General features: G+C 38.0%; 2 protein-coding genes across 2 annotated transcripts; both read left to right on the plus strand.

Moving 5' to 3' along the window:
- The first annotated feature begins 36,795 nt into the window (after positions 1-36,795).
- On the plus strand, positions 36,796-42,755 carry LOC124164477 (leucine-rich repeat-containing G-protein coupled receptor 5-like). Its single transcript, XM_046541807.1, has 3 exons — positions 36,796-38,264; positions 41,681-42,329; positions 42,708-42,755. Exons 1-3 carry the CDS (start codon positions 36,796-36,798, stop codon positions 42,753-42,755), a joined length of 2,166 nt encoding a protein of 721 aa, XP_046397763.1.
- Positions 42,756-44,893: 2,138 nt separating this feature from the next.
- LOC124164105 lies at positions 44,894-51,748 on the plus strand. The gene is made up of 3 exons (XM_046541277.1): positions 44,894-45,565; positions 46,318-46,529; positions 51,170-51,748. Exons 1-3 carry the CDS (start codon positions 45,317-45,319, stop codon positions 51,336-51,338), a joined length of 630 nt encoding a protein of 209 aa, XP_046397233.1. The 5' UTR covers positions 44,894-45,316; the 3' UTR covers positions 51,339-51,748.
- Positions 51,749-72,089: the final 20,341 nt, after the last annotated feature.

Genomic DNA, 72,089 nt, shown 5'->3' on the forward strand with positions numbered 1-72,089 from the left:
TACATGACCCCAAAAGGGCATTGAAGCAGGCACAGCACCACGTACACTGACATCATCATCACTTCTGGATTCTGTCATAACACAAAAACATATGGTTTTAGACAGTATAAGCACCATGTCTGTCACAAAAATACACCTGCATGGCTAAGAAATAATGAAAGAAAAAAATTACTATTTTCCAGAGAAAAAAACATAATTTTCTTACCAGAATTGTAATTTTCTGCTATTTCTCGGAAATGTGGACCTCACTGCTATCATCTTCTCTAATGGCCGCCCAGTCATGGTTAAGTTCTTCCGAAATATCTTGATTATGCATTGTATGTATGCATTACTGGATGTGTATCACCTGCCATGCTGAACAAAATGAGATATACTCAATAGATTCTCACAAGATGACACACCAATACTCAGAGCGAGGAAGATGTAGTCCAGGATTGTACACAAAAAAGTATGCAATCCCAACCGGGGTGGCCAGGATTTATCTGTTTGGGAGCCTCGTCGCACTAATGTAGTGCTCATGAGAAACTCAAGTACGATTTCACGCACTGACGAGTTTATTTGTGCACAGAACAAATAAGCAAATTACATCATGACCACACACTCTAGGCTCCCAAAGAACACTGCCATAAAAATCCAAGTGACCTCTTGCCAAAAGACCAAAAAACCCAGATTAAAAAAAGGGTCACTGGACCCTCAATGAATGACTCTTTCTGCTGAAGAATTCTCACTCCTAAGGAAGGAATGGTTATTCTTGGTGGGCAAAGCAGACTGATACCCTGATACTCGGCACTTATCCCTTGGGGCCATAGCAAAATACAATACTTCCTGCCGAAGCTGATGGATGGGTGGGGGTGTAACCCAAGGTTGCCAGTAGCTACAGAGGACTTTCCGTTCTCAAGACATTAAGTGGACGCTATTTCCATCTAGCAGTTGATTTTTGAATTAACAGAACCACTAAGCATGAAACTGGAAAAATACCAAGGGTGAAATATTACAGCTTCACGCATACAAAGCCAATAAAATCGAAAGATGTAATATTAGGTCTATAACAATCTTCAGATAGATTAACAGGATGTATTATTAAGTCTATGGCACGCAAAGTGTAAAGGATGTTTTACACGGGGCACGGAATTGCGCAGGTTAGTGCTGCATTAATTTCTAAAATGCCGTGGAATTGCCCGAATGCATGAACGAAATTAGAGCAGGAGCTATTTTGCCGTCTCACATCCACGCATTCTTGCATGTGTTCTAGCAATTCACCGCTTTACACGACGCAATTTTGATTGCACCTTCACACGTACGTCAGATTGCGCAATTCCGTGTACCGTGTAAAACAGCCTTTAAAGTAATATTGTAAGAGAGTTCCTGCATGAATTCCAGTAGTCAGTTGTAGGATTGTTAAAATAATTATGGAGTCCTTCACTTGAATCCAAAATCATAATTCATTAGAAGAACTAGGCAGTTGGAAGGGTGAGATTAGTCACAGCAACAAAAATGTCCCTATACAGCCTGAATGTGTCATGGTTAAAATATGAAAACCGCGGAAATTGTTCCCCTCTTTTCATTTGTTGGTGAGGTCCTTAGAGATTTGGTTCATTTACTCATTCAATGAGAATTTATCATTGAGGGAAGGAATGACTCGTAAAAGTGTCAGCGACAACAAACTACGTACTTGAGGATGATGTACAAGGCAGAGAAGCAGAGGAGAAGCAGCAGCACATTTATATGACCTTGGGGTATTATTAGCTTAGCTGCATAAGGGTTAAAGCCATTATTTTCTCTCTGTGAATACCTAGCTCAGGAAGTAGGCAACAGATTTAGAGATGAAAAAATATGAGTGTTTACTTTTTAAACTATCATTATCTAAAATAAATTTAAAAACTGTAAAACTAGCCCACTCATGCCTGATTCCTAGGTTCAAGTGGTGCACAAAGAAGATACTATTTTCTGGTATGAAGTGCATTATTCCAATGACTACAAAATTTGAGACTGATATGGTGAGCAAAAATAGAATTAAGTTTTTCCTCATGTTTTCTATAGCTAGGGCAAATGTAATTGATTGAACCACGGTCAAACCTTATGTATGGATATTTTTGTTCCCTATTCATATTTATTTGGATATGATTTATAAGTTATTTGTATATGTTGTTTGAATCATGTATGTAGTGGATGCTAGTATTTATACCAAGAATTACGTATTGGTATTTCAGTAAAATATGAGGCTATTTGCACTGCATAACACTATATTAACGTTTCTAAGATCGATTTAACTTTTAGTCAATACATATTTTTGATTACCTGCCTAAAGTTACTTGAATAATCCACTACCTAACATTTTACATGGGCATATTTAAATCCTGTCCTTGAACTTATATCTTGGTGTAAAATGGTGATATGCTATCTGATTTTTTAGCAGTGAAGGCTGCATACTATATTATCATTCCAATCACCTGCACTCGATAAGAACTCAGAGATACTAACAGAACTAGACCAGTCTTTCATATTACCAAGTATTCATTAATATCCATTCAGGGCAATATGAGTTTTAAATATTTAAAAACTTTATATGGTTAATATGGAATTATTATTAGATGACTATGTTAAACCTTTTGCTACTTATGACGGAAATATTAGGGAAGACATTTCTTACCCTGGGAGACGGAAGCTGAAAATTTTCATTTGAGATTTACTTATACAGGTGAACAAATGCGGAAAATATCAGTTTCTTTGCTTTCCCCCTTTTATGGTGGTCGTGGGTACACAAAATCTTTGAGGACCCATCACAGCTGGACATAGGACGTGCCTTCGAAATCCAGGAGTAGGTACCCGGACCCCTCGTCTTATATTACCACTCTCTGTAGTAAGCAACCGCAGGTCATGTAATTGTTCATTCAGTCAGTTTGCGAAACCAATATTTATTCCTCTCTCAAAAAATATTTTGCATTGTATATATAAGTAATTCTATGTCTTTTGAGCAGCATTCACAATTTTTCAACGAAATTCTACAATAATGTTAACTTGCATCTTGATTTCAGTATAAACATCAACATGGAAATTATTGATGCATTAAATCTGTTAATATTGATGGTAGAGATTTGTTCACAATTTGACGATGTTAGAAAAAAATGAGGAATTCAATTCTGAGTCTGCAATTTATGTGCAAGCAACAATTATGCACGTGGCTAATTCATGCAATCAAATCATAAGTTGCCTACGAACCAATGCTGCTGGTAGGGTTATAAAACCGGAAAGGAGGGAGCCCAACTACCCTTGGATTCCCAGATAATACAGAGTATGTACCAGCTAGGAAGGGTCGAAAAAGGTTGGTGATTAGTGTGTGCGATTATCAGCGAGACCCTTCTTAACAAAGTCCCGGCAAAAATGCTCCGTACAGAGGGGACTGAAGAGTCTCTTTGGACTCAGTACAGCAGTCATGCTAAGATAAGAACTCCACCGTCTCGAAAGGGTTAAGGTCAAACTAAAATATGCTATCTTGAATAAAGATATAACTGAGAAGAAATAAATGCTACATGCTGGTATAAAACCATATGATAATGCAATAGGACACAAATAGCAATAGGTATTTTATTTTGAGACCACTTAGAGGTGGTTTAATGGATAGAAAATATTTCAACTCTATATCATTTCATAGCTTCTAGGAGGTAATTTCTGAAAGGTTAAATCATTACAAGCTAGTAAATATTCTTTTGCAAATTCTTTTCCTCACAATGAAATAAGTAATACTCTGATAAAGTCAGCCATTTTTGGCATTTCTTTGGTTGGCAGTCCATGATACAATTCTTATGGTACATAATGCCTCATTTTGAAGGACTCTGTAAAAGCATCACTGAGTTGTCATGACTCTTATTATTATTAATTAGACTAATATCTTGGATTAAGATGAGGCTCATACCGAATAAGAATTTTTCTGCAAACCTTTGAAGGGTATAACCGTCATATTGAAATTAACCCCCTTAGTGCTCTTCTTCCTGGGGTGCTGTCAAGAAATGCGGAGGGTATGCCAAATTTGCCAACAGCTGAACATGTATTACACATCTGGTCGTGATTGATATGCCATACTTCAACTCTTATATTAGTTTCAAGTGGTGCCACGAGATAACTCTGAACTAGAGCAAATGATAGCTTCTGAGTTTTCTTTCTGAAATCCATTGGGCAATTTACAGTATGGCTATTTTTTACAGATTTAAAAAGGTAGTTTAACCGGTACACTTATAACGAGTTTGGATTTTAGGGGGTATGCCGAACCAGCCCAACTACAGCACTAAGTGGAATAATACTGCTTTCTCTAATTTTTAACTCAATGGGCTATAAAAATAATAATTGTTAAACAAGCGTAAACATGACTGGTTAACGTTTGATGTACTTTCTGTTTTTTGTGCAATTGCATACTTTTTGCTCTATCATGCTTTGTTGAAATATGGTCTAAGATAAATCTGACTGCGGTGATTTGTATCTTTACAAAAGCACTTTATTGAGTTATTGTGCAATATTACTGAATAATATTGCTTTGACTTGAAGGCTTTGTATATCTAATTGTTAAAGTAGGTAAATATGTATGTATAACAGATATAACGAAATACTTTTGTGCAAAGAGGCAACCTCCAAAAATTTAAATTTTTTTATTGTGTGTTTTGACCCAATGAGGCAGGGTTGTATTCTCTTTAGAAAACCCATCTACCACTGATCACCTTCAGTTGTTCCTTACATTGAAGAGCTTTTTCTGACTCCTTGGTTCATTCAGTAATCAACACAGCCCAAACTGCTGAAGATGCAGCCATGAAATTGACAGGATATATTCCTAGTGTCATATGTACAATACATAGTTGCAAGTTTTTCAAGAAACAATTTTTGTTTTGATGAAAAATTTCTCAGGATTCCCACCGGGTGTGGTATTGGGTTAATTCTTCCAATGGCTGAGTCTGCCATCGTCTTCAGGGGTTTACTCTTATTGATACCTTTTTACGGTACTTATTTATTTATTTATTTATCCCTGGTTGCCTTTATTGTTGTGTGCGGATGTAGCGATTAATTATGGCATTCCAGGCACTGCTCAGTTGGAAGCCTTTTTTTGGAATTCTTGTTTTTTTTCCATGTACTTTTACTCCTTTAAGAATAGTATTGAAGTGCTCTGGCCTCTTTTTTTCTTTCACTTTTAAGTTACTTACTCTCAAGATATTTGTTATGAATCCATTCTATTGTGTGGGAAAAGGGTTATTGTGTTTGATTACATTTTTAGATTGAAATTCATCAATTTATTTTCCTTTTATTTCAGCCTTAGAAATTGATGATGGCCACCAGGCAATAGCATGCATTCAAAATATATTCATAATCAATTTTATTTAAGTATAATGATATTTGTGCATGCATTATTTTAATTTCAAGTTAAATGGCTGAATTCCAAGTTAATGAGAACTTAATTTATTTTTGTTACGAGGGTTGTACCAAAAGTAAGGTTCCCAATGAACTACAATGTTGAGGAAAGGTGTTAGGCTAAATCCCACAACATCGCCGTGCACAGTGGTTTCCCTACTCTCGAGTCCGCATTCACTGTGTCGCTCATTATTGGCTTAGCAACCGTCAACAATGGAAGTGATGATCCTCGTTCCCGCCAAGTGTGACGATCGAGCAGTAATCAGATTTTTCCTTGCAAGGAATTTACTGCCATTAGAGATTCATCAGCAACTGACTGAACTTTATGGTGAAGAGTGCATGTCCTTTCAGCTCGTCCGCCAATGTTGCAGGGCTTTTGCCGAGGGTCACACGGAAGTTCACGATGAAGAACAGAGTGGAAGACCACCGGTTTTGGATTCTCCAGAAGATCTACAGTGAGCTGCTCAAAGATCGGAGGGTCACTGTCCGTGAACTTGTTGAATGCATTCCTGAAGCTTCCCATAGCACAATTGAAAGAACTTTAACAGAAACGTTGGGTTATTGCAAGATGTGTGCTTGCTGGGTCCCCCGTATGCTGACTGATGGACACATGCAGTAACACCTTGACTGTGCTCACAAATTTCTTCAACAATTTTAGGGAAGGGGATGAAGCGGACCGGAGATGAAGCGTGGGTATTGCATTGTATCCCCGAAACAAAACTCTTAGGTGGCAAATGCTTCAAGAGCGACGATGAAGTCTGAGCAGAGGTCACACACTTCCTCAGTGGGTTAGCGGGAGACTTCTTCAACTTAGGGATACAAAAGCTGGAGCACTGTCTTTAAAAGTGTGTTGAAAAAAATGGAGACTACGTAGAAAAATACGCAAAAGTGTAAGCTTTTCAACGATGTGAAAATTAATATCAATAAACAAAGTTTTGTATTCGTAAAAAATATGGGAACCTTACTTTTGGTACAACCCTCGTACAATATCTTCTTTATCAGAGTTTTTCTCGAATCAGTTTTTTGCATACAAGTTTGTTGGTTGTTACTTCAGTCAATCATTTTCCCCAGTAGACATTTTATGTTCTGCTTTATACGAACATACATTCGTATGTTATTTGAATGACGTTCTCCCCTGAGATATTAGTTTTATTTGACTACTTGTTTATGTGTCAACAATTCTATTAAGTAAAATCCATTCTCAAGATGCAAGAAGCATAGATCGTTTTTAATGCGGATGGGTAAATGAGATATTGTTGCAGCCCAATGCCCTCACCTGGATGTTTTGACGTTAGGGAGAGCAGGAGTTGAGTGGTTGCCTCCAGACACGTGGGGTGGTGGAGAATCAGGGAAATGACAATTGCAGCTGGGTATTGAAACTATTTATTATCAGAAAGAAATGTGTAGCAAGTTTCCTCTAAAACCCTAAAGTAACAACCGGCTCATCAGGATGCCAGAGCACCACATACTGACTTCAAGGCCTCTTCTCTCTAGATAATGCCCTCGAAACTTCTCTCTCTGGTCCTTATGTGTGCTGCAGTCGAGGCCGGGGCACCCAAACTCCCTTAGACATTGCTCGGACAGTTGTAGAACGCATGCAGTTACCGCGATACCAGGGCAATGGTCACTGTTGCATAACAGCTGGACGCATGCTCTCTGGGCCATGTGGGCATGCAAAAATTGGCCGAAAGAGGTGGGTAGGAAAGAATGGTTAATGTGATGCAAAAACAATTTGTTGGTGTTGCCAAAATGTAATACATAAAAAAGACCTTGAATTGAAATCTTGGCCCTGATTGTGACATCTTTCTTCACAAGGATAATGGAAATGAAAGCTGGCTCAAAGCATTAAAGTGAAAGGGGTTAATGCTTAATATTTGCTGATGAAGCAAAGAACCAGAACTATGAGACAGGGAATTATTAATCATACGTATCTTTTGATTTTGAGTTAATCAAAAGCTTTGCTCAAAAACCTGCCAATTGTGAACCTTAATTTGTACTCCTAATGCTCATCCAATAAAGTCCCAGCTTTTATTCTTATACATTTTCATAATTTCTTAGCAGAAATGGCATTACTATATCACTATTACTTTCTGGAATGTCCACTACGCATATGAATAGACACTACTCGTATTTTCTGGAATGGCTGAAAGTTATTACTCAATTTTTTCATAAATTAGCTAATGCTTTCATTAATGAAATTGGAATAATACTGCTCATATCAGCTCATCATTCGTAAAAAGACGTATGTATACGTTAACATCAAAGCATAATAGATGCATTTCTTCTCCATTAATGAGTTTTTTATTCTTTGAAAGATGATGCATCTCTCAAGCCTTAGAGGTAAATATATATGGTCTTCACTCCTGATAAATAGTTGCTTATATGCCTGTTTTGGTACATTTTTGCAACCAAAAGTTATAACTTATAGGTATAAGTTATAACTGTAAGCTATAAACTAATTGCCCAAACACATCATTTCTTTCGCGCCACAGATTTGTTATTGAGAAACAAAGAATAATTAAGCAAAGTTATAGAGGGTACCTAAAAAATTAAATTAAAATATAAAAAAGCTCTAATTATTTGAAAATTATGTAACTGTTTGATGGAGATGACTGAAAATCACCATGGGTAAAGGATTTATCCATATTTAAAACTTTTTATTTTGCAACTTGGCGCTGTAGCGTAATCAAGAATTTCAGTTGGAAAGCATTCTTTTCCCAAAGATGGATGATAACAGCAAAATTTTAAGAATAAATGGAAGACACTCGAGGCTGTTTCAGTGTGTCTAGTTGTGTACAAAGAAAAGGAAAGGCAAAGATTTTTGAACTAAGGAAAAAATTGAGAGGAGAGATTATGAAAGCTCAGATCTTCTGAAGATTTCTAGAATGCATGTAACGAAGCTCTTTCATATAAGAAGGAAGTTGATTCCCGAAAAGTGGAGTTGAAAGAAGTGGGAAAGAATTTCATCGATTCCAAATTATACGAACAACATTAATCCTAAGAGTGCAGAAACGTTTATGTACGTTTTGCATGCTGACTGCAGCATTTACTCCCAATTTACATTGCTTCCTGGATATCTTGCACTAGGGCACTTTCCCTCATCATAGGAATTGCCAAGGGCCTAATTCTACTAGAGCAGCCCTCGTGGCAAGGGGTGCCTCCTGCAAAGGGGTCTCTTTTGCACTGGCTCGTGAACTCCTGCTCGTAAAATTGTGAACTCCTGCAGCCGAAGAGTAAGAACCAGTATACTTAAGTAATATGAACAGTGCTGTAGATGGGAAAAAATTTAGGCGGTACTCATCAAAATTTGCCAACAGCTGAACATGTATTATACATCCGGCCGTGATTGAAATGTCAATTGACAATGTAAGAATTGGCGTTTAAACGCCAATTCTTGCATTAGTTCCAAGTTGCGCCAGGAGATAACTCGACTGAACAAGTAAACAATCATTTCCAATTTTTCTTTCTGAAATCCTTTGGGACAATTTACAGTTGGGCTCTTCTTTTAGATAATTAACCCATTTATGCCGAGTGTTCCATTTGTGGAACACCTGACGCGACTTTCTAATTTAATAACTACGACTCATTACACACCATTATGCCATGGTTTTTATTTCTATACATCTTTATAAAGGTATATTGTACTATGGGGCGCAAAGAATTAGTTTTGCCAACCCATCGCAGCCAGTAGGTTGAGAAATATCAATCTCTTTTTTCAAGGCAGTTTTTCTGAGACCACTTCAAATGTTATATTAATATGTAACTATTTACCATTACGTCCGAATGTTATAAATTTTCCCTGCATGTTCAGTCATAGTTAACCTATTGTGCTTTAAGAAGATAATTTTGAAGCAATGTATTTTGTTTAAGTTATAAGTGTTTATTCAACAGTGTTCCATTTTTGGAACACTAGGCAAATCCACTATTATTATGCATGCATTCAGGCACTCTGAAATATTCACTTTAATTTTGAATCAAGTAAGCTATTAGATTTGGAACAATTAATAATCTTCCTGGTTCATTGCTGCACGCTCCTGCTCATCTCATTCATGGTTCTTATGACGAGAACTGACCATGCTGACCTTTTGCTGATACCGGATGGTGATACTACTGAAAATGACGGTGTATCAGCTTCTGATTTGCCTCAGCCTCTTCTTGCTCAAAGAAAAAAGGTAACCAAAGTTGTGCGCAACAGGCACGCAGCTAGGAATAAAGGTTGGGGAGGGGGGGGGATTTAGGTGCAACTAATTCTGGGGGTATGGAATATGGGAGGCTCGGGTGCCCTCCCCGAGAAAATTTTTATCATAAATGGTTCAAAATTGTGAGTTTTATGGCTTTTGAGGGATATTTTATTAATCCTTGCACTATCGTGCAAAAAATATTTATCCAATTAAGTAAAACGGATTGAATTTAAATTTCTCTGAGTTCTGGGGGGGTTTTATCCCCCAAAATCCCCCCTCACTACGCTAATGGTGCGCAAGTGGAAGAAAGCCGATCTGACTGCCCAGCCAGTAGGAGGTAGAGTTTCAGAAGAACAAATCACGAAAATGAAAACCCCTTCCGAATATTTAGAACTCTTTCTGGGTATTGAAGTGATTGATATGGTTGTCAAATATTCCATTATATTCTGCAAGTAAGGACGTAAACCTTGAACTGACTGTCGGTGAGTGTGGCTGTTTTTTGGGATTAATTTTCCTGAGTGGGTATAAATTCTGGTGTGGTGGAGTCTCTGTTCCGAGACGGCAATTATTTTGGGAGTAAAGACCAGATTCGCATAATTCTCTAGTTAGTGGTGCAATGAGACTTGATTGATTTCAAAAAATATTTTCAAATTTGCATTTTGCTGACAATTCTAGCTTGAACGGCATGGACAAGTTTTCCAAGGTGCGACCTCTCATTGAGCAACTGAATGACAGATGTATGCAATTTGTACCAAATGAAATATACTTCAGCTTTGATTAGGCCATTATTCCCTATTTTGGTCGTCACGGGTGCAAACTGTTCATTCGGGGTAAGCCTGTTCAGTTTGGATATACATATTCTGGTGTGGTCCAATGCGTCTACGTTAAATCTGTTGGTTTCAGCCTTACCATGGAAAAAACCCAAACACTCAATACCAATAGTATGGTGTAGGTGCTTCAGTTGTTTTGCAATGTACGTACAATGAGGCACTCACAATGCAGCATCCTGATAAATAGGTACCATTTTGTGTTCGACTACTTTTTCACAAGCAAGTAACAGGCACAGCGAGAAAAGATCGCAAAGATAAACCTCGTTTACTATCTGATGCTACCCTAGAGAAAAAAATAGTGTCACATTTGATTACCAAGTTGATGGAAAAGACAATATTGTTTGCAGATGGAATGATAAGAGTGTTGTGACTGTTGCATCTTGTGGTGCCAATGTCAATCCTTTGCAACAGTCATCAGTCGTTATTCTCAAAAGGAGAAAAAAAGATAAAAGTTAATCAGCCAAATTAAGTCAAGGTCTATAATCAGTATATGGGAGGAGTGGACCAAGATGATGAAAATATTGACAGGTATCAAGCATCGATCTGTGGGAAGAAATGGTACTAGAGCCCTATATTATTCTGCTTTGAGCTGGCTTTACGAAATGCTTGGCAATTGCGTAAAATAAACGATGTGAAGTCAATGTATTTTCTTGAATTTGGTTGGCGTGTGGCCTGTCACTATGTATATAGAGACATATATATGTCTCTATATACATAGTGATAATATGGTAATACTGCTGAGCCTGGTGGGAAAGGGAGACCATCTATGAATCGTAAACTTGACTCACATCATGACGGCATGAATCATACGATTGTAAAGCAAGGAAAGAAAACTAGCTGTGTCCAATGTCACAAAAATACCACTTATCAATATAAGAAATACAATGTATCCGATCATGTTAAGTGTTCACCTGGATATAACTATTAATAGTGGGTTAATAAATGTCTGAAACTAATGTTTTGCTAGTTACCATTGAGTTCCTTATGGTAGTGGATTTGCCTAGTGGTCCATTTTTGGAACACCTCGTAATTATTAATTGGCAAGAGATACATTGTTTATTCTTTCGGATATTGTTTTCGCATGTTTTTTTATCTACAATATGTAAAAATCAGGCTAAAATTTGCATTTTTCAATCCTTCGGCATACATGGGTTAAAAAGGTAGTTTAACCAGTACGCTTGGATTACCGATACGAGTTTGGATTTTAGGGGGTAATCCGTACTAGCCCAACTACAGCACTGAATATGAATAAGACATTTAGTTGCCTTCGTAAAAGTTAGTTATGAGTTCAACTGGTAGGTGTAATATATACTCCAATTCAAAATGTCCCACACATAACCTGGATTGACTGCATAATTTTAGGTATATTTTCCCATCATTAATATGTGTATAAAAATTGTCATACCAGAATTATGTTGCTAATTATCTAAAATTGCATCATAACCATCATGTATTGGTAGTTCCAAGCCCAGAATTCTCAGATAACCCTCTATGAAAGTTACACATATTCCATGCAGAACTTGCACATGCCCTGAATGGAACCAAGTTTTCTTTCACACATAAAATTTGATCCCAGTGAGAAATGGGTGGTGGAATCCACGTGGAACCCACGTGGAGAATTAACGTGGATACCACGTGTTTTTGGTCGTGGAATCAACGTGGAACCCACGTGGAAATTTGGTGGAAAAATTAAAACAGCAGTTGGTGCTGTCCTAAAACCATTAAAACCTCAACCACTCTATATCTAAACCTTCTATATATGTGTCTACGATTTTTCATGTGCTCTCATGGCTGCCTTTCCACGAATTATATAAAAATAGAATGTGCGATACATTTTCACATAACTAGCGTGGTTTCAGGATGATAAATGACGCAATGTCACCAGAGAGTTAAGTTCCACAAATTAGAAATTCTGTTTAACATTTTATGATAATCACCACAAATCCACTTGAAATCAACGTGGATTCCACGTGGGTCCAACCACTCAATATCCACCACCACCAAATATCCACCACTCAACGTGGATTCCGCGTGGGTTCCACGTGGATTCCACCACCCATTTCTCACTGGGATAGAAGGGTTAGAAAATAAATAGTACCTACTGTATAAAAATTATGCATTTCATTTCATGGTTACCATTAAAATTTTTGTTTAGGTCAATCAAAGCCATGCATAGAATTATGATAATACGTTGCAAGGTACACTTTTTCGTCCAAAAAACGTCCTACATGGCACCCCTCTTTGATATGCCATTTCATTTGGAATAACAAGAAAACTGGCTTCCATCATGTTTTATTTTATGCTCCCAAATCAAAATGAATTAATAATGCAAATGGATTTTCCTTGGTAAATACATAAATAGTTTTTCCTTGAATTTAAAGCTTGAAATAGCTATTCTAAATGTTCCGCATGGAATCTGGAATAGCTGTATTCATTTGTATTATGTCTCCAAGACAAATTTTTGTGTGTTCTTCTCTTAATCTTCTCTTCCTAACAACCTCTGCCCTAAATGCTTTATGCTGAAGGAAAAAATTTCAACTAATCAAAATTTTATCATAGTTTCCTTACATTTATTTGTGCCATTTGTCAGAAACTATTGAACTTTAATCTCTGCACTTATTATTTTCCTCTCCTTACTTGAAAATAATTCTAAAATGAGGGAAGAGCTTCATTAGCATGAGTTGTAGGAGATTAAGCTGACACCTTTTATACCATTCTATCATGACCAGGAAAATCATTTTTACTGTGACTAAATATAAGAAATTAAGGCAATGCATGGTCTGTATAATTTGGAGTAGAATAAGAAGGACTCTTGAGCGATTAGGATGAGAATAGATAGATGACCAAGATGAGAGCTGTTTGAAGGCGCAGATTATGAGAAGAAGTGAGTGACAAAGTGTTTGATGGGTTGCAAGGAAAGAATACGTATGAAAATGGGGGAGCTTATTCTTTAAGCAGAATAAAAGGGCAATATAATCCAAAAATTCATTTTTCTGGAAAGATAATGGGTAGTACCTCTATGAGATAGGAGGAAAGAAAGTGATTAATAGGGTGATTTCGTAGTATTTTTTTACTGCCTAAATCGAAATATTATTACTCCTGGAGTATGTATTTCACACTGTTAGATTTTTAAATGACGATATCTATTTTTTGCGATTAAACAAAAAGTGAAAAATTTCAAGTGCGCAAAAATGCAACGGCTATGTATGAATGCTGGGAAAAGCCCATGTGACATCATTCTTGTTCCGGCTGCTGCCTTGTGAGGCCACCTTGGTGCGAGGCTATGAGCACCGCTATGATGCAGGCTGCTAGCTGGTAGCAGAGTACCCTGCTAGCAGGTAGTGCTTGGCTTAAATAAGGATTGTTAATACCCTAATAAACAAAGGAAACTTTCCGACCATAGTCAAGTTTGATGGGTGATTATTAAGAGATATTTCTCTGAGCTCTGTGCCGTATGCATTGGTAATCTCAGACAATGTAAAACTCCTGTCTACTCGTATAGAAACTAGGTCCCTGTGACGTCACGTGGAGTGGCATCGAATGGGCACCGATCTGGCCTTTTTCAAATGAGATTAAAATTGACCTTTGAGATTCATCTAAAGTGGGTTTTCTCCCAGATAGCACAAAGTAAGTGAGTTAACCGTTTCTTATGGTTTTCTTACGGAAAAAATTGATAAGCAGCTTATCGTAAGCTAAGGGACTTATATAAGGCAAGGGTAAGACGTTAGGGACGTTTAGGTAAGGATTGCCGTCAAATATCCTCAGGCAATGTAAGTCACTTCTGTTGGAGCGCCAAAGGCGGCTGAACAGCGTACTAAACATGCTACGCGGCTCATCTTGACATGAATTTAAAGGCTATTGGGGAAATTTAGCGAGTTTTTATAAGGGCTGAACAACTGATAACAGATTTTCCCGTAAATAGAAAAAAATTAATAACTGCAAGCAACCGGCTAGTGAAGATATAAAGCATAGTACAAGTACTCTATCCATGCGGCGGAAAGAAAAAAAAAATCACACTAATGTGGATCCGAACGTACGATCTTCGGTACCGAAGCCCTACACGCTAATCACTGCACCACGGCAGTTTTTGAGTGTGGTGTAGTTACTAAGTATATATCCGATTACGTAAAAAAACTTGTTTGGCATGTGCATGAAAAACTGAATTTATTCAAGGTCCATACATTTTAACATTTATGAATTTTAAATTATGGTTTGATAAACCGATGACTACAATACGTATATTAGATGTTCCTTCCGGCATTTTTATATTATTCTACGTTGGTATTCTTGTGAAATTGTGTTTTTCTTACGACCTTCGTTAAGCTATCAGTTCATAAATGTGAATGATTTTCAAATTATGGTGGTATGATGTTATTTCTCCTCATAATATAGAAGCGCCAATAATAAAAACATTGTTTTAATGCATAAAGGCCTTAATTAACACTCTGTAACGATGGGATAATAACAGCATCTACGGAAGTGCTGAAAGTTTGGCATCCATTTTGCCATTACTCTGGATGTTTGTCGCCCTGGCCGTAAGAAACCCATAACAAGCTTACTTGAGAAGCGACTTCCTTATTTCTTCCTTTCACCTTATCTCAATGACTTATAATGTGCTAGCTGGGCTAAAACCAAATTATTTGTATATTATGAATACACTAATGGTGGTTAACAAATCGCATTCAATGCCTTTCATTTTCTTTCGCGAAGGAAACTACTTTATTATGAGAAAGAGAGGCAAAGACTGTTAGAACATACTGTAGATATGTATTGCAAGCATAACATAGGAAGTGGGAAATTTTTAATTTTACTTCAGGTTAATGCAAAGAGTACATAATCCACTGCTTTATTGATTGAGTTTCAATGATTGTGTTCTGATACTAGTTTATTATATTCCTTGAGTGTGTTGCATTGCGTAATGAAGAACAATTTTACCTTGATGTGGATATTTTTCCTGCACCTGAAAAGTATGGCATTTTTTGAATGAATATTTATTTCTATTTAGCAAAACAATTTGCAAAAGTCTTCCACAAATAATTCACTCATGAGTTTATAGATGCAAATCAGTTAAAACTTTAAGCGAAATTCATCATTGCGGCTTAATTAAATATTTTTAGTCCAACACACATAACAGGTTTGTGCCTAATGGTTTGTTGACAACCTGCCCCGATTATATTGAAATATTATTACAGTACATAATTTTTTCCTTTTAGCTAGGTGAGATAATAATGGAAAATATCATTTGAAAGGAATTTTGATAGGAAATAATACCTGGGCAGTGAGGAGTTAATCTGACAGAAAGTAGTTACTGATAGTGTGTGATCCATTTGATGAATGAATCCTAGCATATAGGAGGTGACTTGATGTACCTGAATCACTTTTTGTAAAGCGTCTGTTAGAATTGAAAATACCCCCCTAGAGCTCAGAGAAATTTTTTAAGTTTAATCCATTTTACTTATTTGGATCAGTATTACTTATGGAATAGGTAGTGTTAGGATTTATTTCAAATTTCCCTAAGAAAGCCGTAAAAACACACCATTTTAAACGAATATTCTTCAATTTTTTCTGGAGGAGGGCCCCCGCAACTCCTACCTACACAGGTGGATATGCAATACCCCCACACCTCTAAGTATTAGTTGCTCCTAAAACCCCCCATAGCCTTAATTCCTGGCTTCGCCCCTGCTACTGAGGACCTCATTTTTCAGCCATTCTATTCAATCTTCATCATTGTTCTGAACCACCACATTTCACTACTGTATTACTGTTCTAAAATACTAACTTCCTGGAATACTTTATTACTAATACATGCATATATGAATTATGTGAATTAAATTAAAATATGCATGAATTGAAAACCTATAACCAGGGTTTTGTAATTACCATTTTCTAAAGTCAGTATTTATAGGAAAATGCAAATTTTGATGCCTGTTTGAATTATGTAGTAAAACAACACCTTTTTATCCACTCTTTTACAAAGCCAATACTTCAAGCAAAAAGCTTTTGAATGTTGCATGCTAAAATTTAATCCCTTCCAACATATCTCATTTTTATTCGTTCAATTACATTAGGCTCAACTGTGTGGAAATTAATACACGAAAATGAAAAGGAGACTTTGTTCATTTCCACAGATTTATTTAGTCGGTACGACATGTTTCGAACCATAGCGGTCATTATCAAGTAGAAAAATTTCAAATGTTAAGCAAACTCCTTCCACTCTTTCCCCCAGCCCCTTCAAAGAGTATATATGTTTGCTTAACATTAGAAATTTTTGTACTAGATAATGACCGCTATGGTTCGAAACATGTCGTACCGACGAAATAAATCTGTGGAAATGAACGAAGTCTCCTTTTCATTTTCCTCGTTTTTATGTTTTCATACTCCCTCAGGACTCTTCATTCCCTTCAGTTCAAACAAATCTCTCCCACCTTATGCACAATAGAGTTTTTGTACTTACATGTCCTTATGGAGGTGCAGGCCTTAAGAAACTATTACAAGGCATGGTTCATTTGGTGTGACAATTTTCTTCGCTATTTTAATTTTATCTGTTTCATTCTGTGCATCTTCAATGCCCATTGCATTGAAAAAATTGTTAAGAGGTGTAAGAGGCATGGGAGTAGCCAGGGCCGGCCTTAGGGCAGGGCGACCGCCCCGGGCCCCGCGCTTTGGGGGGCCCCGCGTTTGTGAAAAAAAAATTAAAACATACGATAGTTTTGAATCAAGGTATCATAACGGCATAATTATGAAGTCTGAATTTGGTAGGGGAACACATACTTAGGCAGAGAGTGGTAGGGATTCAAAATGCTCGAGTTTGTAGATGGGGTATAGAGTTTAATATTTTAAGTGAAGGGCCCCAAACTGAAGGTTCACCCCTAGCCCCGCACCTGCTAGAGGCGGCCCTGGGAGTAGCCTATCATCTCCCTTCACATGCAAAGATGTAAACAATGAAAATATTCATGGCACCATAGTTTGGACCCTCTGCTATATTTTTACTTTTCAATATTCATTGAAGAAAATATGCTAGACATATGAAAGGGAGCCAGATCACTGGTATAAGGGTTCATTGCCAAAATCATCCATCCTTCTCTCCTGCTTTAGCTTAATTTTACAACCTTCCTTGCAGTGGTGCAACTAGGACTAGGGGGTTAGTCACCGGTTGGTATTCAGTGACTCATCTCAATGCCATAATATTAAAAAATGATCTTTAACTTTAAGCTGATGAATTCATTTCATGTCAACATTATAGACAATATTTTTAAATTTTTTTTTATTTCTCTGAGTCTTTGGGGGTGGGATCTATCCCCTCACCCCCCCCCCCCTCCGCCATAGTCACGTCACTGCTCCCTCGTAACATGTTATTCATAATTGCATTTGTCTCAGCTTGCCTCCACTAATAACTGATCGCATTTCACTTTATACCATCAATATTCAACACTCTCTGCTTTATACCATAGATTTCATTATTCCTTAGTCCCTCAGCCCCTAGTTTATCCATAATCATTGCCTCCTCTAACCCATTCAGCAATTTCTTTCATCAACCACCGCATGAAGCACATTCTTGTTTACTTTCTTTACAGTCTTTCTTAGCACCGTAATTCAACTCCTCACACACGTCTTGAATACAAGAGATTGAGTCTTTGGAAGGGTTTTCATGTTTTAAATTTGCTTATTAAAAGGGAATGAAATATTTGTTAATCCATGTTCTGTAAGGGCCTTAATTCAACATTCATATTAGTTCATCCAGCATCGAATTCATTTGCAGTCTTTTCATAAGAATGTTTACCTATTTTACCATTGATAATTGTTGGCTGTTCATCGTTAAAACTTTTACAGATGCCCATCATGCTGATAAAAATTAACGGATTATGTCAACGTGCTATTATCAGGAACGTCCTAAATTCCTGAAAAATGCTGGTTACCTTTTGAAGAAAATTTGAGAAATCCGACATTCCATTGCATTAAAGATATGGACTCATTGTTAATACCTATTCAGAACGTTTGCCCTTGAACAAGGCAATCAGAGATCAAGTTTAATGAAGATTTCATCACTACAGAAAGTAAATTACTTTTAGGGATAAATGCATAAACGGAGAAGGCTGGAAGTCGGTATTCATTAATCACTGATTAGTAGATGTGGGAAAAACATTGATTGACTCCTATTTCAAGCATAAAAAACTCTCGATGCCCCTTGATTATCATGCAAGCCCCACTGAAAAAACTTCATAACACACACTATGACCATGAGAATTGGTGCGATGGTATCTCGGAGGGTAGTATGTTTTCAATTTATTGAAAGTTATTCAGCGGTATCTCGGATGAGGACCCGCTTCCCCAGCTATGCTTTTAGTTTTTTTTTGCTTTTGTAAAATTGGTGCTGGGCGGATTCAATGTCGATTACTTATCGGGTTAAGGTCAAAATAACGTACAGGTGTTTCCATAGTAATTTCAACCTGGGTATAGGTACACTAGTCCCTTTTTGGGGATAGTTGAATTTGTCTAATAGTAAAGTGTAAAAAGATAATGTCATTGCTTTTTACAAAAAATGTCATCCATGCCGTGTTAAGTAGTCAGTATTTGGTTCCAAGAGCCCAACATTTGAAAATAAATCACAATAAATATTACAGGATTCATTACTGCCATATTAAATCCAATATAGCCTCAAATTCCGCAGTGAAAATAATATCGTAATAAGTTAAGGCATTGAAAGTAACGGTTCATGCTTCTAGAAAATGGTCCTAATTGAATTTATTTTCTGAATACCTAATGAATTGTAAACATTTTCTTTGAATGTTGACATTTTTTGTGCGTAGAAGTAATTAACGTTTTAATATGTAGCCTTTTATGCTAATCAAAAACATTATTGTTTTCAATTATGTTAATCGGCTTACACAGTATTTGTGGCATTTTTATGCATGTTTCAGAGCAATTATTGGTGCATATTTTCGTACCACTTTTCTTTTTTTCTAGTTTTAGCGCATTTTTTGTTACAATTCTTCCTGTTATTTTTGTATAGTTTTCATGAATTTTTTTCGTAATTTTCGTGCTATTCTCAAGGCCGAATTACACGGGGCTCGTACTTGTGCAATTTGACGTGTGTACGAAGGCGCAGTAACATTGCGTCGTGTGAAGCAGTGAATTGCAAGATGGCATGAGAGAATGCGTGGACGAAAGATGGCAGTATGGATCCTGTTCTAATTTAACTCGTGCATTCTCGCAATTCCGCGCCATCATGAGTAATTAATGCTTATTTTCCCGCGAATTTTGATGCAGTTTTGATGACTTAAAGTTTTCTCTCAAGTTTATGTGCAATTAATCTTTGTGGAAATTTGTATTCAGTTCGTGCAATTTTCTTATGATTTTTAATTTAATTTTTCGTTCGTTTTTTGCTCCATTTGGTGATTTTTTGGCACATTTTTTTGTGCAACTTTTTGTGAAAATATTTTGTTACAAATGTTTGAGTACTTCGTCTTAAATTTCAGTTTATATTGAAACGAATTAATTTATGAGATTATTTACTTGACTTTACCATATTTGTCAATCCTTTCGAGTAATTATTCCTTCTCGATACATATTTATCAATAATTAGATTTTCTCTTTCCTCATATCTTGACCTCATTTAATTAATGATTAATTAATTCCTTTTTTTTTACAAATACGTGCAAAACTAAGCCCTGATGAAGGTTTTAAAATAAATCGAAACGCTGGCTAACAACTACAGTTTTGCCGGCTTCGCCGTTTAATTTTGTGGGTGAATTCCTCGGTGTATATACATTTGCAACGTGAGCGTGATTGCGTACAAAGTTAAATGTTTCATGCAGTGCTTTGATCGTCTTAACGCCTTTTTTAGATTAATCACCTCCTCCATATTTCACTGAATACTCCGGCACAAAGGAATGCTGTTTTTTTTGATAAGGCGGAGTGTATTCAACCGCTCTGTACATTAAGTATCCATTCAAATCTCAGATATTTTTCCTAATTTAATCTGAAAACTTGGAATAGCTGTGATGCAGTTTTTTCAATATATAATAATGAGATCATTTGGTAGAGGAATCGTCAGATTTAATCAGGGTATTTTCTAGCTTCGGAGAATGATGGAATATATCTTAAATGCAGACATACGTTCTTTGTGCTGCCAGGGTAGATCTGTGCTGATGCGATCTGTTTTCCGGGTTTAGTAGGGCTTCTTTCACTGAAGGCCGACATCGCTAATGGCTAGGCTATCAACATATTTGAATCCCCCCAACGGGCTTTCACCGTTTAGGACACGTTTATCTTCTTCGATTTGGAACTTCGTTGGTGCGCGCGTTGAATGCTCTCGGTACTGACTCCAGGTCAGCAACTGACGATGTCTCGACGGCCGACTTCGCCTGCAAGGTATGGGTGAGGCTAGGTCTATTCACCGGTAAAGCACCCATTCCTTATTCGTTGGTGTGGTGACTGTGGCGATATTTTGAGATTATGTGAAATTAAAAATTTGCATCAATACTTTGGGAAGACGGTCGATGTGATATTTGTAGTTTTAGAAACTAATAATTATAAAAAAGTGTGGACTGCCTATTCGTTTCTCCTTCCGAGTAACGGCTCGCACGTAAAGTTTTTGGTAATTTATTACCTCACCCCCAAATCGGAGAAGTCTATAGTCGAGAGGAACGAAAACTCTGATCCTTCGCGTCCATAGATTATTTTTACGTTGCCACCACTTTTCTCACCATCATTCCTTTCTTCAACTTCTCTCAGTCGTGTACTTGATTTCAGTTATCAGTTTTCTCTTTCCACTTCCACGCATTACTTGGTCATTCACTCTTGTTCTCTTTGCCTGCTCATGAAATGGAACGGTGGAAAAATTCTTTCGTCGCGCGCTCTTTTTTTACTTGACTTTTATTAGTAGATTGCAGGTGTTGTACTTGATCCCATTTTGGATCTAGAAACGTAAAACTATTGAACTTTTCTTGGGACAAACTGCATGATTGAAGTTGGGCATGGAAGGCTAAATTCTTTGCACTGAGCTACACGATTACGTGGGTACGTTATTTCTGGGATTGATTCCAATGAAAGGATAACTCAAACTTGGCTCATATCTTTGGAAACTTTCACGTCTAATCTATAGTGATTTTTCGAGAATAATAGTAATGATTGATGTGCAAGAAAGCATTTTAGTTTTATAACGTGGATAATTAAGTAAGTAATTAAAAAAGTACCTTGATTAAAATAATAACTCAATTTTTTATATCATTTTTTTGATTCTGTATCAAATAACAATTTTTACTGAAAAATTTGGGACGTATTTGGAATGCATATTATTAAATATAAGTTTTATAATTGCGGAAAAGTCAAAGAAACATTAAAATAAACAATAAAAATGACTCTGCAACTTTTTACGAATATTTGTTTTCATGCGGTCTCCCAGACCGCACGTCACGGATAGTGTAAAAAATATTTTACGTCACTGGTTAAGGGTTGATCCTTTACAAAATGGGGGGTGAACATTGGATTCATCCCTTAAAAACTTTTCTATTAGCTACCATATCATGTGCAATAAAAAACGAAGGAAAATGGTTATTTCAATGTTTTTTAAAGTTTTTTTTCTTCAATTTTTACCCCCTAAATCTTTTCAACCCCAGTCAAGTTTGCCTCTTTCATGACCCTGATAGCCTTAACCCATTTTTTTCCCAGTGTTCCAAAATCGGAACAAAAATATTGATCTCAAGAATTGACTATATCTTTTTTCCATTAGAATATTTTTAAATGATATGAATTTTATTAGCAGCGGGTAACATGAGTACTGCCATCATTGCAATTTTAATGCGTCCCTGCCATTATTTTTTAAACTTTAAGATGCAGAATGTATATTTTAAAATTTCTTAAGCTATGAATATTGATTTTTAAATTATAACACTTTTTGATACAAGGATATTGATTTTCTTTCCGGTCATTATGTTGTGCAGAGTATCTATTTTATGATTTACGACAATTTGATAAAATGTTTTTCATGCTCACATTGTTATATGAACAAAAACAACAGTGTTCCATTTTTGGAACACTGGGAACGGTTGGGAAAACCCTTTTTATCCAGCTTATAAATTGTATTACAATCGAAATCCAGGTGCTAGTGAAACTATGCTAAATATATTTTTGAAATTAAGTGCAACATTACAATTGCGTGGGAGTAGTAGTGCAGGAAAAAGTGTAAAATGTCGAAAGACTCGTCTGGTTCATGTACTTCAGTCCCCATTTAGCAGTCAAATGGAGAGGGCACTGAGCTCATGCAGCAGAGAGCAGCATTTAGAGTGATGACGAACCACGGAAGATATTTTCTAACTATTTTCATTGTGTGCCATTGTTTATTCTATTTCAACTATTGATACTTCGCTTGATACTTTTTATGAAAAAACCAACGAGAAAAGTAAAACAATTAAATGTTTTCCATATTTACAAATATGTATGAGATGCAAAACCTGTCGCATCCTCATCACCGAACCTCATCCCGATAAATTCCTTGCCTTCCCTCTCCCCTCAGTGTCTGACATTTCCTGCAAAACAAAAAACATTGTGTATATACTGTTGTGCCAGAAATGCCCCGCCTTTTACATCGGCTTATCCAAAGAATGCATCTCTGCGTTCGGTGGATGCTGCTCTGCATCCGAATGAACGGGCATCGCTCCTCGTGCAATAGCGTTTCTTCTGTTTCTGCTTCCCTTCCAGTCGCCGTTCATGCTTCCTCCCATAAAGCATTATTTGACGAGTGCTACAAAGTGGGAATATTGGCCTCCATCCCCCGTCTTCCACCCCCCTAGAGCTGAAGGACCTGGAGCAGGCATGTTTTTTGAAACACTGGGAACGGCAACGGGCTCGGTTGGTCTCCCGACGATCCTGTATTTCCCCTTGTACGATTGAGTACGAGTACGACGCAAAATAAACGGATAAAGAGCTTCCAGATATTACAATCTCCTTTGGTTGCTAGGAGTCGGCTCCGTCTGCCGAGTTATTTTTCGTCGCCACTGTTGCGGACGTAAGGGCTGCGCAAAACGGTCTTCAAATAGGACGGCAGTTCCGGGCAGGGAGATAGATAGACGGGAGAGGTCGACCAACGACAGAAGCCACCAGTAATTTCACATCAAATTTCCTGGTCTAAACGTAAGTCCGACCCGTAGTTCTTCTTTACTATTACTCTATTTGGTCTCGTTTCTGAATTAGTGAGTTTTCTGAGCTAGAAGAGTTCATTTTTATTGGCTATAATATAAGTAAATACCTTTTTCTTGATTGAAGCTCTCGCGGCTCATGATGATTAAAAATAAGTCACATACGGGTGTATGCCGCGTGTCGTAATGGAGATTGCCCCGACGTTTCGCGACCGACTGCTGGTCACTTTTTCAAGGGAATAATGCTGGGATTGGTTTTTGCTGTTTCTTTATATTTCAGGTGGGAGGGGTGGGCGGAGGGTGTGATGCGTTAGGTCTTGAGGGGGAAGATAACGAAATGTTGCGGACGACTGGGTTCCAAGTACTGCTGATTCTTAATCCGGTATCTCTATTGTAGTTGTTCTTGTTCTTCTTTATTTCTATGGCCACGCGGATGAGTCGGGTTTTTAAATGTTTTATCCTCGCGATGACTCTTGATTTTTCGAAGTCGATCGCATATCCGGTGGCTCCGTGCTCCGCTACGGCTGACTTTGAAGAGTAACCCAGTCGAATGGCCCGCTTGTGTTCTTCTATCCGAGTTTTGACTGTTCGTCCCGTTTCCCCGATGTATTTCTTCTCGCACGATCGGCAGGGGATTTCGTATACTCCTTCAATTTGAAGTGGCGTCCTATCCTTGGCATTTCCCAGGAGGTGTCGTACTTGGGCGTGTGGTTTAAAAATGGGTTTAATGTCAAATTTCCGGAGGATGTTACCGATCTTATCCGTCGTTCCTTTCACGTAGGGGAGGAAGGCTTTCTTTTGGCTAATGATGTCTTCTGTGTCTTGGGAATTGTTCCTGTTGTCCTTGTTGATAATCTTTTTAAAATTGCGGGATATAGCTCCGTTGTCGTAACCATTAAGACGTAGGATGGATTTCAGCTTAATAATTTCTGAAGATAGATTCTTCGGGTCACTCAGCCGGATCGAACGTTCAATTAGAGAGGTCATCACAGCGTTTAATTGAGCAGGGTGATGATGAGAACTGGCATGGAGATACCGATTTGTTGATGTCGGTTTTCTATACACGGCATGGCCTAGGCTTTCGTTGTCATTCTTCTTCACCAAGACATCGAGAAATGGCAGTTTTCCCGATTCTTCTATCTCCATTGTGAATTTGATATTGCTTTTAAGGGTATTTAAATATTCAAAAAATTCTTCTCACTTCTGTCGACCACGCGTCCAAATGATGAAAGTGTCGTCTATATACCGTAACCAAATTTTGGGTTTATGCGTTGGATTTTTGATTGCCACTGTTTCCGAGTGTTCCATATAAATATTCGCTACTGCTGGAGAGATGGGAGATCCCATCGCCGACCCTGAAACTTGTTCGTAGAAATTGTTTTGCCATCGGAAGAAAGTGCTGTGCCGGCAAATAGATGTCAGAGAAGCGATGCTCTTGTCGAACATTTCTTCTATTAGTTGGACCGCCTCTTCTCCAGGTATATTCGTGAAAAGTGACGTGACGTCAAAACTGACGAGAATGTCCTCCGGGTTCACTCCTATGTCCTTTATGATTTGCAGGAAATGCTGTGAGTTCTTTACGTACGATTTGGCTTCCTCTACTGTAGGATGTAGAATTTTTGATAAATATTTGGCCAGCTTGTACGGTGGGGCGTAATGGCGCATACGATAGGTCTCAGAGGTATATCTTCCTTATGTATTTTGGGTAACCCATAAATACACGGAGTTTTTGGATCTTGTGGTATCAGCTTCATTCTGACTTCTGGATCCCCTATGTGCTTCTTGATGGCTTCTGTGGTTATCCTCTTGAAGCGAGACGTTGGGTCGCGTTCTAATTTTCGGTATCTCTTATGACCTCTTCCATCTTCTTAATTTAGTCCTCTTTGTTTAATAATACCGTCGCATTCCCCTTATCCGCTGGTAGGATGATCAAGTCCTCGTTCTCACGAAGGTTTTTAAGAGCCATCCTTTCTCTCCTGGTAACGTTGGCCTTCTGATGTTGGGATGCGGCGTTCCTCAAGATACGGGATGTGTCCTGTCCTAGAATCTCTGCCTCGTCTGGGGAAAGATGGCCGATGGCGCTTTCGACTCCGTAAATGATGTCTTCAACGGGAATTCTCATTGGGGTCAAGGCAAAATTTAGTCCTTTCTTTAAGATCTCAGAATCTACGCCTAGTGGAAACGGGACGAACAGTCAAAACTCGGATAGAAGAACACAAGCGGGCCATTCGACTGGGTTACTCTTCAAAGTCAGCCGTAGCGGAGCACGGAGCCACCGGATATGCGATCGACTTCGAAAAATCAAGAGTCATCGCGAGGATAAAACATTTAAAAACCCGACTCATCCGCGTGGCCATAGAAATAAAGAAGAACAAGAACAACTACAATAGAGATACCGGATTAAGAATCAGCAGTACTTGGAACCCAGTCGTCCGCAACATTTCGTTATCTTCCCCCTCAAGACCTAACGCATCACACCCTCCGCCCACCCCTCCCACCTGAAATATAAAGAAACAGCAAAAACCAATCCCAGCATTATTCCCTTGATAATGTGACCAGCAGTCGGTCGCGAAACGTCGGGGCAATCTCCATTACAACACGTGGCATAACTACGTAATTGAGTATCATAATTTCTTTTCAGAAAGGCATTTTCTTTATTGAATCTACATAAGGTGGATCGGAGCACGTTTACGCGGATTTTTTTCAATGTATTTTATTACGTTTTAGCTTAAGAAATTTTGGGCATTGTGGTTTTATAAAGCAGTTAATGAAATAAAAATTATACGGATTCAGTTGTTGGCTATTTGTGTTATTAACCGTAAAAAAATGGTTTTAGGTCCAAGTCTGTTGCATAAACTTGGCCCGTTCACGGGGCACGTCAACGCAACGCTAGACCGACGCTTGACTGATCTCAAAATCGTGTAAGAAAAGCACCTACGGAGCAGCATTCGTATCAAATGACTTTCGGCGTGCCAGTTATAGTATCTCTGTTTGGAAAAAATGCACTGCGTAAACGTGCTGCATGCGTAAACGCACCTCGGTGTGTCCTACACATTCGGGTTTAATGTCTTGCGTCAAGCACCTTCTGATAAAAAAGTTTTTGTTTTATTATCAGGCGCAAGATAAATTGGATGAAGCTAAATAAATATAGCGAAGCGAAGCAGTGACGCAGCGAGAGGGGTTTATGGGGGTTAAAACCCCCCCAAGAGCTCAGAGAACTTTTTTATAAAAACTTTTGTTACTATTATTAGGGGGCGGATGAGTAAAAAACAAAACATATTTATCTATTCACACAGCTGCAAAACCCACTATTTTGAATCATTTATCTTAAAAAAAAGTCTGGGGGAGGGCCCCCACACCTCTCGCTTACCTTAGCGAGTTTTCTATACCCTACAGACCCGTAGTATTAGCTGCGCCTAAAACCCCCTTAATTTCTAGCTGAGCTCTTGAAGCGAAGGAAGAAATACAGTGGATGGTTTACCGACTCGTTAACATACCACGTTTTATTGACCATGAGAGAATCATGGGTTTTCATTAGCACATAAGCACAAACATCACAAAAACTGAAATACTGACCATGCGATTTGTTAATCGTTATCACGAATGCAACACGAATTGGAAATTGAATACGTTTGTTGGGATCATGGAATCTTCGGAATGAGAACTTCTTCATCTTTGAATTTTCCTTCCTCATTTTTGAATTGAAAAAAAAAACGAAGTTAGTCATTACATAATATTAATACTTTGACGCAAGTAGCCTGTTAAAAGTAATGGCAAAATATAGTTTAAAACTAATGATGCACATTAAAAGAAGAGATTAATTTCAAAATATCAAAAAAAGAATGAAAAAAATGTTTTTTAATAATATCATTGAGAATTGAACCACTTCGCAAAGTGTCCCTGCTTTGAGGAGGACTGTAAATGAGTTACATGATCGGGCCTATTTGCTGAGGGGTGGCACTGAGGTCTTGTTAAGCTGTATCTCAGGCTGCGCCTGAATGCAACCGACTATTCATTTGTATCGTATAATAGGACATAATTTGGGAATTGCGGGTGACTTCTGTAAAAGTTATCACCGTGGCTTTAGTGTATTCACTTTATGTCTTCGGGTGCAGGGGCGCAGCTAGGAATTGAGGCTAGGGGGGGTTTAGGGTAACTAATACTTACGGGTGTGGGGGTATTTTATACCCACCAGGGTAAGCAGGAGTTGCAGGGGCCCTCCTCCAGAAATTTTTTAAGAATTTCAAGTTCAAAATGGCGATTTATACGGCTTTATAAGAGATATTTGATAAATCCTAACATTATTCGATAATTAATACTGATTCAAATAAGCAAAATGGATTAAACTTAAAACATTCTCTGAGCTCTGGGGGGGGTTTACCCCAAACCCCCCTCCCCCAAAAAGAGAAAGGAGGCTGAGCGAACATAACGTTGCCAAATGTACCATAGCCGCCCTACTTGGTCACTGAAAACGCGTGAGTCATTGGTGGCCACAGGTATTTTTATTACAAATTACAGGTTTACAATTTTTAAACGAAGATCTACCGTGTTATGTGAAGCTACGCCCAAACGTATAAGCCCGTAATTCAACTCGAAGTGCTCCGAGTCATGGTACATCATTTTGCGAACAGAAAGGGGACATCTATTATGGATGAAGTAAACTATATTTATTTTGGAGATACTAAAGTTTTCTAGACAGAACTCACATTAGCAAAGTGCTTATCCAACTACAGGCGATAATCTTATATGTTACTCTTAGACATTTCACTTTTTTTGCCATTTTAATGGGAGGGGGATAACAAACCTCTAAGTATAATGGTTTCAGGCAATTTTAATCGCTCTCCTGTTTTCACAGCTTTTAAGCCGTTCGAAACCACAAACTGGCCACCATCTTCCACTCCCCTCTCTTCCTTTAGATAACAATTGAACTTCCTCTTTCCTCTCAACTTGGTGTTTTGCCCTTGACCAACTCTACGGCCGCTAATCTGGGGGGAATTACACCGCGCTGTTCGCATATCTAACGGGAGAAGGCGTAGTAATATTGTGTATTCCGACCCTGTTGCAATGCGGTATTCTGAACGGGAGTAATCCATGCTTCAACTCCATCGGCAGACGTAATTCTCAAAATTTCTTTAGCGCCGGTGCAATTCAGTATCCTGAACGGTAAATCGCACCCGGTAGGGTCGAAATAATATTAGACCGTAATGCCTCGTTCACATAACGATTGTCCGAGCAATAGGATGGTTTCCTATTATTTTTTTATTGCCTAAATCGAAATATTATTACTCCTGGAGTACGTATTTCACGCTTTTAGATTTTTAAATGACGATATCTATTTTTCGCGATTAAATGAAAAGTGATAATTTTCAAGCGCGCGAAAACGCGACGGGTAATTATGAATGCCGGGAAAACTCCCGTGTGACGTCGTTCTGGTTCCCGCTGCCGCAAGTGGGGTGACCTTGGGGCGAGGCTTTGAGCGCTGATACGACGCAGTATGCTAGCAGGTAGCAGAGTACCATGCTAGCTGGTAGCGCTTGACTTAAATAAGGATTATTAATACCTTATCAAACGAGGAAAACTTTCCGACCTTAGCCAGTTTTAATAGGTGATTATTTAGACATGTTTCCCTAAGCTCTGTGCCTCATGCGTGCATTGGTAATCTCAGAGGATGTAAAACTCCTATCTACTCGTCTAGAAACTAGGTCCCTGTGACGTCACGTGGAGCGGCATCGCATGGGCGCCAATCTGGCCTTTTTCAAATGAGGATAAAATTGACCCTTGCGATTCGTCTAAACCGGTATTTCTAAAACCAAATAATTTGTGTATTATGAATACACTAATGGTGGGTAACGAATGATACCGGTAGCAGAGATTACAATTGGAGCTATATAAACTTGTTCCATATTCCATAATCTTTTTATTTCTATTGCCAATTCTTGGTACTTATTCATTTTTCCGGCTATAGTATTTTTGATGTTATGCGACAGTGGCACAGCAATTTCAGCTTTGTAACAAGTCTATATTTCTTGTCAATCAACATTATATCTGGTCTATTATTGACTAAAGTTTTATCTGTTTGGATCGGCAAATCTTAGTGAAGTTTAAATGAGCTGTTTTCAAGCACTTTTTCGGGTTGGTATTAATAGTATGGAGTCTTGGTATCCATTAAATTGTGTTGGTGGGCCAGTTTTTGGCAGATAATTTTTGCAACTTGATTATGTCTTCTTAAATATTCTGTATTAGCTAGCATCTTACAGCCAGATATAATGAGTTGGACTATTTCTGGCACTTGAAAACATCTTTTACATTTGTCATCTGTTAAGCTTTTATCAGCCAAGATGTACTTTGCATGATTTTTAGTGCTGACAACCTGGTCTTGTATTGCAATCATGAACCCTTCGGTTCATCCATAAAGTTCACCCAATGACAACCGTTTGTGTGATGAGGTTTTATCAACATGTGGTCGATTGAGGTCATTGATTATCATTATTAATATTGGTAAAATAGTTCTAGGAGTAAAGGTCAATGTATGTGATGCAAAAAAGTTTTTGCCAACGTTTCAGTTTATTTTTCAACTATCATCAGGGCTTAGCTTTAAACATATTTATTGATATTAATTAGTGATGGGTCGGTTCGATTCCTCGATTCTTCGATTCCTCGATTCTCGGCCAAGAACCGGAATCGAAAATGAGTACTTGCCAAGGTGAAAAATCGATTCCGATTCCAGTAGTACTTCAAACCACAAATTTATATACGACCGCGTTTCCAACAGTCATGTTCGCGCCACGTAATCGTAATAACAAAACACGTTATCTTCTAGGGATGTGCGAGTATTCGAAAGTTCGAGTCGAGTCGAGTAGTTGGTACTCGACTCGAGCGTTTCTAGAAGCATTACTAATGTCGAGTCGAGTAGTTAAGGTTACAGCGCTTTCGAGGCTAGCAGGTCCAGCAATCTGCCGACAGGAAGCGCTATCATGAAACTCATGTAACAATACAATTTTTAAAGCCGATAAGTCATTCTAATGCCTTGGCCTGGTAGTTTCAGCTTGCCGAATACACTATAGTTGTCGACGTGGGCGCCGAATACCTTTACGCCAGCCGCGGCGGCCGATCGTATTCCGACCCGGCGCACACTGGTCCGAAATCGGAAAAAGCTGGAATGAAGTCCAAAATTACCTTTTTGGCGATAGAGACTTGAACTTGGCGTAAATACTCATAAATTAATACCAGATATAAATGTATATGCCATTTTACATAAATAAGGCCCTTAGTGATGATACAGTGGCCCAAACATGACCAACTTTTCAAAACCACGCGCGATCTCATTTTTCCTCGAAAATCTTTGAATTTATCGAGGTGTTGTTGCGTTGGTATGATTTTTATGGAATAAAAAACGCAATGTTCCTTTGACCTGGTGCTTTGCCTATACTTTCAATGTCTTTTGAAGATTTTGGCTCTCATCTGTCTGGTTTTACATTGCAAAATGGCCGACCCGTTTTTCACATGAAATTTGACAAAAAGTAGACATTATCCTTCATTTACGAAAAATATAACTCGGAAAATTTGAACCACAATATAAAGTAGAGATTTTTAAAGAGTACTTAGTAGAAATCTTGGAAAAAAAACGTTTGCGACGAGAGAAATAAGAGCGATTTTTCAATCGCCTGTTAAGGCTGAGCTACACGCCGCGGAACTCTTGAGACCGATTTTTCAAGTTTTTAAAAACTTTAGTCTTGAAAATCGTCATTTAAAGCACGGATAATCGTCTTCATTGACCTAACACACTAAACTGAGGATGTTAAAAAGGATTATGCATGGATCGACTTGATCATTTAGCGCATTATTCGAGTGAAATTACTAAGGATTGGATATTTTTCAGAACCATCCTATACATAAGAAATATGGCTCGGGTATTGAAGAAAAGTGAAGAGATTAAGTCGGTTTGCTTAAGAGAGAGAAAAATTAATGGAATTCTTTAAGAACTTGAATTCCATGAAGATTCAAGATCCATTAAAACGTTGATATAATTTTTAATAGAAATTCCAAAGTTTCCGAAATCTTGCAATTTTGGTTGGAAAGTACTTACCACGTCACACAGGTGTGTAGCAAAAGGCAATTTTCTGCAGGCAGTAATACTGTATCATGGAGACGTCAAAACCTGAATAGTTGGAACCCGTAGAATAATTGGTTTTTCTGCTTGAGAGTTTGAAAGGACCAAATATTACATGACTCATTTACGTTGTATGTTATCTTTATTATAGCTGTGAAAATTACTATACTCAGGGCTCTCCCTTGTAATTTGGATACATATATCACTTAAATGGTCAACATATTACTTGGGGTTAATTAATTTCAACTGTGCCTATGGAACTATTGAAGACAAATTAATTTTCATTCATCTCCTACTTCTGACAATAACCATCAACGATCCTCATAATATTTTGCTTCTTACATTAGGCTAGACATTCATCATAGAAAATTGGAGTAGAATATATTGTAGTATGCATTGCTGTATTGCCTAGTTCAGAAATTATCATACTCGACTCGTCACTCGCAAGTAATTTTTAACTCGACTCAAGATCAAGAAGTGCTACTCAGACTTCCCTATTATCTTCCGAAGGAGAAAATTCAGACTAGGGAGCCTGTGACAGGTATATGGTTAAGATAGAGTGATGCATTTGGAAAAGTACCCTAAGTTACCAAACACTATTGCAAGTAGCAAACACTATTGAAGCTGAAGTGAAAGCTTATTTATCAGAGATGAATGTAACACCAAATTCCTACCCTGGGAAATACTGGAAGACTTGTATATCGTACCCAAGGCAGAAAGTATTAGCAAAAATGTTTCTTGCCATGCCGCCATCCACTGTGTTCAGTGAAAGACTTTTTAGTTCGGCAGGAAAAATATGTGATGTAAAACGCAACAGGCTTTATCCTGACAGAGTGAAGATGCTTTGCTTTCTGAGTAAAAATTTAAAGTCTGTAAAGGAGACTAATTTTGTGAGACATTATTGATAATGATAAGATATGAAATAATTCAATAAAAAAATAGATATTAAAGGAGATACTTTTATTTTAAATTTAAACATGAGAGCCAATATTCTAAAGTAATACCTTTGAGGTAAAACCAATTTTCAGGTATGTTCTGTTTTGAAATTTAGGTATTATATTTTAATTACATAGTGATGATATGAAAGATGCTTTTGTCAACTGATTCTTTCAAGGAGTAATAATTTTTCTTGTTGCCTGGAATTAAGTGATATTTTTCATGGAGCCCTTGGCATCAGAATCGATGGAATCGGTATCGGTAGAATCGGAATCGAAATGTCAGAATCGGAATCGGAATCGATAAAATTTTGGAATCGACCCATCACTAATATTAATATAATAAATATGCAAATAGTAATTAATAATTAAGCGGTGATTGATGGCAAAGACGGTAAGATGACGGGCTATTACTATTAATATTAATATCAATTAATATGTGCAAAGCTAAGCCCTGATGATAGTTTAAAAATAAACTGAAACATTGGCTAAAACTTTTTTGCATCACATACATTGACCTACACTCCGAGAACTATTTTACCATGAATTGAACGAGGTCAACATTAGAAGAAAAATTATTATTATTATTATTTGAGTTTATGCACTTTCTCAGTTGATTAAAACCAGCTGGAAATATTCACCTATCCCAAGGTCAATTTAGGATTAGGCTCGGATGTTAAGGGAGAGAATTCACCCCATCCTACTCTGTCCGATCATGCCCGACCCAGGAATCTTCTCACGATCTGGCAGGTCTGTATTAAAACAGCTTTTTGCCCGAGGTTAATCAGTTTTTTTTTTAATTTCCAAGTCTTCGACTTCTTTTTTGAATTTTTCAGACAAGACTCCCTCCTTATTATTATTATTTTATTATTATTTTCCTTTTTTCCTCTTCCTCGGACAATACGACAGGTGTCCAGGATGACTGATTTTTGTATTTTTGGTAGAGTTTTCTCCAAGTTTAGCTTTTTTAGCTGGTGTAGAACTTCGCACGGTGTGATTCCTGTTGTTGTTATCACTATTGGGCATATATTATTATATTATTATTACTTACACATTACAAATACTTAGGTATAACCATTGATCAGTATTTGAAATTTGATAGACACATAGTTAAAATGAACAGTAAACTAAGGAAAATTAATTATCAGATGTATCAAATTAATACCCTAGTTCCAAAGAAAACAAAGATTATGATATATCACGCACTGGTTGAATCAATACTACGCTACGGAATTACCATTTGGGGAAGTACTTCACAATACTATCAGGACACTCTGTTAAAAACTCAAAAAAATACTCAAATTAATTCACTCAGGGATTGAATCAACAACAAACCATAAAAATGCAGGTATTTCCCTCAAGGGTTCTCCTGATCATAATAAATCTTTGTATGAAGAACTCGGTATACTAAAGGTTACTGACCTGTACATTTATGTGTGAGTAATTAATAATTATTTCAACAATACATTAAAGATTCACAAAGATTACAAACACTCCATGGAAATGAGAAATCTTACTCATTACTATGTACCGAAATATAATAACAACTATGGTAAAGGTGTAATGAATATTAAAATCCCAATGGCAATAAACGAGTTACCAGATTACTTGAAGAGAATAAAAACTATTAGGGAATTAAAAAGTAAACTAAAAAAGCACCTACTGGAGAGATCGTAAAACGGTTGTCTTATTATTTCTTAGATATGTTTTTGAGTGTCATAATGTAATACTACTCTGTGGCTAGGGAATTTATGAATACGTTAATGCTCATATGTATGTTGGGGTATATGTATATTGTCTGTGTGTTAACACTTAATAAATGTTTTTGTAAAAGTAAAGATAATAATGGAACCTGCTGATAAGCTTAATGCTTAGCGGGACCATTAAAATGCAAAAATAATGTAGCTTTCATTCAAATGTAAATATTTAAAAAACTTGAATGTTTTATTGGAATATATACTTAATTGAATTGAATTATATAATGACAATATCTTTTTTTAGATAATATTTTATATATTGTAACTTTTTTTAAATTTTGTAATATGCTAAGCAATATGACTACTTATTTGAATGGCTGTTAACGAATGGTTAATATTTGATAGGTATGGAACTATTGTATGAAAAATATCTACTGACTGCATCTTTCACAAGGCTTTGATCTCTGCTGCAAGTTCTGCATATTTGTTAATTTTGGTGGATTGTGCTCTCTGTACATTATGGTTTAAGGGAATTGTCACGTCTATGAGGGTAGTGTGCCGTTTTATTTTGTCTATTATAACTATGTCCGGTCTATTGTTTTTAATTGCTTATTATTATTATCCTCCTTATTATTATTATTTTGTTCTTTAATTTTCTTCAGTTTTCACTGAGTAGCTTTAGTGTTAAGAGCACGGGTTCTCACCATGGTAACTCTTGAATTGGGTTGAGAAATTTTCTCGTGATATGACAGGTTGAAATTATTACAGCCTTTTGCAGTTTGATGTATGTATTTGGATGGAGGTTGAGTATTTTGAAACTATTTTGTATATGTTTTGGAATGATACCGGTAGCTGAGATGACAATTGGAGCTATATAAACCTGTTCCATATTCCATATTCTTTTTATTTCTATTGCCAATTCTTGGTACTTGTTAATTTTTCCTGTAATTGTCTTTTCGATGTTATGCGACAGTGGGACGGCAATATCAACTATGTAGCAAGTTCTATATTTCTTGTCAATCAACACTATATCTGGTCTATTATTAACTATAGTTTTATCTGTTTGAATAGGCAGATCGTAATAGATTTTAAATGCGCCGTTTTCAAGCACTGTTTCAGGGTGGTACACATAATATGGGGTCTTAGTATCTATTAACTTGTGTTGGTAGGCAAGTTTTTGGTGGATAATTTTTGCAACTTGATTATGTCTACTTAAATATTCTGTATTAGCTAGCATCTTACAGCCAGATATAATGTGCTGGATTGTTTCAGGTACTTGAAAACACCTTCTACATTTGTCACCTGTTATGCTTTTATCACCAAGGATGTACTTTGCATAATTTTTAGTGCGGATAACCTGGTCTTGTATTGCAAGCATGAACCCTTCGGTTTCTTCATAAAGTTCACCCAATGACAACCATTTGTTTGATGAGATTTTATCAACATATGGTTGATTGAGGTCATTGATGTGTCGTCCATGTAATTCCTTCTGGGCCCATACTTCTACCTTTCTATTTAATAGAACAGCTCCTATGGTGGTTGCTTCATCGGTCGTGCCATTTTTTAGATTTAATGGTGTTAATTTGTTGTCGGCATATACTATTGATTTGTGAAGCATCGAACTGTTTGATTTATCGTAGAAGAAATGTTTTAGTCCTTGAATTTGGTTTTTGAGGAGCTGTTGTAAATCTATTAACCCTCTACCTCCCATATAGCGGGGTAGCGTTAGCCTTTCTATTGCAGCCTTTGTGTGATGTAAATTAAATTTTGTGAATGATGTACGTATTGATCTTTCTATGCCTGCTATTTCGGTTTTGGTCCAGTCAATCACTCCAAATGTATACGTCAACACAGGTACCGCAAACGTATTGATGGCTTTGATTACATTTCGTGCATTTAATTCTGTTTTAAGGATGGATGTTAGTCTTCTATGGAATTCAGTTGTTAATTCCTTCTTGATCTGTTTATGTTGTATTGATTTTGCTTGCAGGAATCCAAGGTATTTGTAGTTTTCATTTGCTTCCATAGATATTATTGACTCGTCATTTGTAACATTGAAGTTACCATGCTTGACTTTACCTTTTTCTATGTGAAGCAATCTGCATTTATCCAATCCGAATTGCATGTTTATATCAGCGGAGAACCTACTTGTGACATCCAAAAGGTACTTGAGCTGTATTTCATTTGAGGCATAGATTTTAATATCGTCCATATATAGAAGGTGAGACAAAGTAAAACTGGTGTTTGTACTATTTTTTATTTTGTATCCATGTTTAGTGCTATTGAGGGCATTTGATAATGGGTTCAACGCCAGGCAAAACCAAAGTGGACTCAATGAGTCTCCTTGGAATAAACCCCGTCGTATGTCAATGGTTGGTGGTTGTATGTCAATGGTTGGTGTTATAAAGCCTTGACCCGATATATTGACCATTAGGGCTGTTTTCCACTTTGCCATAGTTGCTTCTAAAAACTTATTATTATTATTATTATTGCCGATTTTTTTCAGGTACAAATAATGTCTGGAGCTGGAAAGCGCAGCAGGATTAATGCAGGCACAGGACAGAGATACTTTTACATCGTCATTACCGTGATAACCTTCATGGGTTGTTCCTCAGGAAAAGCGGTGATTGATGGCGAAGACGGCAAGATGACGGGCTATCATTGTGAAGCTGATCCCAGGTGCCTCTGTTTCAGAGCGAGGGATCACAGAAATTCCGTCATCGTCTGCGAAGACAAGGTTCTGTTACGCCGAATGGTGGACCCGAGAGCGCTGGTATTCTACGAAATGGAATGCATGGGGAAAACAGAGGTGGACCCATATCAATACCTTTCCATGATGCTATTCGCCAGCTTCTCGGCGCCTCCCAATGTGTGCACAAACAGGGCCCGTTTGGATGTGTCAAACTGCTCAGCGCCGTCCCCTGCTCTATCGGCCCTATTCCGAGCTGGGAATAGAGGTTCCATCGGTGGCTGGAGAGATCTTCCCCTCGAAATACTAAAAATACATTGCAAAGAGTCCGAAAATGTCCACCTTTCCAAGCTGCATTGGAGTGGCCTCGAACAACTGAAGAAACTTACACTCGTCTGTCCAAAGTTGTCGGAGGTAGACGAGGACCTTCTCGTCGGGATGTCAAAACGGCTGGAATGCCTTAAAATCACGGAAACGGAAGTGCGAGATTTGCCAGAAAGATTTTTCACGGATATGGAATCGATGAAGACGTTAGATCTGCGGCGAAATAAGCTAAAATCACTTAGACGTAGTTTTCTGAGCGGCATGCGGAATTTAGAGATTCTCGATCTTGGTGAAAACGTGATAGAAAGCATTGACGATGATATTTTTCTCCAAACGGAGAGGTTGACTTGTATCCAACTGGCAAAAAACCTACTCAAAGCATTGCCAACAAGTTTATGCAGCCTTGGAAAACTTGAAACTCTGTATGCAGAGTATAATAGGATCAGCTTCATCCCTCAAGATTGTTTAAACAGTCTTCCAACCCTGTCTCAAATTTACCTTAACGATAACAAACTTTTAACCTTGGGGTTTGCATCGGAAAGGACAGCGCACACCAACAACAAAGTATTGAGTTCTGGTGAAACGTTGCTTAACTCACCTTCAACGCCTGAGCAATCTGGAAACTTAAACAAGCCTTGGATCGGCATGTCTTTCATCGAGTATCTTCGTCTAGACAATAACTCCTTATCGTCACTGCCGTATGAAGCCTTCTACAGAATGGACGGACTTAAAGAATTGAGTATTTCCAGCAACAGAATTACTTATTTGCCTGAAAACATCTTTTCCCGAAACAAAATTCTAACCGTACTCCTGGCTTCGAACAATCTCTTCATCAACATTCCGGCGACACTGTTAAGAAACAACACCAGACTAAGAAAACTGGACCTGTCCCACAATTTCATCGAGACGCTAGACTCGGATTTCTTCAGCGATTCCACGTCATTATGCTACATACACATCAACAACAACAGGTTTGCTAACTCGTAGTTTCCCTAGATATCCGGGTTGAGTCGAGTCGAGTGATACGGTTACGGAGCTGTCATGTCGATCCCAGTTAGAAAATTTTGCCGAAAGGAAAGAGAATCATGAAATTTCAGTAATAACATCGTTTTTAAAGTCGGATCATCGCTCTAATGCCTTGGCCTGTTTATTCCACCTCACTGTCTATGCAGCAGTCAGCCACAATAGCTATCGACGAGGGCGCCCATTACCTTTTGGTCAGCCACGGTGGCCTATCCGGCGGCGTATTCGTATAAATAAAGGAGAGATTTGGAAAAACTTTATTTCCTTTTCCTGACCTCCATATGTAATATAAAAATTGAATCTTGGAGTGTAGGTCTTTCAACTGAATCGTAAATTTTGCCGACAAATCCGTTTATTTACAAACCATTATGCAGGCTTAGAATGAAATTAAGCATATAATTTTGATACGCAGGCATGTTAAAGGGTTACATCAATGTTTCTCATTATGGTAATATAATAAAAAAGAAACATTCACTTGTAAATTAACAAAAAAGAATTGATCATAGTCTGATTATTTAAAATTTTATATAATTTTTTTTGCCATGTTTATTTATGGCAACCAAGGTTCATAGTTACCTGTAAATTTTGGTTAATGAAATAACAAAATATGCTTAAATTGTCAATGTCGATTTAATATTACAACTATTTTTGGTTTTGGAAATATATAACATGTCTTAAAATAATGTTATTGTTAAATTATTTTCAATGTCTGAAATAGAAATAGTTTCATTTTTTTCTCGACTCGTTTGTCTCGACGGGTGTTGAGAAATCTCGAAGGGGCGAGACTTCTCGACACCAGATTCAAGATTTCCAGAGATTCGTACCAGAGTAACGGTAATTACCGTACTCGACACGATGCTCAATTCCAGACCAAGATACACTAATCGCTAGAGATACGTGGAAATGGCTCTTTCATTTTCATTTTATCGCACTTTCAATAACAGTTTATCGCATTTTGTAGTGTCTTTTTTATTTTCATAATAAGATAGATGACGATAAAATGTTGTGAAACACAGTTACATGACAAAATACAGAATATTTTAAATAATTATGTTGTAGAACAATAATAAATTAAGGAATAAGACATGTAGTGGCGGAGGTGTAGCTTGCCCGCGCCCACTTGTAGTTCGCGGCCACGTAGACTCCCAGCCAACTAGCAGCTGGCCAGTCGCTCAAATGCTTTAAGCGGTGAGTGTCGGAGAAGCATTTAAACTGCGCTCGGCCCAAAATGTACGAATTTTACCGTCGAAAAGGCAAATTTGCGTAAAAATATCATAAAAGTCTAGTCATCGCATTTATTTGCGCACATCGCATCTATATCGCATTTGCGATCTTCACGCATGTCCACTCATCGCACATCCAGGGGATTTAATATCGCTGTATACGTAGCAGTCAACCACTGTAGTCATCGACGTGGGCGCCGGTAACGTTTTAGTCATCCGCGGAGGCTTTCCGTCTACCGACCTGTCGGTGTATTCGGAGTAATCTGAGTGGACCGCCTCTCGCTCATGATTTCTTTTGCAAACTGTTTTTACCCTTGCGCACTTTGTTTATTTAAACGCCGAGAGAATGGCAACGATTGTTAAGGTTCCTGGAAGAGAGGAGGGAAAGATGTAACTCTAAGGATTTCGCGGACAATGTCGATTCTTTCCCATTTTAAGATAATTACCATCAACGCTCCTCATCACCATTTAAATCAGGCTTAGGATTCGGAATATTAATTTCACAACGGGATTCTTTAGCCCTTAACCAGTGACGTGCAATTCTTGTCACACACTACCAGTGACATGCGGTCTGGGAGACCGCAATAAAACAAAAATTCGTAAAACATTTCAAAGTCATTTATATTTCTTACTTTACTGTTTCTTTGACTTCTCAACAATTATAGAATTTTTACTTAATATTATGCATTCCAAATATGAACCAACTTTTTCAATAAAAATTGTTATTTCAAACAGGATCAAAAAAAAGATATCAAAAACACTAGAATTATTAGTTTAATTATGGTACTTTTTTAATGAAGTACTTAATTATCCACGTTATGCAATGCTTCCTTAAAAATTATTAATCATATTCATATTCTTGAAAAATCACTAGGAATTGTTCTTAGCAACTTTTTGATTCATTTCCACCAGCAGTACGTTTATTGGCTTTTCATATTTAGTGACGTGAGGCCTCACAGACCGCTACTCAAGTTCAGTTGCAAATTTTCAGAAATAAATATTAAGAACGTTAAATGTTAAGAGTCCTCTATACACAAAGTTATGACGCTCAAGGGGATATTTTGTAATATCAATTTTTAAATTTTTCATGATTTTAGAAACGCAGCGGTCTCTCAGACAGTACGTCACCGGTAAGAGAGAATGGTAACGATTGCTAAGGCTTCTGGAAGAAAGGAGGGAAAGATGTAGCTTTAAGGTTTTCGCGGACAATCCCGATTCTACCCCGTTTTGATATGATTACCACCAATGCTTGTCATTAACAATGAAATCAGACTTAGGATTCGGAATATTAACTTCACAACGGGATTCTTTAAATAAGAACACATTGGAGGCTGTTTTTCCTTTTCCAGAAAATACCAAACTCGACTCGATACTCAACTCGAGATGAAAATGTGCTTCTCGCAAAACCCTAATTTTTAGAATTAGCTGATATGTGGAAATACATGGATAAATAAATTTTAACACTGTGCGTGCCATGGGCGTAATATTACGTCCTGCTAATCCTTCTCAGGATTGCCATGGCCGTAATATTGCGTCTATCTATTTTATTGACTTTGTTTGCGTGAAGCTGTAATGTTTCGCCGATGGTACTTCCCCAGTTTACTGCTTAGTGGTTCTGTTATTTCAAAAAACAGCTGCTCGATGGAAAAGCAGTTCTTTTAATGTCTTGAAGACGAAAAGTCCTCTGTAGCTACCGGCACCCTTATCTTAGCCCACTTTGTGTGAAAATTCTTTGGAGGAAACAACCGTTCGTGGAGGGTGCAGTGACCCTTTTTGTCATCCAGGATTTTGAATGATGTGCTTGGAACATTGCTTTTGTGTTGAACATGGTTTAAGTAGTTAAAACTGAGCGTAAAAAAACTATTATGCAATTTATGGCGGTACATCATTTGTTGCAACTTTTTTATTTTTCAAAATCATTAGGTTTTCATTATTAAAATATATGTTTAAAAGTTAGCAATAAATGTTATTCAACTCATTCATAAAGAAGAGCAAGGTCCAATTTTATTGAAATACACATCGATATAAATATATTTTTGATGCTAAAAATAAAAAATACGAATTTATTAAAAGTGGCTGGATGTCTCAGTAGGGCTTTAAGATTAGCGGGCGGCACTCAAAGTGTTAATATTTCTTTACAGGATCCGCCATTTGCCAGACAAGATATTTAAGCCATTCGAAGCACAGTGGATGGGATGCGAAGAATTCGTTCTCGACTTGAGCGGAAATCGCCTGGAGGATGTACCGCAATTGTCGCTTCCGCGGTTGACACACCTGAACCTATCCGAAAATCACCTGACTTTGATCAAACCCTACATGTTAACGCAAACACCTCGTCTACAGGAACTCAACCTGTCCCACAACCTTATTCAGACCATAGCAAATCCATTGGAACTTGACGAATATGGAGTTCTCTTTAGCAAGTATTTGGACAACTTGCAAGTCATCGACCTATCATCAAACCGATTGACGGTTTATCCAAGCATTTCGCCCGTCCTGATAACCTTAAAACACCTCAACCTCAGCAGTAACTATATCACAGAGTTTGCGTTTAAACCTGAAATGCGAAGGCCATTTTTTATTGATACCTCATTGGAGACCTTTGACATGTCTCGAAACCGTTTAAGGTCGGTTGAATTCTTCGATCATTGGCTCTGGAAATCTGGAAAAATGAAGCACGTGGACCTCTCCTACAACCTCATTGACCTGGGGGAATGCAGCGAGTATATGCATAGAAAAAGGTTTGTGTGGGGCTGCTTGTCACCCCTACATAAACTGGCAGCATTGGAGGTGAGAAACTTTGGAGTACTCCCCATTCTTTCCCCATGCTTATTTTCAGTTGTTATTCACCCATTACCCTACATGTCTTAACCAGAATATTTTTAAAATCCCTCTCTGTGTCTGATACGACGGCTATGTAATTGGAAAATCTAAGCATACTCATTTTTTCTCCTTGGATATTCACTCCTGAGGCCTTTTCTTTGATTTCATTAATGGCTTTCTCGATGTAAACGTTGAAAATTACTGGTGATGTAGCCAAGCCTTGTCTCACCCCTTTTCTAATTATTGCTTCCACACAGCTGGGCCCTGTTTTATCACCGCTACTTGGTTTTCGTGTGAACTCTGGAAGGTTCTCCTGTCATTGTAAAGATTTTCAATTTATTTCAGGATTCCAATCATTTTGTTCCAATCCACGTTGCCAAATGCTTTCTCTAAGTCCACGAATGAAGCCAACGAGTGGGGCTTAGCGGATAAATGATATCCAATGGGTCTGCATAGAGAAGGCCCGACGTCATCCCACAGAGAGCTGATTTCTGTTTCCACTTTGGTCTCTTTTTCGAGAAACTTTGGAGTATTCCCCATTATAAAAATAAATCTTTTAACCTGAAAAGAGCTAAACAAAAGTTAAACAAGTGAACTCAAGGGAAATATATAGGGGTTCCGATTGTAACGGCTTTGCTAGAGTGTTTTGGATGGATACCTCTTAAGCGTTTGCAGTCAAATGTTCCCATTTGGGAATACCTTTATTTAAAATTCATGAAAATAATATTTTGTCTGTGATTACTGTTACAGTTTTTTCTGTAATTGAGCATGGATTTAAAAAAATGAATTGCGTGACTAGTGCATGCATTGATCGTTGATTTATGCATTTTCAAAATTGATTATTTTCTTCGCCCCTATTAGTGAGTACGCGGTTTATTCCACATTATTCCCCCACTCTCGCTCTCCCTTAACAAATGCCTATCAATGCAACGTAATAATATAATTAGATTTTCTTTTTCCTCTTATCTTGAACTCACTTAATTAATGATAAAATAATTCTTGGAGTATAGGTCATATAAATAATGCAAAAAATTTGTTAGCCAACGTTTCACTTTATTTGAAACCTTCGTCAGGGCTTACATTTGCTCATATTTGTTTATAATAATCGTTGGCTGACAACTTTTTGCATTATATATATGACCTAAAATCCAGGAATTATTTTACCAATAATAATATGTTAAACTTAGTTTTTTTTTGGCAAGTTTGCATTTATTTTTCAAGCAATAGCGGAATTTTATGATGTGTCCCCATTTGGAAATATTCTTGAAAACGCATTTGAAAAGTTTTGTCCTGATTTGCTTTCATGATATCAATCACTGAATTGTAGAATAAAAATATATCCAAAAAATTTCAAAAATCTGTGGGTACGTTAGTTTGGTCTTCAAAGTCTTAAATTGAGAAGTGCCATGAGTAGGTTAGGTGGGTTTTGCAAAATCTTTACATAAGAGCGAGGTTGGAAGAAAATAGGTCTAAAACTGGACAGTGGACTTACCTTGCTAATTAGGAGAGAAAGAGAGAAAGAACGATCATGAATTCAAAATGCTGTTAAAAATATAGAAAACAGAAATTTTGAAAAAATCCTTCCTACATAGAGGAATAAAGGAGTGGAATAACGTATATGAACATATTTTAAGATACTCCCCGCAAATGCGAAAACGTTTAGGAAAGAGTTCTCATCAATTCTTGGTTGATAACTTAGATTGGATATTATTGCTGGTTTGAAATTGGGCTCATGTTAATTTGTCAATTGCACGATATTAAAATTAAAGTACTAATTTTACTATGGGTGTCTTTCAGTTTCTTATAATGCTGTAAGATGAGATGACTTGTTATTCATAATTTACATATTATTTTGTTTTAGAAATCCCAGTTTAGACGAATATTAATAGTCAATTTTAACCTCAATTGGAAAAGGCCAGATTGGCGGCCATGCGATGCCACTCCACGTGACTTCACAGAGGCCCAGACGTCACACGGGCTTTTCCCAGCATTCATGCTTAGTCTTCGCGTGTAATAAACTTGTCTTCTGTCATCACCATCATCATCATCACCATTTAAATATTATCATCATTATCACTGGCTAACAATCCTAAGATTTGTTTGACGAAGTTTTCCACTCAATTCTCCTATCAGCGTAACTATTCCCACCAATGCATTTCTTCTCCTTCACATCCTTCTTTACTTGTTCCATTTATTTCATTGGAAGTCTTCCTTTTCCGTTCTTGCCATCCACTTGTCCTACGACCATTGTCTTCATCAGACAATCATATCTCAAGATGTGGCCTGTAAGGTTTTTCCGTCATCTTACTGAGGTTCTCATTAGGATACGCCTCTCTCCTTCTCTTCTTAGGACTTCCATATGTCAAACTCGGTTGATCCTCCTTCGGTTCATCATTCTTCTGTATCAACGCATTTCAAAGGCGTCTATCCTTACTTTCTCCGCTGCTGTCATTGTCCATGCTTCATTCTCGTACAGGAGTGTACTTCAAACGTTAGTACTTATAAATTGTTTCTTTATTTCCACATTTAAGTTTCCCGCTGTAAGCAGGTCTCTTTTTTGGTGGCCTGCTATCTTAGCTTTGGCTTTTCTGCTGATAATTTCTTTCTTGCTTCTCCAGTCACTGGTGATCTTCTTCCCCAAATTAAACTTTTCATCCACCACTCCAATACAACATCCACTGATTTCTTAAGTTAATAATTTTTACAGATCACATTATCATGTTAATAAAATACGTTCAACAATCCTAAACATACTTATTTCCCCCTGAAACTCGTATCAAATTGTGCATCAGCGACACGGGTGTTCACTTCTCTAAACCCGTGTACATACGAAATGGGTGACAACACAATTAGAGGTCGACTTGAGGATCTCCTTTTGTAACATTCGTGATGATATCTTTTAAATTTAATTGCAGGTCATCATACTATCCCACAATCAAATTGCCTTTATACCCATGGAGTTTCAGCACTATCTGCCAAACTTACGTTTTGTCGATCTAAGCCACAACAAAATCAAACAACTGTGGTACGGCGATCTTCTTTTCACCAGGGCCCGGGACATCATGGACCTCGCATTGTTTCGGACGAAAGAGTTTGGAGAATCAATGCCGGATGCCTTCCTCATTCATTTTTCAGGCTCGAAAAATCTGACAATCGACGTCAGGCACAACTCCATTGCTTCTCTGCAACTCCCAGACGACAAGGTAATGTAACATATTGCATGAATGTTATAATAGCATTCTGCCGATTAAATTAGGTCTACCACTTAGGAGTAAGTACTTAAAAAGCATTCTTGGATCCTCTCTCTTCTTTAAGCACATGCCTTTTCTCTTCAGAATACGCACTTTCATTTTACCTAAATATCCTATAGTTTTCCTTCCTCTCCCTCGTTTACCGAACATTCTTCCCTCTATAACACTGTTTTCAACATCCTCTACCCATCCGTACTGCTTCCATCCATACCATCTGTCTCCTCCGTATCTCGTTAAGAAGCTTCCTCTATTCACCCACCATGTCCAGCACTTCTTCGTTCCTCTTCCTCTCCGTCCACTTTAACCCCGCCCTCCCCTGGCTGGTCAGATACCTATCCTCACAGGAAAAACCCTCGTCCCAAATCAAGGCTGCCCCTTTCCCCCTTACCCCCCCCCTCTCACTATTCCATTCCATGCTTAACCCTCACCCCCTCCCTCTCAACCAGTCCTTTTCCTTTCCGATAGATGTCCTCACTGTCACTTGTGTACTTTGTGTATAAATGTATGATGCACGCAAGATCAGTCACCTGACGATGTAACCAAGTTACGAAACCCGGGTCGTGCCCATAATTAAATAATAGTGAACCTTAAAAAGTTTTTATTTCTTTATTTCCAATATGGAGAGGTTTTACAAAGTAAAGCCTGAAGTTATTAATTATACTGAAGAGGTTATGTTATCGCCCGTGTCCTTTTCTCCCTCTCAGATCGGTGTAGTGATCCCCGGCTGTGACATTGACAGCAAGTTTTCCCGTGTCAAATTACTTCTGGGACACAACCCTTTCGTGTGCGACTGTGAGGTCTTCAAGCTCCTGCGGTACGCCTCCAAGGAAATACGGCCAATGTCGGCGTTGGAGAGACACGATGGACACTTGCTTGTAGTGCCAGCGGTCATTGACATACAGGACCTTCACTGCTCGTAAGCCTCTACGTATTACAGTATAATCTGGTTATAAAGTCGTCGAGGGCCCACACAATTATTTTCGCTATATTGTAATGACTGTGTGTTAATCTGTGTATCATTAATATTATGTGCATGACGAAGGGTCAGATATTTTCAATGCGCATGGTATGTTTTTGTCCCAAGGTGCGAGACGATCCTTTGAGCACATTACTGTCGTCTTGTCACCATATTCGCCGAAGGCAACGGTTCCCGCCCATAAATTTGGTCATCGGTCGTGGAGGCATATGTGGTCAGCGTCTCCTCGACCAGTCGTAAGCGTTTAAATTTTCTGGACAAATGGTCGTTGTCTCGCTCACGAAGAAAAGTTGCTCACTTCTTATGATCGGGTCGAGTCAAGCCACCCTTCCCCTGGTCTTGGTAGTGTTGACCTGTGCCCTGACGCCACGAGCGCGCGAATTTGTGGCTGTCTGTGGGATCTGAACTTTATCGATGGATTTTTCTCTTTAATAGGATAATAGGGAAGTGCACTAGTGTTTCAAATGCACCAAACACATGTTTTAAATTAGAGTTCAGAATAACATAATGTCGTGAAACCACAGTTTAAATCCTAATAGTGAATACTTTATTCGAGATGACCGTCTGAAATATGGAAAAATTCAAAGGCCGCGAAAACGGGTGTCCATGTTGAATATTGGCCGTGACGTCACAAGGCAGTAGCAGAAGGCAGCTTCTACACCGTTTAGTTCTACCACTATTATTGCATAGAAAAATTACAGAATTTGAGGGTATCCGTTTTTTGCTGTCATAAAATATCTTCAGAATATATATGTGGCTGCTTCTCTTTCGAGTAAACGACTTCATCATTGCGTAATATATTAATATTCATTTACGTGTCAACTTCAAGTTTGGAAAGAGTAGTACGAATAGCACATTGAATCTTTAATAAATGCATGATGGCATTTATTTTTCGCTAGGTATATTTTGACACAATGCCGTTTATCATGCCAAAACTTTTTTTGTAAGAACCGAGTCAAACTAATAAACCTATTCCAGACGTTTGCTGCAAGACTTATTCGTTGCGTATGTATTCACGCCGGCCGGAACGTTCGCCCTTCGCAACTAGAATCATGGGATGTTAGCCTTATTTCCGAGCTGGCTGGTTGTTGCAATGGTTCGCTGTCCAGGATGGGTTCAAGAAAAGATAATCTTGGTTGGGAGAAGGAAAATTCCAACGAATTATAAATGGTATACCAAACTTTGATGTATTTATGGTTACTGAATAAGGAGGACAGGTTCAACGCTCCATAGAAATGCGAGACGTAAGGCTAACAAGGGAAACCGCGTACCTTGCTCCATCTTTTTCAATTAGGGCGTTAGTTAGGCTGTAATTAATTAATTTTCATGCGTTACTTTTTACAAGTTATATATATATATTTAAAATGTCAATCATTCCTATTGGGTCGGTTTGGGGTAGTGGTAGCGTGCACGATTCATAAGATAGATCTCATCAGAAGGACCATGATTCAAGACTGCTTCATGGCATTATTTTTTGTTGTTTTCATTGTGATCATACGGCATCAAGTTTATCATTAATTATAATTGCAGCAATCATTGACATAAGACAATTTTTTTATCATCATTATGGCGTTTAGGTATTTTTGCAGTGTCATTACAAACGCAGAGATTCGATGACTACAAGGGTAGTGTGCGCTAAAATGTTAATTTTTTCTTTGCTTATACTGACCAACTTCCACATTAAAAATGAAAACCACTCTTACAAGAGCACATACCATTAAAGGCTCGCGGCAAGCAACAATATGCGTACAGGCATAATTAATAAGAACACAAAGCGAATATAAAATGCCATATATCTCGAACACTTGTAATTCACATTACTCCAAAGGGAGTTTACTTACTCAGTACATACCTCAGTACCTTGTACTCAGTACCTACCAGTTTACCTCAGTAGCAGTGCTAAAAGAACCATTCTGAAATATAATTTCAACTAACAAATAGGATGAAATAAAAGTTGATAACCCTGGACCGGGCGCGCTGGCGTATAAAATACGTCAATCTTTGAAAACCAAAGATTTCGACATTGTACGTACATTCTGGGCTATAATGGTCTCGTGTATTCTTACAATGTACTTTGACTGCCTATATTGCGAGTTTTCAAAGTTCGAGGTATTGTAGCTAATTTTTTGGATCAGCAAGATGAACCCGTCACCAGTGGAGTACAAATTACGCCGCGCGACCTGCCGTGTACCTTTATATCTGTATCACCTATAAATGTACTAATTTCAACAAATAAAGATTAAATTTAACAAAAATCGTTTGTTATCATATATGCACATATCATGGGCAAAGTACGCATTTTGCCCGGTCGTGTAAAAAAACAGTCGCGCCATAATCCTTTAACCAAACTACTTTCAGTTTATAAATTACGTAGGTCTACGCGGAAGATGCTATATTTTGACTCAACACACTTCCTGATGTGACTGAGGTACCTATTAAGTAAATTATTATAATATAAATATCAATTTGATCTTACAATACCTTCAAATGATCTTCAAAACAGAATATCATCGATAGGTAAGAGTCAGGAGCAGCCTTGAACCATTTATTCCGTATAGCTTGTGCTTAAGGCACGGGAATGAATATCTTCTCCAGGCTTTTGTTTCGACGTCGAGATGAAATTTGGAACAAAAAATCATTTATAATTCTATTTTGAATTCATGTTTTCGGTACTAGACGACATTTTTAGGAAGCAAACTCCACCGATTCCCGGAAACTCTCGCCGCGCTAAAGAAGGCGACGGAATTCAGCGATACTCCACTGGTGACTACTGCCTTGTGACGTCACATCTCAATCAAGATGGAGGCACTGTGTTTCAGCGCAACATGAAATTTTCCGACTTTCAAAACGTTTTAAAGTGCATACCCCAGATGCAGAAAATAAAAGTGACTATACTAATGTTTCTTTTTTAGGCTAAACTTTCAAATTCAGCAATAAAAAAAAATTAGTGCACTTCCCTATCCTCCAAAATCTTTGGCACATTAATGGCTGATGCCGGGTTTCGCTAGTTAGTGGGCCCTTTTCACTTCTATGGCGTGTTAAGTGTATATTAAGATGTTTTACCCCATCCCATGACTTCCAACCCTATCCTACACCAGAGGCGTCGTCGGGCTCCTATCGCGGCGGCGCGTCTTTCCTTTTTCCTTCCCCTCCTCCCCCTCCCCGGGTGATCGGGCGTATAAGTCACGGACTTGGTTCCCGGCCCCGGTGCGTTGTATCGTCGAAGGGCTCCCCTGAGCCCTAATTCTCTTTGTCCGGTGTTGAAGTTTCCAACGATTTAATCGATGGATTTTTCTCTTTAATAGGATAATCCTCCAAAATCGTAGTCACATTAATGGCTGATGCGGGGTTTCGCTAGTAAGTGGGCCACTTGTATAGCGGGTTTCTAAGGTGTTTTACCCCGTCCCTCCCCTTCCAACCTTATCCCTATCCAAGAGGCGTTGCCTGACTCCTGTGGCGGCGGCGCCTCTTTCCTTTTCCCCTCCTCTCCTCCCCCTCCCCGGGTGATCGGGCGTATAAGTCTCGGACTTGGTTCCCGGCCCCGGTGCGTTGTATCCTTCAGAGGACTCATCTAGGAGTCCTGATCTCTTTGTCCGGTGGTGAGGAATCGCGAGTTTTCCATATCCCCTCGTATTTAAGTCGTGTACTCTACTAAGGGTTTCTCAGAGTGACACTTTACAAAAGTTATCTACCTAATTGATCTATGTCACGGGATAGTTAAAAAGTTACGATTTTACATGAAATACATACTTTAATGGGATTATTGGTGTATATAAAACTATTTTTGAGTAGTATTGTTGTGCTAAATATTTATATTTTTTGCCAATAAAGTCATCAAAATGATATGCAAACCGTAACAGTATATTTATAAAAATTCAAAACTGATAAATACGTCTTAATTAAGTCCTACTGCTGAAATAAATCTATTATTTGCATTTTTATAATTTAGATTATAATTTTCCGCATACATTACTAGTTAAACCTCTCATCCCTGGACTGTGTGAGCAATTTATTTGCCAAAATAGTAAAACATAGAATACCGCATTTACGCAAAATGTCCACTAATGTTTATGCTATTCTCTCCTCCCTCTTCATCCCTAATCTCACTACCCATAGGGTCACAGCTGATTTAAAACTTATTTATAAGATTCTCAATTCCACCATCGACTGCCCTGCATTGCTCTCTATTATCAATATTTAAGTTCCACCCCGCCCTACCCGTTCTCATCCCCTAATCCACCTGCCCATTCCTAGACTTTCAGTAGCTAAACGTTCGGTTTTCTACCGCATTTCCTCTGTGTTGAACTCACTCCCTCCGCACATCGACCCCTTTGCACTTCCATTGAAATCCTTCATGAGCCTCTCCCTATCCTATCCGTCACCGAAGTAGTCTGTACCTGAAGATTCTTGTCGTCCTTTTGTAAATGTAATTATAATTTCCACTTGTTGTATTGTGTCTTCGTCCTCCTATGTATTGTTACCTGGCCACCATAAAATAGCAACTATATGCTGTATTTGGTTCTCTTTCTTAAAAATAAAATTAAATTAAACTAAAATAATTAGTGTATTCGTAATTACAGGAAGCCAGACTCGATCAACGGGAAAGCGGTTGCAGATGTGGCGTCATGGGGTTATCATTGGCTGCCAGTAATAGGACTTTGTGGGAATCGCATTCAAGTTGAGTCAGTGTTGGGACACATAGCAACAAACACCACTGAAGTAGAAGCAATGGTTGAACCACCGACATAACACTAGTGGTTTCCGGCAGTGATTTCTTCAATATTGTGGACATTTTTGATGAATAAAATTTAATGGTTTTCCCACAGAATTACTCCATAACTTTCAGAACGTTTTCCTCAATCAGCAATTATTTGTTTCAGTTTTACAATACTAGCTTTTATCGGCGCGAAAAAAGGTATAACGCTAACTTTAGGCATATGTATGCAACTCTTCCGAAGCTTCATAGGGTCGTATAGCATGTGTCGTTATACTCATTGTTTATCCGTCTGCAACAATTAATCATTGAAAATTGTTTAAACTTCACAAAAAATTGTTTTGTGTTTGGGGGGAGGCGTTTGTGGGGTAAAAGCGTCCGTCGAAGCAACACTCCAGAACCGAAGATTAGCAACCAGTATATAAGGACCATGGCCACGAGTGTGGTTAACATTAAATTATATGTGGTAAGTATTATGTAAATTACTACTAATTACTAAATTACTCACATAATGTGGTAGCTATGTAATTATTGTTTAGTATTTCAAAAATACCATGAAAATATGAAAACAATAATATTTTGTGAAAAACTACTGGAAAGTTACTTGTTTAAAAGCAATTGTTCGTCAATTTATACCCGCGATAAAAGTCGAGTGTGCTGCCATCAAACGATAACATGACAACTCAGACATCAGTATATCGTTCTTAAATATTCTAAACAGGATTCTCCACTCCCATAGTTCCATTTATTCCCACCAGTCGCAATAAATAGAGGCGTTCCTATCGGTAGGATACAGGTAAACATACGTATTAGCCCGAAAGAAAGAGAAGCACTACGCGTTGAATGTAATCGTTTATTACTCAAACTCAAGCTAACCTAAGAACCTCTTATTTACATGCAATATTTCAGCTATCCGAGTATATCATCTGCGTATTTAAATCTACGTCCAATGGGAATTGCTGGTAAAAATATTGGAGTTTCCCAATTCAAAGGAATTGCATGTAAATTGATTTTTTGTCGCATTACATAAATTTACATTTAAATATGCAAGGGTGAATTTTGTTCTGTATTGGAAGGAATTGTTATGAAATAAAAATTATATTTTGGATTGAGAACAAAATTTTCCTGATTAATTTAAATATAATTTTTGGAGCAATCCGTGTGCTGTGTCAAAAATGCAATTCAAACGTATTTCGCTCATCTCTGTTGGCAATATCTATCGGCCAAAGTGACGCATGAATTTAATTAATATTTTCCTCCGAGTCCCTTCCCTAGTTACTCATGTCCCGCCAATACCATTTTCCTCCAGTAATTTCTTAAAACTACTCATCAGTATTACGAGAAAGATTACTCTGAATCGATACTTTGGCTCACGTTTCTCGGTCGTACTGCGTGTGGAAATATGTGATTCTCTCCCTTCGCAAGAAAAACTCTTCATTTGACAGCCTGAACTCCTAAATTTGACAGTGAAATCCAAAAGAGAGATTGGAGAATAATTTTTACTGCTTCACAGGGGGCAGAATCGGATTTTCCTTGCGCTCGTCATAACATGGTTCGAGTATACGAGTAAAAAAAGCTATGGAATAGTACAGGTTGCAAAATTTAAATTTCGCTTGATCGAAGAAGCCTCACAATCTAACCATTTCAATCGTAACATTATTTAAAAGTGCAAAAACAATTATACATGTTCATCATCATTATTATCACTGGTCAACAATCCTAAGATTGGTTTGACGCAGCTCTCGACTCAATTCTTCTATCCACTAATATTTCCACACCTACGTATTTCTTCTCTTTCACGTCCTTCTTTGCCTGTTCCATATATTTCATTCAAGGTCTTACTTTCCGTTCCTGCCATCTACTTGTCCCTCGACGATTGTCTTCATCAGGCCATCAGCACATGGCCTACAAGGCTGTTCGGTCATCTCGTCAAGGTATTCATGAGTCTTCTCTCCAAATCTATTTAAGGTTTCCTCATTACTAACACGGTTGATCCATTTGATCGTCATCATTCTTCTATAACACCACTTTTCGAAGGCCTATACCCTTGAATTCTCTACGCATACTGTAGCGTTGAAATTCTTAGGTAGTCGGATTCCACAATGTGGGCATTTAAACCGGGGACCAAATGGCAGCGCTGGTTCATGAGTCCCTTCGTTTGAGGCAGAGTGGGATGAGTAGCTCCGAAGAGATTTTCACTTTGAAGAAAATCACATGGAACAATATCACGTCTTAATGTGTTTTTATTTTAGTCGTGCAAAAAAAATGGCTTCTTCAGCGTATCTATTGGAAACGAATGACACTCTATATATGTGATTGCGGACGAAGTTTAAGAGAATTTTTGGGTTCACCAGCAAGTAAATAATTATTCCTTGTGAATTGCAGCGTGCAGCATATTGCCGCGGTCGCCCCAAAGGGGAAATCAAGGTTCATATTGTGATCTCACAATGGGCTCTTCCTCATCGGGTGCTTTATGCAGATGAGCTCACCCATTCCTGGACGATTACGAACGACACGTGCCCGCTTTGGTGCGAGTTATGTCACGCAGCAGTTCCACGAGCCCTTCGGGTGCCATGAGGGTGATCTCTTCTACTGCCTCGAATAATTGCGTAGAACGAGTGGTTATGCAAAATGTGGCGCAAGTTGACAACTAGCCACATAGCCGAGGAAGGGGGGAGGAAGGAAATGGGGCTTGGGGGGCTTCAGCAACCCCACCAAATGTCATATTAGCCCGAATAGCTCAGTCGGTAGTAGAGCATCTGGCTTTAACCATGTCTTAAGTCATTTTGGTAGCAGTCCGAAGACAACTAGGCTTTTAATTTAAGAGTTCAAGTCTCTGTCTGTGAGGGCGCAATTTTTTACCCTATAAAATTTGTCAATCCGATAGAATCGGGCCGAGGGCGTCAACTTTTAGCAGTTATAACGCGGGCACAGATAAGCGGTTAAAATAGATGCGGAGATGTGAGTGTATGGATTCAATAATATCTAGCGACATGGGTATGCTAAAGTAGTAATAAACCATAAATAAAGGAATAGATACAAGTTACGAATTCTGAATGCCCCATAAAACATAATGTGTAAGTGCCCGGATAGCTCAGTCGATACAGCATTAGGCTTAAAACCTAAGGGCCTAGGTTCAAGTCTCTGTCTGGGCGGAATTTTTCACCCTACAAAATTTTCCATTCCGACAGAATCGTATTTCCACATTCATTTGGAAAAATCCATTTAGACTAGACACAGCGAGACGCCCAAGATATCCTTTCCATTCATTATTCATAGCCTTTACGGAACACGCCGCCCGAGGCCCCGATATCGACGTGGCTAGCGCTGAAGTCTCGGCGAAAGGAAAACATTTTAGAATCAGTATAACTGGGGAGGAAATGAGAAAAACGAAAATCATTTTGAGTGAGCCCAAGGATTTGCGAGTGGTCAATGTGTCATGTGGTCGGGCTTCCTATCACTTCGAGAAGGATGAGAAACTGCGCCCCACCCCTCCCACCATCAACCCCTCCCACACGTGGCTAGGAGGAGCATTGAGGCCCCCGAATTTTTTCTCTTATGTCGACTATCGGCGATATGTCTGCTGAGGAGATCTAGCCTAGGGGAACCTATCCTATGGCACTCCATTTTTTATTCCAGTTATATATCATGATGCCTTACAAAAACCGACGATCAATTTTACTTTCTAAACAATGCAAACGAAATATGTATCTGATTTAATGAAATGTATGCTTTTAAATGCATGTGGATTGACAACAAAGTATCAGTTTAGGCAACCCTCATGCCAAATTTATGTCTACATGACCGTTAACAGCTAGATTTTACGCTTTCTCTTGTAGTTACCGAATGTTTACCTGGAAGTTAGATCCTTCAAGCTCTCTTTTTTTCATTTTATTATTGTATTGTGTACTCCTTAGGTAGATAATTTTTCGAGCAAAAATGTATTGAGTCGTTTTTTAAGAAACAAGTCTACAGTATTTTTAATTTGGCGCTGATGCAGTTGATATGAAGTTCTTCTTTGGGTTATGAATACAAAATTGATCTTTCCTTTATTGCATCGATTCTCATGAATGTCAGTGGATGTAGAATGTCTTTAAAGAGTATTGCTCAAAGCTGAGCTACCTTTATTCAAGAGTCAAAAGCCGGATTAAAATATTGTTAATGTAAGGATGAGTTTCTGATGGCATTGAGGAAACATAAAAATATCTTTTTTAACTTTTCAGTTTATTTCTTTATGACCGACTGAGTAGTTACCGAAATATTTGCAAATCAAACTCGGGTATCTCTACTTTTTTGCGAAGACAGTAGGGCGTAGTAGAAGGCTTCCAGTTCGCCAAGCTTATAAGAGAGAAAAATGAAACTTGATTTTTTAATTCTTCTCTGGTTCTCCACCGAGTTAAGTTCACCTGAGAGCACATAGTATCCAAAATAATATTGAAATGCATTTTTTCCCATCTCTGCTGATTGGTGTAAGTATTACTTTTACGATATAGCCCGTAATTTTTACTTCGACGTCCTCCGTTCCTCGACGTTTCGAAGGCTTAATCTCCCATCGCACTTAGGATCAATGGAACAGCAAGAAAATTCTCTGTTTTTGTCGTTATAATGCACGATCCATGTCCATTGATGACTCTGAGGTCCGTTTTCGAACGTGTTCATTTACTCTCATCTCCAAGTTCTTCGATTGTTGGTTTTCTAGTAGTTATCGCGTAGAAGACGGTGTATGTGTCCATTCTGCTGGATTCCAGCATAATATCCACGGCTCCTGGCCTAAATAGTTATCCCCTTTGCAGAGTACGGTTGTCTCCTGAAAAATTCTCTTTGAAATTGTGATTTGCGAGAGTAGATTATTTTTAATGACTAAGATAAGTTTTTATGTATGTCTGGTTTTCAGTATCGTATGAAGGGTTGTTCAAAAAAACACTTGATCACCTTTCGCTAACTTTTATCTCCTTTATTAAGCATCCTCAGGGCTTCAGCAGACCTAAGTGAGAAGTGACAGCTTAATGGAGTCTTAATGCAGTTGGTCTTCGTTTTCTGCTATAGAAAAATTTACGCTAGAGGATTCAGAATCTTAAGTAAATGGCTGTTGTAAGTACAGTCACTTTCAAAAGTCGGTTCCCACGGCCAGAGCGAGAAACTACGTTTTCCGCTGAGCTGGAACTTTGGGTATTGCTTACGCCTTCTGTTCCTTGAGAGGGCCAGTTTGACTTAATCTCACCGTCCGAGAAAGTCTTACCGAGACATTCTTCACTATTCCTAAATTCTTCGCGACTTCCTCTCGACCCCCGGTGCCAGAACACAAGCAGAGGCATAAGGCCTCAATCACGTGATTCTCACCCTGATAGTATTCTGAGATAGATAACCTGAGTGGTTTGGCTTGTACTAATAAATACCAAGACGTATCTGCGTCGAAACGCATAAGGAAGATACGAAAATAGGGTGGTTTCTTAATTTTTTATTGCCTAAATCGAAAGATTATTACTCCTGGAGTGCGCATTTCACGCTCTTAGATTTTCGAATGATGATATCTATTTTTCGCGATTAAACGAAAAGTGAAAATTTTCAAGCGCCCGAAAACGCGACGGCTAAGTAGGAATGATGGGAAAAGTCCGTGTGACGTCGTTCTGGTTCCCGCTGCCGCCATGTGAGGTGACCTTGAGCGCTGATACGACGCAGGCTGCTAGCAGGTAGCAGTGTACCCTGCTAGCAGGTAGCGCTTGGCTTAAATATGGATTATTAGTACCTTATCAAACGAAGGAACCTTTCCGACCTTAGAAAATTTGAATAGGTGATTATTAAGAGATGTTTACCTGAGCTCTGTGCCTCATGCATGCATTGGTAATCTCAGGCGATGTATAACTCCTATCTACTCGTATAGAAACTAGGTCCCTGTGACGTCACTTGGAGTACATCGCATGGGCGCCAATCTGGCCTTTTTCAAATGCGGTCAAAATTGACCATTGCCATTCGTCTAAACTGGGATTTGTAAAACCAAATAATTTGCATATTATGAATACACTAATGGTGGGTAACGAATCGCAATCAATGCGTTTCGTTTTCTTTGATGAAGGAAACTACCCTATTATGAAAGTTGTCTACAAAATAACCTTCTAGATTATGAAATATGATTTTATGCTTTCCCGGCGAATAATGTAGGTAAACTTTTCTCGGGATTCCCACCGGGTTAATGTTTTCATTACGGCCAACGTCTCAAGTACCGTCTCGGCACTCATCATCAGGGCTGAATATTGATTTATCAATAAAATGAATATTGATTAAATAAATATAATAATATTAATATTAACTTAATATTGATAAAATGAATATTGATTTATCAATAATATTTATTGATAAATCAATATTCAGCCCTGATGATGAGTGCCGAGACGTTACTTGAAACGTTGGCCGTTATAAAAACATTAACCCGGTGGGAATCCCGAGAACAGTTTACCTACTTCTGGATTATGCCTTAAAACATCATTACCAAGCACCATCAATGCATATTACTCTATTTTTAAGTATTTCAGACACGTTTTAATGGCATTCATTATTCCTAAGTATTTTCTTGTGATACATTTTATTCTACAGTTTTCTCCTTGTGTCATCACACGAGATATCAAAAATACAAATGTGCGCTAAATTATTATGTTTACTTCGGTATGATATTTATTCGTAGTTACGAGCATTTCTCTCAGCAAATATACAAAAAAAATGCTAGATATATTCCAGGTATCAGTAAATAATTAGGCCACATTTTCATGTTCATCGAAAGTTTGACTGTCTTAATAGTTATCATAAATATATTTTCGATAGCTAAAAAATCATCAGAAGCATTAATTTCATGACTTGTTTACTTATTTCTTACCACTTTGAGGCACATTTTGTTCTATAACTTTTATCTTTGCCCCTTTCATTAAGAGGTCTTTCCCCTTTTTTGTTTCTTTTTTCTGCTAGAATCAGTCGGAATTGGCGCCTGGTGATATTATGCATATCAAAGTCCTCCACTTTATAATATATAATTGGTTTCATGGCAATAATAGAACTTACACTTCCGAAATGAATACCTTGAGTCTGTCCTACGGGCGAAATGGGCGAGAACAAATACTGATCACATTCCCACTAACACTAAACTGTGCATGCATAATTTTCATCCGATAAAAATATACTGTATGTGACGGCTGCCCGTCCCAACCATAGAGGTTAGATACCTCTATGGTCCCAACGCTTCTGCGCCCGCCGCTCTTCTTTTGTCCTCATTATATTCCACCCCCGACCGCGGTGGTGGCGCACCGGGCGGTAGAGAGGAGGTGAGCCGGTGATGCCGGGTCTACACCAGTGGCGGATACAGAAAAAACTCAAGGGGGGGGCGCAACATATCTTGAATTGTCTTTAATTTTATCGTAATAAAAGATGATCAAGTCACAGGCAAAGTATATGAAAATTTTATTTTAAGTGTTTATAAACATGTAAAAGACAATGCCATCTTATGATATAAAAAAGTTACAATTGTGGTTTTGCAATGTTCGGCAATACAGGCGGACCCGCAAGGGGGGGGGGGGCGCCCCCCATCTGTATCCGCCACTGCACTAGTAACTTAGGTGACTACTTAAGTTGGCTCTCTATTTAAGGTGGTAGTGTAGGTGTTACCTGCTTCATTTAAATACACCTCCACTTAAGTCATCTTAGAACCCAACTTAAATTGCGCAGACAACTGTTTCCGCACGGTTGAAGTTCTTCAAGTGTTGTAAATGGCGCATAATACCCATCTCACTTCTGAATCATCCCGTTGATTATGTTCTAAGTTGTGCTGTATTCTATGATGTGGTTATTGAGCGTTCTATTTCGTTAGTTAACTCTCTAGTGTTGGGGTTATTAAATCGACGAATTCATTTTGTGGAGTTTCTCATCTTATTGTTGGTTTTATTTCCGTGAAAACTAATTGCTATGCCTGTTGCTAACGGTGAAACTCGATTTATAAAACTTAGAAACGTTTTAAGGAATTTTAAGACTGACAATGAGACGACAGCAGAGGATCCGGTGAAACAGTTAATTTTCCATGGTGTCATAATCGAAAATAACGTAAACGAATGCACTCAGTGACATCCCACACCCTGTTATTGAATCCATTGCATAGGGCTTCAATTTTAGTCCTAGGGATGCCGAGGGGGATAAGATATGGCGATTTCATTGGACGTGGGAGGAATTAAAGGTTTAAATTTAACATCAATGGTTTTAATAATGCAGTGGAATTTGACTAGCAATAAGTGTTTTCGTTTACGTTATGAATATGTTATTCCACGAAGTCACGCTTAGTAATTCTAAATTCCTCTGGCTCCATCACCTCTCGCCATATAGCGTTCCCTCAGGAACTGAAATCGGTCCTTCCTTTTAACCTTCTAAATACAAAATGGTTAATTCACGGAGTTTGGAAGTTTATTTCAAATAACAGTCGCTTTGGATCAAAGAATCACTAATTGCTCTCCTAGACCTTCATCTGTCAACATAACAGTTTCCCGATATAAACAATCACGGTGCTGAAGTCGACTAAAAGCTCAAGTGTAGCTACCGCACCACATTTAAGATAATACTTAAGTGAAGTCACTTAAGTCTGTAGTGTAGACAAAGCATGAGGCAGTAAGCAAAGGAGTCGTTCGAAGGAGACCCGAGGGCGAAGATTTCCCTAGTGGGTGAGTTTTTAATTTTCGATAGCAGTGTTTTTTTTGTGAGTGACCTGCTGTTCAGATTCTCGCTTCGAGTAAGCCCATTCTGTCTGGTGAGAGGCCAGTCTATACCTTAGTTTTTTTCATCCCGATTCCCTTCCCCTTGTTCCCGGTGATGAAAAGGGAGTGGTTTGATCGCTAGCGCGATCCTCCCAATTTACTGAGGGAATTACTTTCCCCTACAGGGGTGTTGGTTCAATTCCGAGTACGGGCGGAATAATTTCTCCCTTGCTCAGCATCCCGTACTGGCGCCCAATAGTTTTTCACGACGAACCTATACCCACAGCTTGACCCGCGGCACAACTGTCACAAGTACTGGGTACCTGATGGCTATTTCTGCGCGATAAATAGAAACTATATTTGCTACCAAAGGTACTGCTTGGGATGTGGCGTTTTACGGTGCGGAAACTTATTCGTAGACGAGGACGAAAGAGGGTCAAGCAAAGAATGAAGGCACCCAAGATGTGAGCATAAAAAATAACGGAAAAGGTGAGATAGACGGAGAGGAAAAGAAATGAAGAAGTGCTATCCTTAGAGGAGAGATTTGAGGTTGTGGGATGAAAGTAAGGATATGGATAGAATGAAAGGGCCCAATGCGAATGGGCGTTACTGTTAATAATTTAAGTGTTAAGTTCAAGTCGGGAGGAGCGTAGGTGGGGTGATTCTTAAAATCTTCCATGCAATCCATCATTCTCAGGATACCTTTAATAATGATCCAGTATACTCCCTTTTCACTTCAGAAGGACAGGTAAATAATGTTTTTCAATGACCACCATAAATGGTTGAATCACAATCATAGTGCCACGCTGATGTTGTTCGCGCTATTTATCTGAAGAAAAAAACACTGAAACAATACTAATGAACTAGTATCCCCCAGAAAGAAAAAGACAATGCTTCTTACGACGCATTGTGGTCTTAGAGGCTGCTATTTTATTTGCAACGCAACTACTCATATTTCGCAACTTCTTTCAGCGAATAATAATATTTATCTGAAAAGCAATTCAAGGCAATGCCATTGTTCATCTGAAAAATATAATGCAAAAATTATCTACTCTCATAAAACCATTCCCTAACCGGTAGCTTTTGCCAGGTAAGAAAATAAACATTTCTTCTTATTATATATTAACAAAATGGGAATAATATAAGGTTTTCTAAATTTCGGCAGTATTTGTATTCCGAATAAACTTGAACTTGGGTTGTAACTGCTATTTCACCAGTAAACATTGAAAAATAATTGAAAATCCTTCGCCACCGGCTCGGGTGAACGCGAGCATCAATGGTAACAATGACGCAAACGACAATATTAACATTGGCGAATATACTTACGCATTTTTCAAAAGATGATGAGGAGATAAAATATTTGGAGTTTATGCTCGAAATGCTCCGAAAATATGAGCCGTGCCTCACTCAATCGGTCGAGCAGCTCGGCGGGTGGTGTAGTCCTCCGCCGAAAGGGAATGGCCTCCGGTCAGTGAGGGCCTGACATTGATGGTGGAAAATGGGCCCAAACCCAATAGAAAAGGAATGCCTGCCCGCGAGCGGCGGGGATTATTTTGCAAGTGCTCTAGTCGAGTGTTTGGCCGTGAGGAGAGCTGCTCCCGGGAGGCGACCAACGGCGCCGTTTCTTTGACCACCGCTACCTCTTGCTGGCAAGGTAACAGCCTTACCCTACCTTACCTACCCACCCCGAGTCACTTATTTGTATCTTTAGCGCCACAGTTCAGTAAGGTCTTTTTTTGTTGCTAAATTTTTTATTCTCCTTTCAATCGCGCCTTTATTTTGAGCTTTACACCGCTACGCGTCTCCCCCGGGCCTCCAAGTACGTTCCAAATATTATTTGTACTATACATATGTATTGAGTGTGTTTACCAAACGATTCAGATGTTCCTCTCTTTTTCTCGCGCGTTGGGTTACTCATTGGAAAAATCCTTAAATTCTTCTTCGCTTTCTTCGATGGTGGAATTGTTTGGCTGTGAGGGGGGAAGGTTCACGGGGCCTTCCTTTCTCCGAAATCGTGCTTGGGGCTCTTGGCGAGGATTAAGTAGTCAAGATGCACCATGCGCAACTCAGTCAAGTTAAATCTATCTTCATTGGACAAGGAAAGCGTAAGCAATACCCAAAGGTCGACTTCAGAGAATTACTCTGAGACGGCAGCGCCACACAGTGGGCTGCAATTGAAAAAAAAACTGTAAAAAGCTGTAAAGTAGGTCGATAAAATCTTTACAACTATTTTTTTTACACTATTCAACACGAATCTCATGAAATTTTTCCGAAAAATTGACATCGGGAGCTTTTTAAAACAAAGTCGCGGAGACTTAAAAAAATAAAAAAATCGACCATTCGGACCGCTTCAGTGGAGATAGAATATTTCATTGAAAATAATAGTTAGCATTAAAAAAAGTAAGTAGTTTCATCATCACTGGTCAACAATCTTAGGATTGGTTCAACGCAGCTCTTCACTCAGTTCTCCTATTAGCTAATCTTTTCACACCTACGTATTTCTTCTCTTTCACATCCTACTTAACTTGTTCCATATATATTTTGTTCGAGGTCTTCCTTTTCCGTTATTGCCTTCCACTTGCCCTTCGACGATTCTCTTCATCAGGTCATCATGTCTCAACATGTGGCCTATAAGGTTGTTCCGTCTTCTTGTTAAGGTTTTCATGAGGCTTCTCTTCTCTCCTACTCTTCTTAGGACTTCCTCGTAACTAACTCGGTCGATCCATTTGATTTTCATCATTCTTCTGCAGCACCACATTTCGAGGGCCTCTATCCATGCTTTCTCCGCTTTGGTCAATGTCCATGCCTCACTTTGGTATAGGAGCATACTCCAAATGTAGGTTCTTATAAAATTGTTTCATTACTTTCATATTTAAGTTTCCCGCTGCAAGCAGGTCTTTCTTTTGGTGGAATGCTCTCTTTGCCTAGGATATTCCGCTGATGATTTCTTTCTTACTTCTCCGTCACTAGTTATCTTGCTTCCCAAATAACTGATTTCATCCACCTCTATCAGTTTTTGCTTCCCTATTTTAATGTTAGTCTTGACTTCTTCTCTTCTGCTGCATACTAAGATCTTGGTTTTCTTGGTGCTTATTTTCAGTTGATATCTACTCATTACCCTACCCATATTAACCAGAATATTTTTCAAATCCTTCTCTGTTTCTGCTATAATGCTATGTCATCGGCAAATCTTAGCATGCTAATTTTTTCTCCATGGATATTCACTCCCAATGCCTTTTCTTTGATTTTATTAATGGCTTTCTCAATGAAATGTTGAAAATTACGGGTGACAATGTACAGCCTTGTCTCACTCATTTCCTAATTCTTGCTTCTTCACAGCTGGGCCCTGATTTTATGACCGCTACTTGGTGTTTGTATAAACCGTGGATGATTCCTCTGTCATTGTAAAGATCCCCAGTTTCTTTTAGGATTCCAAGCTCCAATCCACGTTGTCAAATGCCTTCTCTAAGTCCACGAATACAACGAACGTTGGCTTGTTCTTTTCCATTCTCTTCTCTATGAGCGGTCTGAGGGCCAATATTGCTTCCCTTGTGCCTTTGTTTTTTCTGAATCCAAAATGGTCCTCATCCAAGAACTCTTCTGCTCTTCGTTCTATTCTTCTATATATGATCCTTGTCAGTATCTTCGACGCATGTGTCGTTAGGCTTATGGTCCTAAAATCTTCTCAGCTCTCCGCTCTGTTCTTCTTAGGAATAGGGATTATAATGTTCCTCTCGAAGTCCTTTTGTATCTTACCTGTCGAATAAATTTCAGTAATGATTTTGTACAGCTGGTTCAACGTCTTCTTTCATGCATTTTTAATTAGCTCTGCGGGTATATCATCAATGCCAGACGCTTTATTTATCCTAAGGTCTCTTACAGCCGCATCAAATTATGATCTTAAAATTGGGGCTCCCATGTCATCGGCATCCACTTCCTTCTCGTTTTCGATAGCATTTGTTCTTAGGCTGCTTCCTTTGTACAAATCTTCCAAATATTCCTTCCATGTTTTCCCTTTGTCTTCATTTTCAATCATAAGTTCTCCGTTTTTGTCCCTAAGGGTATTATTATATCTGACTTTCCTTAAAGTGGTATCTCACTGTCCTATTGGCGGCCTCTACTTTTCCATGTTTAAGAACCCAACCTCCGTTTTCTGATTCTTCTCTAGCGTTTAAGATGTTCTGTAATCGATACATAGCTGTCCGTTTGTATGCATTACGCCTATTGAATTATTGCCTCGGTCTTTGAAGGGGATTTTGCATTTTTGAGGATCGCTTCTCTTCGACATCCGCGCAAGCGATTTCTACGAAGTATCTTTCCAATTGGTTGAATAAAATTGTCTTTCACGATTTTACCTAGAAAATTAGTCAGTTTATTTTCGTGAGTGCGAAAGGATCTCGGTGCTTGTGCTGCGGAAGCGAATAACCAGGCTTTATTTTCCCTAGATCGTGATATTTCAACGTTGAGGCCAAACTACCACAACTGGTAGTGAAGGATATCTCGGGACAATAAAAAGGTACGTTTTCCAAGTAAAATATCTCAGTGAAAGTATGTGCATTATTCAGGGAATTTTATTCTAATATCAATTTCCTTGTCCGGTGATTTTAGACTATTGATATTTCTCCTGGAAGATATAACTTGCTAATGTATTTGAGTTTCAGCGTACAATATTCTTCCGGAAATTGTTTATCTGACTCAAAACATTATGGCAAATGTGAAATTATTAACTGAAGGATTTTAAATACATGTATATACAATACGGCCCCTGTTAAGGGAGTCTATGTCCTTCTGGCGAATGGAGAGCTGTGTTTTATGTGTCCTAAAAATGGCACTTAAGCGAGGATTGGCCAATCTCCTATCGCTCAGCGGCACTGCTGGGATTTGAAACTCGGGGTGGGATGCCAGCACCCTAGCCTAAGCGCCAATCCAATGACTTCCATCACCCCCATAGCACTACATTACTTTGCTTGAAATATAATGGGTATTTAGTTAATTGTAAGGCTTTGTCTGTTTTAATATCGGTTGATACATCCAGAATCATCGTGATTTATGTCTTTATAAATTATTATAATTTTAATTTTAAATATCTAATCTTTTATGGCCTTTCACTTGCTTTCGTGGTAAGGTATAATTATCTAAGTAAGTAGTGATCCGATAAGGTACTTTTTCATCCTATGTCTTAAATTTGATGGAAATATTTCTATCGGAAATAATGACTATAAACGCAATTTTCACTCGAGTATCTGATTTTTTTTTCAACAAAAAAAAAATAATTCTAGCAACTTTTCAACAGAAGAAATAGAAAAGTTTCCTGCAGCAATATTCTTTACGCTGCCTTATGGGATTGTCCTGGAATCTTGATCGTCAATGCAAAATTGAAATCAAATTGGGAGGAGGCAGATAAGCGCTAATGTCGTAAACTAATGAATCATTATAGATGAAACTACATTCATTTCAATACCAAATGTATGTTTTTTTATAGCAGTAAGAAGGTATATTTGTTGAAATATTATTCAGCGAGAAAGTGATTGGCATGCAGCATACAATGAGACTGTGTTTGTATAATCAGGGGAATTCTCCACTTATTAACGCATTGAACGTTATGTTTTTGAATGGAGAAAGTCAAGCTGGTGTTTGCGAAGGGCCTTTTGCACATTGTATGCAACGGTTTAATGCATTTTGGAAGTGCATGTATGTTTTACTTACAAGGATGAAATTCTACGACAGTAAATATTCACTCAGCCGACAGGATATTTTAGGATAAGTAATTGAGAATCCATAGCTTAATTTAGCATTTCAATAGCAGCTAATACAACGGAATTCATATTTCTGTGACTTTTTAGTCAATATTTAACCCAAATAAAGTAAATTTGAATTCAAAATACCCTCATCACGTCATGAAATTGAGAAATAGCGTGTAAAGCAGGGATGTCTTGCGGGTTGCGCAATCTCTTAGAAAAAAATTGTACTTTCATTTTTACCCTAGAAAAGGGATATTTGTGTTCGCATTTTGCTACGAGATTCATTTTATGATTCGTCAACTTCCGATAGAATAAATATTATACCACGGCCATCATTGTATGATGTAGCTGTATGATGATGAGATGTGACGGACTACTACGGTGGCTGTTCAGAGCAGCGCGCTGCTACGGCAGGAGTTGACTCGTATTTTTTTAAGCATTTCTTAAATAGCGTCAGTCGTCATGGGAGATCTAGTGCTGCCAGATTATTTTCTTCGCTATATGTAAACATACGTTGATAATACGATTTCTCTTTAGTTGTTGCATAAATAAGGGAGAGTGGTGCATGTAGTTTTTATCATCCCTTTTCATAGCTGCCTTCGATTCAGAATTCGGAAACTCACGAGTAATACGCTGGAATATTATGGGTTGAAAAAGGAATTTGCTTGTTTTCTGTTCTTCTTCCTCTGTTTTCTATGGCCGCCGATGAATGTAGGATTTTGTTTTTCTACGGAACGCATTCGAACATGCTTCGGGTCTGACGGACGGAAGTGATAACGTCTTTTCGCAACTGAAACGCAAATACTTTAGCTGTTATTCTTCAAGTTCTTTCGGATAAATAGCTGACTCTACATGTTGTTTGTTCGATTTCGTAAACAAATAGATGCGCGGGATAGTTTGCATTGTGTCATTTTGTGCTCATATCTGTAATTAGTGAATGGGACGAATCTAGTCCATAACTATATCAACGGCACGTTATCTCAGTCTAATACGTTGGATATTGTTTGTTGGTTTCTCTGTTTCCTGTAATTCAATGAGCTCTTTCCTGGAGGCCAATGTTTTCGAAGTTTTTAGTAAACCACATTCATTTATTGTATCTACCAATTGTTTAAAATGACTCCATTCCTGGAAGAGCCATTCCATTTGTATATGTGCTCCTTCATGAACACGGCACTGCGTTTTGCTATTGGCTCATTCTTTCTTGATTTATATTTTTCGTGAAATCTGTGAAACGTGCAAGGTATATTATAATTAAAGATGATCAAGGTCAAATGATGTATACTAATTGGGCGGGAAGCATATCACTCAAAAATTAATGGCAGCGATTGGCGCTCTATTTTAGTTTGAAAACGCTATTAAACACAGGATGAATAATGTAAACATAAGGCAAAGAATATTCAAACGCATATTTTGAGTTTTTCTGCCAACGTCGTGGAAGCAACAGCGAAAAATCTCGAAATATCTGTTAAAATTTTCTGTAGTGCACCTTTTTATTCATAATTAAAGTTATGAATATTGTTTACATTTGCCCATAAAAGACCAAAACATGCAGCTTTTAAGTGGTGTCTTTATTTTTGTGGCTGAACCTGCTTGAAAGTGTGTTTAAAAAAAACTGGGAAAAACGTTGGTTTTAAGCCTAGTTATCCTGAAGGTTAGCGGAAATATGATCAATGTCTTTTAATTATTGATTGAATTCGTTCTCACCTTAGCATGTACTGAAAAAAATTGTGTTCCACCCGAGACACCTTTCTGCACCTCATACGCCGGGAAAACCTAAGATCAGACAACCCTAATCCCTTTTTTCCCTTTCCTCGCAGGTCCATCATCTTCCCCTCTAGGGTAGGTATAGGTATATAATTTATGCTACATATAGTTTAATCGGATCATATAAAAATTACGAATAAAGTAAAAAGTGTTTCAATTAGTTTTATTTATTATTTCTGAGTAAACAGGTGGACTAGATAATATTTAAACATTTTCGTTAATTAACGACAAAACATGCGTTCAAAAAATCGCAAAAGCCATTTTATTGATCTACATAAATGTTTGCAACTTATTGCGGAAGATGAATGCCGTAGACGTGTCAGTTTTCCCTAAGTTGAGTTACCAAATTCAAGATATTGACAAAACGGCTAATTTTACGGTGCGCGGAGTCACTTATTGCACTGGTGTGTCTACATTTTTAACTTTTTCATAAAAAAAATTCATTGGAATTTAGAATAGCGGCATATCATTTTGACGCAGACAGTAGCGTAAATAATTTTCAGGATATCCGTGGTTCGCGCTTCTCACGGTATCATCACTTCTTGGCAATTTCCTCTTCACCCCTCACCATATCTAGCATTCTATCGTCCATTCATAGCGCGAGTACTCGAGGAGGAAACGTGTGATAGGTAATCATTTTAAATGTTACATTGGAGTAATGGTGAAGCTGAGTCCCAACAGACAAACGAATAATTGATACTAATTGCATAGATATCAATCTCTCCCTGTTTTCACTGCTCGCTTTTTTGAAACTTGTTTCGTCTCTTCGTCTCTTTTCTCCTAAAAATGGTTTTAAAATTTCTCAACATAAGGCGTTTGTTATAAATTTTTTGCATAGCTTTCATTAACAGCTATAGCATAATCGATTACGTAATTCACCATAAACATTGGAAAATAGAAATAAAATAATCAAAGATAAAAAATAAACTTTTTCCAAAAGCAGGATAAAATGCCCTAAAAAGTAAAAAAAAAGCTTTTCATCGCTCGGGAAACGCAGCGTGGGTGCTGATGAGGTAATATATTAGAAATGAGTGATTGGTGAGTGAGTAGAGTGATAGGTGCGCAGTATTAATGTTTAAACCTAATCATCATCCACGCTAAATTCTACCAAGCGATGAAAAGTTTGTTTTACCTATTAGGGCATTTTATATTGACTTATAAAAAAGCGCGTATTTTTAAATCTTTGTTCTACATTTTTATCATTCTTGAAAAAGTATTTTCAGCATGTTGCGATGCTTCCCTACCAAGAAAAATTTTAACACTATTCTCTCAAGTGCTTGTAATTAATATCTTGTAACGACGCACCTTGGATAATTACGGCTCGTTTCTTCTAAAACATTCGTAATTAGTATTCATTGATTAAGCATCATATTATTTGCATGTTTTACTGCAAAGTTTAGCTGTTCAGGTTGCCAAGTGATGGATGTTTTTTTGCAAGTGGAGAATGGCCACAAACAAATTGTATTATCGGGTCATGGGTGGCTCTTAACTTTGATACTACCAACAGAGGTAGGCAAAATTCGTGACAAGTGAATATTAGATACAGCATGCGAATTGCTCTAGAAATTTATCTAAATATCTCTCATTTCTAATTAAAAAAATTATGTTACTCATGAAAATTGAATTTACAACTTGAACTATAATTTTTATTCCATAATAACTCCTTGAGATACAGAACAAAAATCACCCTTGCATAGTGAAATGTAAATTTTTGTAATGCGTCTTGAAATCATTTCACATGCTATTCCTTTGACTTGGGAAATTCAAATATTTCATCTCTCACATGCAAGCGTTGGCTAGAATAATCGTGGATAAAGTAATTGAGATATTATTTATAACTTAAATTTTATTTTTATGAATAAATCTTGTAGAAGTCATAATTGAAAACACAAAAATTCATAAAATAAGAAGATTCTCCTCATATTTACAAACGGTTTGTATTTCTCTTAAAAAGTAACGAACACGCAACAAAACAATTGTTTTTTCTGACGAACAGGAGCTGATGCCAGCGTTTTGCTTATAAAAAAACATTTTTTAATTGTTGGATTTTCATTTTTACTGGCAGTCCTGAATTTAGTTGTCCTTCAGGTTTTCAAATAATTTATACCTGACCTCTTTTAATTTAAACGGTGATGTACTTTTAAATTAATTCATTTAAAATCAAAATATATAATTCCAAAACAAATTCACATAGTATTTAGAGTACGTATTTTAAACAAATTCTATTTCAATGCTGTCCATCTCCTTCTACGAATATTAACGGAGTATTTGTCACTTCTCCCAACCACGGCTGCATCTCGGATGTATCACATGAATTCCAACCCATGTTAATGGCTCCATTTTTGTTTTCTCTGTGCTAATGAAGCTTTTTCTGCATCTAATGCTTAGCGTGTGACGCTCCGGGGCATAGAATTTCTGTTCGCGACAATGCGGATTTGCGCAGCTCTATTCGTTTCTTCGTTTGTTTTCTTCCCTCCAGTCGGCGTACACATCCTAAGAATAAGGCTCTAACGAGGAAAACAGTCTCTCGCTCATTTTCAGCGTCGAATAATAAAACAGCGTCTCGTTTCCTCTTGAGGTAATGTGGATTTGGCGTCTTAGCTGCTTCCTTGCTGGGAAGACCACATAACACAAGAATGAACTTCATTTCCTCACTAGAACAATTCAAAGGGAAGATTATTTTCAAGTTCGGAAATGGTTTCATGTGAGTTATTTTTTATTCGTCCGTGTTTAATATCTGCTTAGTGAATGATTACCATTTTGTAAAAAAATAATCTCATAACTATTTCCGAAGAGTATTTATTTATAGGTTATTGCCGTTTAGAATAACGGTGAAAAGTTTCCTTTGAATTTTTATCGCATATCACGCATTTCGCATTTTTACCACGTCCTAAGAAAATAAAAAATATGCAGTAAACAAGCAATTTAACTTGGACGTAATGGCAGGAGAATCAACGTAACAGTTATATATGATTGAATACTGAATGTAATTTTTCACTTTTTTAATTTTCCCTAAAATTTTGATTTTAAAAGAATCATCAGCATAATTGAAAATGGAGTTTATGATGGATTGTATGTGACATCGAAACGGTTAAGAAAAAAATGTGCGTGGTTTGGAAAAAGAACTACCTCGCTTTCTTTCTTGATCGTTGTCAATCCTTATCTCTTGGTGCGATTAGAGTTCTTAAGTCGGCATATGCGTCTGCCTCATTCGTAAGACTGATTTTCTTTCCCAGAACATCTCTTATTCGCGATGCTGAGAATCAGCCTCTCATCTCTCCTTTTTATCTTCTACTCAGCATTTTTGCTTTCTTATAGTTAACGCTATCCCTTCACTTTGCTCCCGTGAATTATTCCTGTGAGAGTTCCCTCTCGTCTGTCCTGAACATCATACCTATGGAATTCACATCCGCTCGCAAATTGGGAACATCTCCCCTCTGCTTTCATCTTTAGTCTCTTAACCTCCTCGGATCTGGCCTATTGTATGCAATATATTGACGTTTGATTTTTATACCGCTTGGCTAAGTTAAATGTCGTTATTGTAACTGGTTCAGTGTATCCTGACCGATGATAGCATCATGCAGAAGTATGATTCACAGAAATCGCTAAAGGTGTTTGTAAATATCTTATTAACCAGAAAACATGAAACTCAGACAAAAAGTAACGGTATATATGTCCCGGGACTGAGGATATTAAGCCATGTAAAGCGTCGCCTTGTTCATATGCCCATTTTTGGTCTCTGTCATCATTTCCCTGCGCTTTTTCCGATCTCTTATGTTTGCGTTCTCTACCCAGCATCCTCACACATCCGTCGACTTTCTTCTCGCGTGCTGGACGAATAATCTGTTTGGTATTATTGTGATAAATCCCTCTGTAGTCGCAATAAAATGAATAAATTATGTTAAGACTGCAGCAGGTTTTATCTCATACATGTGTGTTGGTATTGATGCAGTAGGTACCCTAGCATAAAAATTCCAAGGCAGTTATCCCGTTATACGCTGCTTTGATGTACATGTGTCTAGTTATCTATAAAATGTGATTGCTGTACCATAAGATATTTACTCTTATGTAGCCTTGTAATCTTGAATTCTTAAATCACGGTCCTTATTTCATCCTTTTTCAATACACACTCTGTCACTTCCCATCACTTCGACACATCTTGACTCTCGCCACCAACCGTTACAGCCATCACTCACTCACTGCGCCTTTCCATCTGATTTCTCCACATTGTTTTGTAATTTTTTTTGTTTCTATCATTGTTATTTGTCATTTATGAATTTATTTGTTATTGCTATTGAACCACTGTAAAAGCCTTAGCGTTATTTTCCGCGTTCAATATATAAATTTCAGTAAATAGGGTGTAGGATGATATATTTTGATCACCAATGCTGGCCTCGAATCGCCATATTGAACGGATCAATGTAATTATATTGGCATGGAAATTTATTTTCTCCCGGGGCTGTTGTTGCATCTTTTCTCTCATGAACCAATCAAACAAACAAACCCTTCGTTTCCCTTCCCACCCCCCCTCCCCTTATACCCCCTCATCCTCCCTCCC

Source organism: Ischnura elegans, chromosome 8 (genome assembly GCF_921293095.1).
Source record: "Ischnura elegans chromosome 8, ioIscEleg1.1, whole genome shotgun sequence".
In the NCBI taxonomy this organism is placed as follows: domain Eukaryota; kingdom Metazoa; phylum Arthropoda; class Insecta; order Odonata; family Coenagrionidae; genus Ischnura; species Ischnura elegans.

Excerpts from the sequence above, each read along its gene's own strand:
- LOC124164477 (XM_046541807.1), top strand. The coding sequence starts at position 36,796 with ATGTCTGGAGCTGGAAAGCGCAGCAGGATTAATGCAGGCACAGGACAG. Across the intron at positions 38,265-41,680 it reads ATACACATCAACAACAACAG|GATCCGCCATTTGCCAGACA; the intron begins GTTTGCTAACTC and ends ATTTCTTTACAG. Across the intron at positions 42,330-42,707 it reads ATAAACTGGCAGCATTGGAG|GATTCCAATCATTTTGTTCC; the intron begins GTGAGAAACTTT and ends AATTTATTTCAG.
- LOC124164105 (XM_046541277.1), top strand. The coding sequence starts at position 45,317 with ATGGAGTTTCAGCACTATCTGCCAAACTTACGTTTTGTCGATCTAAGC. Across the intron at positions 45,566-46,317 it reads TGCAACTCCCAGACGACAAG|ATCGGTGTAGTGATCCCCGG; the intron begins GTAATGTAACAT and ends TCTCCCTCTCAG. Across the intron at positions 46,530-51,169 it reads ATACAGGACCTTCACTGCTC|GAAGCCAGACTCGATCAACG; the intron begins GTAAGCCTCTAC and ends TCGTAATTACAG.